This window comes from Primulina huaijiensis, chromosome 13 (genome assembly GCF_012295235.1).
Source record: "Primulina huaijiensis isolate GDHJ02 chromosome 13, ASM1229523v2, whole genome shotgun sequence".
NCBI lineage: Eukaryota > Viridiplantae > Streptophyta > Magnoliopsida > Lamiales > Gesneriaceae > Primulina > Primulina huaijiensis.
This window is the reverse complement of record NC_133318.1, coordinates 10696263-10768351: the sequence shown is the minus strand read 5'-3', so window position 1 is coordinate 10768351 and position 72089 is coordinate 10696263. Positions and strand designations below refer to the sequence as shown.

Below are 72089 nucleotides of genomic sequence, written 5' to 3'. Positions count from 1 at the left end.
TACTCGGTTCATGAGATCCATAAATATAGCTGGAGCATTCGTCAGTCCGAATGGAATCACTAAGAACTCGTAATTCCCATACCTTGTTCTGAAGGCTGTCTTATGAACATCTGCATCTTTCACCTTCAGCTGATGATACCCCAATCGAAGATCTATCTTATAGAACACTGTAGCTCCCTGCAACTGATCGACCAATTCCTCGATCCTTGGAAGTGGGTATTTATTCTTGATCGTTACCTTGTTCAATTCTCGGTAATCGATACACAACCTCATGCTCCCATCCTTCTCCTTTACGAAGAGTACTGGTGCGCCCCATGAAGAGAAACTAGGGCGGATGAATTCTTTGTCTATGAGTTCTTGAATCTGCTGTTTGAGTTCTAACATTTCAGCTGGAGCTAATCGGTACAGTGCCTTAGAGATTGACATAGTGCCTAGCATAAGATCAATGGAAAACTCCACCTCTCTCTTTGGTGGAAGGCTTGTGACGTCATTTGGAAATACGTCAGTAAATTCTCTTACTACTGGTACATCAGATATAGATGGAGTTGGTACGTCAGGTGCAGAAATAATACTGGCCAAGAAGGCCTGACACCCTTTAGAAATAAGTCTTCGTGCCTGCATGCAAGAGATCATGCGAGAGAAACTCCTCCATCTAGCTTGCTCAAAGAGAAACTGCACTATACCCAAAGGTCTTACTAACACTGACATTTTCTAGAAATCAATAAGAACTCTGTTCTTCGTCAGCCAGTCCATTCCCAGAATGATATCAAATTCTAGCATCGGCAACACTATCAAATCAGCGTACGCTAGGTGGCCTTACAGTTCCAGATCGATGTCTCTGACCACACTAGTAGCTAACAATTCTTCCCCTGATGGGACTGTCACTGAATAGCTCACGTCGAGTCCAATAGACTTGACGTCCAGGTCACTAGCGAACGTCTCCGAAATAAAAGAGTGAGTGGCCCTTGAATCTATCAAGGCCTTCGTGGCTAGACTCTTTATGAAAATGTTTCCTGAGAGACGTCAGCACAAACACAAATTTATCTCCCAAAGTTCTAACCTTAACTTCATGCATAGTAGACAAGTTATATCCCAAGTCGCTAAAGTATTAACTAGCACATTAATAAACCCAAATAAATTCCAACCCATGTATGGCAAATGCTACGGTGCTTAATTAAATAAGTTTATCGGTCAATAATGTCGTGTCTGGGTTAGCCTCCTGAGCATGCATGGCGAACACTCTCCCCTGGGTTGGCTGCCTCCACTGAGGGCACTCCTTTAACATGTGATCACACTAGCTCGACATTTAAAACATTTGTTTGACCCATATAAACACTGCCCCGGATGTTGGCGGTGTCATTTCGGGCACACTGGGTACTCAACCGGCCTCTGAGGAGCTTTTTGCTGTGGAACAGGACCCTTGCCTTTCGGTGGTTCCTGAATTGGCCTCTTCCCCTGCTGACCCTGGAAGGGCCACTTAAACTGAGGTCGTTGTTGCTGCTGCGGCGGTGCCTGGTAGGGCCTCTTGCCCTGTCTATCAACCTCGCTGTCCCTTTGGTCTTGCTCTGCCGCTAAGGCTCTAGACACGGCAACTGTGTAGGTAGCAGGACCAGCAACTCTGACTTCACGACGCAAGATCGGCCGCAACCCATCAATGAAATGCCTCAGCTTCTCCCGGGAATCATTAGCTATTAGGGGCACAAAATGACATCCCCTTTCAATCTTCCTGACAAAGTCTGCCACGCTAGTGTCTCCCTGTCGCAGCGACATGAACTCCTTGGTCAGGCGGGTGCGTTCCTCTTCAGTGAAGTACTTGGAGTAGAAAACCTCCTTGAAACCATTCCAAGTCAATGTCTGCAAATTAACTGATACTGACGCACTCTCCCACCATAGTCTGGCGTCTCTAGTCAACTAGTATGTGGCACATCTAATTCTGTCTACCTCCTGCAGCTCCATAAAATCAAAAATTACTTCGATGGACATAATTCATCCTTCAGCTATCATCGGGTCGGTGGTCCCCAAAAACTCCTTTGGGTTCATCCTCCTGAACCTCTCGTACACCGCCTCTGGTCTGGGCCTCGCCCCTGAGTCCACTGCCGCCTTGTTCCCCGCAAACTGTGCAAAGAATTTGGTCATACCAGCAAGCATCTGTGCCTGCATACCTGGCGGTGGAGGAGGAGGATCGTCTCTCCTCAACTCGAGCCTCTCTGTCCTCATCCCTTACTTCACGGTTAATCAAGCGTCTAGGAGGCATACTGTTCCAATAATTTACCCAACACGTAAACCCAATATGCATGAACATAATATCAATAGCATAAGATGCACTTAAATTGAACATAAAACATGGACATGCTGAAATCATGACTTAATGCTACTACATAACATAATTCAAAACTTTAAAACTTACATACTTGAGGTGTGGCTTCGTGAGCTTCTCGCAACTGGCAGTAGGCGTAACCCTTTAAAAGAACATCGCTCTGATACCAACTGTAACGTACCGTACTTTTGAACTACTCTAAAATTTGCGAAAAAATAAAAATTTTCTTAAATACCAAATACACTTTTCAATTGTAATCATCCATAATCCGTTCCCAAAAATATTTGCAACAAAACATTCAAAATTTAAAATTTTGCTAAAGCATTTGTGTAACCATCATTACCATAACATAAAAATCAGAGTATTTTGAACACTTCATAAAAACTTAAAATATGGTGGTCCTCGGGTTTAGCCTCCCGCTCAGTCCAAGCCAGCTCACTGGTCCTCACCTCTCGTCTCTTCAAACTCATCCTCACCTGCATCGATCAAGTCTAGTGAGTCTAAAGAGTCAACATGAATAAACTGAAAGTAACGAGTACTACTTAATAAAATCACGTGCAACTTTAAAATAGAACGTACATACTGGAACTTAAACCTGCATACATAAGATTGAACATACGTACATACATACATAGACGTGCCATCAACATAAACTTTTCGTAAACATACTTACTTCATACATATTTGAGCATACATCATATCATTTTGCGTAGAGCTAGCCATGTTTCAAAGCAAGTGACCCATACATAAATACGCCTGATCAGACTAAACCACAGTACTGGGATGACAAGGAAGATCCACTACCACATACATGAGATCCCCGTTCACAATTTAACGGGTGGATCATACTTTACCACTTTCCAATCCTGATCTAAACCCGTTCACAATTTAACGGGCTGGAGTGGTCCCTGGTCATACTTTACCGCTTTCCAATCCCATACATAATTTGGTCACAAGACATTTAGCATACCTCAAAAACTTAAAAGCATTTTCTTTACACGTCGTACATACTTACTTGGCGTTGAGGGATTCGTTGGAACTCGCTTGGGGCAACTGCTGCACATACTAACATGAATTTAAACACTTAACTTGCATAACTTAGACGTAGGTATTCGTGCTGACCACCGAATTAGATAAATAGCTTATGACATTTTAGGTCACCCGGGACTTGACCTCGTTTAATCATCGTACTAAACCATGACATGAACCCCAAAACAATCAATAAACTTTTCCCCAAAACTGGAGTACACGGACCTCGTGCACCTCTCAGGGTCCGAGTCCGGGTCCGTGTGAGTACTGTATCTTCACCCTACGGAAATAACTCAGGCACGGACCCTGTGTAAGGGTCCGTCTACAGGTCCGTGTACCTACTGGGTTTTGACATCTCGGAAGAAACAAAGGCACGGACCCCGTGTAAGGGTCCGTCCCCGGGTCCGTGTACCTGCGGGAGGAGCAAACCAAAGAAATTTGATGTGCTTGCGACTTAAACTGTGATACTCTTGTCCCACATCTAAAAAAATCAAAGATTTAAAATGAGTTTATAATGGCTTACGATGGACTTCTATAGCAACTTGGGTTAATCATTTTCGTAAAGTGAGGACGAATACGATGTAGTTGCTATAGAGGCCCATTGCGTAGGCGCGGGCCCGGGCTCGGGGCGTGACAGTTGGTATCAGAGCAAAGGTCCTGTAAAGGGTTGTGCCACCATCAGCGCCGGAAAGGATCAGTCATCATACCTCAATTTGTAAGTTTGCATGCTTTATATGATTTTATGATGTTACCTGCATAATTATATGAATTATAAGTTCACGTCACATGTTTAATAACTTTATGAGGATATATAATTTATATACTTTGGAATTTTTATACGTAATACAATATGAAATAAGAAATTATTTGATTTCAACGCATGTTGGCTTTGTGGTGGAATTGGACTATGTTGATTTTTGGGTTTTAGTATTGACGTTCTACTTTTTGGGCCATAAGTTAATCTTGAATATCATGAATGCTCTTGGGACACGTAGATTTTCTAAGAAAATATTTGTGATTCGTGATTACTAGTCAAATTAATTTTTGGGGATTACTCATAAGTAATAACTATTCGAGGATTGCAACGACTTTGGGAATATAAAAATGTATAAATTGGGATTTTAAGTTTGATGCAAGGTAAGGTCGGTTATAGGAATTGATTTTTGGGTAAATAAGTTTAAAATTATCGAAATTTTGTTATGGGAAAACTGTAGAAGGAAATTAAGAATACCGAGAACTTATGGGTTAACTGTATGATTTTTTGAAATTAAGGACCAATTAGAATAATTTTTGGGGAAATTAATAATTTTTTTGGAAATTGAGGACTAATTTAGCAATAAGCGATAATTTGATGGTTTAATTGATAGGAATTTTTGATGATTTAGACTTGTAAGAATATTTAGAACCTTGGGATATCTTGGTTATAGTGTTACAGGGAATGTTAATCAAGGGTTTTTGAGAATGAATAGATATTAGGCTTGAAAATCTAAGCGTTAGCGGATGCGCTTGGGATTTTAAGATTGAAATATGATAAGTTCATGAACATTTTGGGTGTAAAATAAGAAAACTAATATACGATAAGTATGGTCATCCATCTTTTAATATTGGGAATTGTAAGAAAAGTTGAAATTCGAAGTTATAATAGTGACATAACTGAGTTATTATGGGTCTTTTTAAGTTGCAATTTGTAAAATAAGGATTTAGAAGAAAAATTTAATTGAGATCAAGGAGACGTAAGGACATTCTAGAACTTAAGTTTTATTAGAGTAGCGAAGCGGAAGCGTGGATTTTGGGATACTAGAACTAAGTCTAAACTTTGGGTTATTAAGAATAAGCAAATTTCGAGGACGAAATTCAATTTAAGGGGGGAAGATTGTAATGCCCCGAAAAGTTAAAGGTTCACGCAAACCACATGCATGCAATTATCAAATTCTTTGTGTTGTAATTAAATTTTTTTAATTGCATTAATCAATTATGTTTCGCATATTGACATGTTTAAAATATATTTTCCTACATAATTGCATTAAAATATAATTTTTAAAGGTTATGCGAGTTGCGATCGAGGAACGGAGACCGATGGATGAATAATAGAAAATATTTTTATTAAATAATTGTTTTTAATTATTTAAAATATGAGTGATGTTTTTTTCTTATTTTTGAAAATTATGGATTTTTAGGTGATTTTATACGCTGGGACGTAATTTTTATCGGTGTTGGTTTTTCGACAAAAATACGAACGTTTTGGCAACCCGGATAATAAATTCACAAACTTATTTAAGCAAAATTATTTTTAATATTTTAATTAATCACTAATGAGCATAATTGGGCCTAATTAACTTCTCAATGGTCCTAAGCTTGATTAGTGTTTTTAATCAACTATATAATATACTAAACCCACCCCATAACCCCAAAAACATCCGCCCACCTCTTTTACATTATTCAAACACTTCCCTTGCACTCCAAACTCAACTACACGGCACACACCAGATTTTTGAAGAGAAACTTTTGAAAATTCAAGGGAAACTTGTTAGCTTTGAAGAGAATTCATCCTAAGGTCACCTACGTCAAAGTTCTTCGCATCGCCGTCGAATATTCGTGCGTTTAAAACGTAAAAGCACGCCATATTTCTTTCTTTCAAACATCTATCACACCATAGTATTTATTTGATCAAGTTTTTCTATGAAAACAATCACACCTCTTGATATTTTCGCACATGCATCTTATGTGGTTTTAAAACATGTATTTTGATCTCAAAAACCATGAAATTCTTGTACCTAAGGGGCTGCCATGATTAGGATATGTTATAGGAATGTTTTACACGAGTTTAAGGATTCCTAGAACTACAACACGCCGCAAACGACAATAGAACACAAGTCGGGACCGAAATCGTAACGTCTTTGATCATAGAGCTCTTTTTCCTTGACATGGTGGCTTAGCTTGGTTCGGTTGGACCATGACTGGGCTAGAGTCTCGTGAGGGGTCTGAGAAGGGGTCCTAGCATGGTAAGGATGGCTGGGGAGGAGTCCTAGCTCAACCCGTGAGATGCAAGGAAGATGCGCAGGGTTCAGCAACTGGGCAGGAAGAGATGGCTAGGCCTGGGGGTTTAGGGCTGGGCTAGGGTGAGTTATTAGGGTCCTAAGATGGTGCCTGAGGGGCTGGTTCAAGGGTTGGATCGTTGGATAAGGGGCTAAGCAAGAAAACAAGAGTGTTAGTGCTTGTGGGTTCTCGGCCATGCTGGTGCTGAAGTGGGGGGCTTTGATTTTCAAGCTTGGGGATGAGTCCTATTGTTCTAAAGGTCCAAGAGGGTTCCTAGAGGGTCTGGCAATGAGTTGGGGCAGGGTGCCTCGAGCCAAACAAAAAAAAAAACGTGAGGGAAGTTCTTGGCAGCATGTTGCGTGCAGGCTGCTGCTGTGTTCAGGGGATTCGCTACTCACGTCCAGGGGCTTGGATTGGTCTGGGCATGGTCTAGGGTCAGTTAGGGTCATGGTGGTTCGGTGGAGGCTCGGCTGGAAGAGCCCTAGGCTAGCTAGGAGTCCTATCACAACTAGAACACAAGACACACACACATACAGAAACGTGGGGCTAGTTCCAGCAGGGTTTGGGCAAGTTAAGGGCTAGGTCCAGGGGTCAAGCTGGTCAGTAGGGTCCCTAGGTTGGTTGGTTAGGTTTTGGCTCAAGGTGTCTTGGGCGTGGCTCGAGTAAATCGGGAGATGGCTCGGGTGGTTTGTTAGGGGGTCAAAAACAAGATTTTAGGGACCAAAAATTGAATCCATGGGTCCACGGGTGTGGCTCATATCTTGTAAGGGTATAATAAATACTAAAAATGTTATGTTTAAAATTTGAGATCAAAATAACGAGTTTTGGATTTATCCGGGATTTAATCGCCGCACGAAACGCTAATTAACGAATTAATTGAAACGCCTAGTTTTAAGCTTTATAAAATTATGAAAAATCATATTTAAGCTCAAATAATTATTAATTATTAAAAGTCTAAGTTTTTAACTTGGGAATTTTATACTAAGTTTTGGTTTAATTCGGGATTAAAACGCGTTAATACGTTGTGTTTAAAGATAAATTTAAAACTCCTCGATTTAAGCTAAATAAAAATATGAGAAAATTCAAGTAAGCTTAAATAATTATTTGGGACATATTAGAGTCAACGGAATTAAGAAAAATTCGAAAACGTGAAATTTTGCGTCCAGGGGTAAAACGGTCTTTTCACACCTAAAAATTAGTAAACGTCATGGCAGTGTCTTGAATGCTATTTTATATGCTAATATGATTATTTGCAATGATTATGAATGTTTATGAATTTTTATATGTTAATATGTCAATTTTAAATGTTTATGGAATTTTTATGTTTATGGATTTTTATGTTAAAATGTTTATTTTAAATATTTATTTTAAACGTTTATGATGTTAAAATGTTTATTTTAAAACGTTTATGGATTTTTATCATTTTTATATGTTAAAACGTTTAATTTAAATGTTTACGGATTTTTATGGTTTAGCATTGACATTTAAAAGATATGTTCCATGATTGGTTTCAAAATAAAACGATATTATTATGCATGTTTTTATTAAGTGATGGAAATACGAAATGTTGAAGGACGTGAAGGGATTGTGACTAAATATGTTGGAGATATCGTGAGGGTTATGTTCCCAGTGGGAGCCCCAACGATCGTATTTCCATTGATACGAATACGATTGGAGATATCGTGAAGGAGAAGGCCCCAGAAGGAGCCCGTTTATGGGAGAAGGCCCAGAGAGAGCCCGACGATCGTATTTCCAATGACACGAATATGTTAATACGTAAGGCCAAGGCCCAGTTGACCGGTGAGAGTGTTGCTGGTGTCTCCGCTGCCCAGTACTGTGGCTACATGTAGATGGATCCATCGCCCAATACGTTTAAGAATACGAGTCACAATCACGACCTGAATTCAACAAACATGAATATGCATATGAATATAAATATGAATATGTTGATACAAATATGGATATGGATACGAAAACAAATATGAATATGAATATGAATATGTTGATACGAATATGGATAAATATGGATATGGATATGAATATGAATATGTTTATGATGATATGAAAATGTTTACAAAAATGTTTATGAAAAGTTTATAGACATGTTTATGTTTCAAGTGATGCATCATTATGAAAATGTTTCATTTAAAGTTTATGCATCATGAAAATGTTTATGAAAATGTTTTATTTAAAGTTTATGCATCATGAAAATGTTTAGGAATATGTTATTGTTTAAAGTTTATGCATCTTCATGAAAACGATATTTTTAAGTACAAGTATTATCACTGTTGCATGTGATCTGTATTATGTATTACTTGTTATCAAGGATATGACGTGTTGAGTCTTTAGACTCACTAGGTGCGATTGATGCAGGTGCTATTGATTATGAATATGTTAATGGAGGTCTTGATGGTTGACTTTGCTGGACTGAAGGTGCACATAATCCGAGGACCGACGCTAATTTTCTGCACTAGTTATGATTTATGATTTTATGTTATGTTAAAGATATTTTTACGACTTTTATATATGTTATGAGAGATTTAAGAGATGTTATAGTATGGGCTATACTTTTCAAATAAGGTTTTTAGGTTTGGTAAAACGTTTGACGATTTTATGCTTTAAAATATTTTCCTTTTGGTTTTAAATGTTAGTTAGATGTTTATTTTTAAAATGGTGATAAGATATTTTAAAGTATTTATATATATGTATATTTTTAATTATGGAGATTAAGGAGAAAAAAAAAATTTCTAGTACGTTTTAAACGAGTAGGAGACGTTTCAGTTGGTATCAAAGCCGATCATCGGCATGGAACACCGGGAAATAAGTGCAATGCAGAGCAAAGTGCTACGTGCATGGAAGCCACCTCTTGAACCTGTGGGGCAAAGTGCTACATGACGGGAGCCACCTCTTGAACCTGTAGGAGCCACCTCTAAATTCTCGGTGATGGTGGATCGAGGGGTCAGGCCGCGACGAGGACGTCGCGTTCTGAAGGAGGGGTGATTGTGATACCCTTGTCCCACATCTAAAAAAATCAAAGATTTAAAATGAGTTTATAATGGCTTACAATGGACTTCTACAGCAACTTGGGTTAATCATTTTCGTAAAGTGAGGACGAATACGATGTAGTTGCTATAGGAGCCCATTGTGTAGTCACGCAAGCGCGGGACTGGGCTCGGGGCGTGACATAAACTACCTAACTCGATCATCCCGACCAAAAATCGGCACCTCGAGACCCATCCTAGGATACTATAACACTAACTCAAGCCTATACAATTGCCCCAAAACAACCACGCATCACAAGTAACACAATAAACCCATGAACACGACTTTTGACAACTAAAACGATTTTTACGACTACTCATTCTCCCAAGTGCCTAACGGGGAAAACGAAACATCAATAACCATCCCAACTTCATTACGATATACCCAAACGTAGCAGCGATCACCCGTCGATCCCAACGAAGCCTGCAACAATAAAACTTCAAGAACACATCAATAAAATATTTTCATCAAAACACCGTTTGAGCAGTCCGACAAAAATGGTCATAACTAACTCAATTTTTGTCTAAATATTTTGAATTTTATATTAAATCGAAGGTATCAAAAAGTTCTACGTTGCATATGTTGAAAGATTTCCCAAAATCTCGATCGAAAAATTTCAGTAATTCAAAATACAGTAAAAACAAAATTCTAAGATCTAGAAACGTTGCATAGATTGATCAAACAGCTTTCTGCTCAAACCATTTACATCACACCTGAATTTTCACGCATAAAAACATCACCACACATAATATGACTAGATCGACGTAGGAAAAATAGAATATACATGCCTTTTGAAATGAAAAGTTCACGATACGGTGATACCGAAGCAGAAACGGTGTGAGGCTTGATCCGGAACGATTAGCGGCTCGTTTTCTTGCAACAAAATCAACAACATTTGCTGGAAAGATGGAGAGGGAAGGGGTGGATGCTTTAGCTTCTTAGAACCCTAGGTTTTCTTCTATAAAAACCTTAAAATAAAAATGTGTATGTGTGTGTTGTGTGTTATCGGTTTTGAGTGTGTGTAAAAATGTGTTTGTGCGTGAGTTAGGTGACTAATTTTAGGGAAAATTATTGCTTATTTATGAATTAACCACTAATTAAATGGTAATCAAACACTAACCTTTCTTAATTGTAAATAAACTCTTAATTTAAAATAAAGTGAACAAGTGTCAAATCTTTGAAAACTTGAAAATCATAAAATGACATAATAATTAAATTAGGCTTTTAAAATGCTAAAACTAGATAAAACATTTAAAATGCCCCAAATCCTAACTTAAAATAAAATACCACGTTTTAAAATTGCCAAAAATCGTCGTCGGTCTCTTTTCCTCGATCCCACATCGAATAATCGTCTGAAACATAAAACTGGAGAAAAAATTTTAACTTGCATCACATAAGCATAAATAATTTTAAAATAATGCACTTTCATAAATCATGCATCTCAAAAATCAATTTAAATTTAAATAAATGTTCAACAATTAAATAAATGCATGAGTTTTACGTGTACTGATTTTGGGCTCTACATAGTGAGACTTCATGACATCCCAGTGTCCATTGTATATGATAGAGATCTCAAATTTACGTCTGCATTTTGGAAGTGTTTACATCATCCTATGGGAACGCAATTGTTATTTAGTACTGCATTCTACCCTCAAACTGATGGACAATCAGAACGAGTGAATCAGATCTTGGAAGATATGTTGAGGGCCTGTACTATTGACTTTCCAAGCAGTTGGGACAATAAACTACCGTTGGCTGAGTTTACATATAACAATAGCTATTAGTCAAGCATTGGAATGGCACCATATACTGCATTATATGGTAGAAAATGTCGATCTCGGGTACATTGAGATGAAGTAGGAGAAAGAAAGTTACTAGGCCCTGAATTGGTACAACATACAGCCAAATTGGTAACCAATGTCAGAGAAAAAATGCACACTTCCTAGAGTCGAAAAAAAAGCTATGCTGATGTGCGACGTCGTCGATTGGAATTTCAGGTTGGGGACCATGTATTTGTAAAGATATCACCATTGAAGGGCATTTTGCGTTTTGGTAAGAAGGAAAATGGAGTCCAAGATATATCGGTCCATTTGAAATCTTGGAAAGAATAGGAGACAGAGCCTACCGAGTTGCATTACCACTGAGTTTATCAAACGTTCATAATGTTTTTACGTTTCCTTGCTACAAAAGTATTTGGCTAATCCTTCACGTTCTTCATTACGAACCGTTGGAGCTTGCATCGAATCTCTCATATGAAGAATGACCAGTCCAAATCCTCGACAGGAAATCAAAAGTGTTACGAGGCAAGGAAATACCCTTAGTGAAACTGTTATGGCACAGTCATGCAATTGAAGAAGCAACTTGGGAGCGAGAAGACGAGATTCAACAGAGATATCCTTAACTATATAGTTCGTCAAATTTTGAGGACGAAATTCTTTGAAGGAGGAGAGAATTGTAATGCCCGGTTACTCGTACAAAAGATAATAATGTGTTTATGTCATGTAATATGTAGTTATTTAGCTCATTATGTTTTAANGCAATTGTTATTTAGTACGGCATTCTACCCTCAAACTGATGGACAATCAGAACGAGTGAATCAGATCTTAGAAGATATGTTGAGGGCCTGTACTATTGACTTTCCATGCAGTTGGGACAATAAACTACCGTTGGCTGAGTTTACATATAGCAATAGCTATTAGTCAAGCATTGGAATGGCACCATATACTGCATTATATGGTAGAAAATGTCGATCTCGGGTACATTGGGTTGAAGTAGGAGAAAGAAAGTTATTAGGCCCTGAATTGGTACAACATACAGCCAAATTGGTAACCAAGGTCAGAGAAAAAATGCACACTTCCTAGAGTCGAAAAAAAAAGCTATGCTGGTGTGCGACGTCGTCGATTGGAATTTCAGGTTGGGGACCATGTATTTGTACAGATATCACCATTGAAGGGCATTTTGCATTTTGGTAAGAAAGGAAAATGGAGTCCAAGATATATCGGTCCATTTGAAATCTTGGAAAGAATAGGAGACAGAGCCTACAGAGTTGCATTACCACTGAGTTTATCAAACGTTCATAATGTTTTCACGTTTCCTTACTACAAAAGTATTTGGCTAATCCTTCACGTTCTTCATTACGAACCGTTGGAGCTTGCATCGAATCTCTCATATGAAGAATGACCAGTCCAAATCCTCGACAGGAAATCAAAAGTGTTACGAGGCAAGGAAATACCCTTAGTGAAACTGTTATGGCACAGTCATGCAATTGAAGAAGCAACTTGGGAGCAAGAAGACGAGATTCAACAGAGATATCCTTAACTATATAGTACGTCAAATTTTGAGGACGAAATTCTTTGAAGGAGGAGAGAATTGTAATGCCCGGTTACTCGTACAAATGATAATAATGTGTTTATGTCATGTAATATGTAGTTATTTAGCTCATTATGTTTTAAATGTTGATTTAGGTATCGATATTGAGATTGAATATGATTTCTAGATTGTCCATGATGTATTGAGAATGAATATGTGTCTAAATAGTGATAGTAAGATGTGTAGGTAGAAGTAGTGTAATGAAATTGGTAGGAAATGAGATGAAAATATGGCATTTTTTACGGGTTTTAGCACAATGATTAGAATATTTATCCAAATTATGTGAGGCCATAACCATTAGAAAACTAAGATGTAATGCTATAACTTTCATGTTTTGGGTTTTGTCAAAATCATTGTGAAAGACAAGCCAAAAGTGCCCCGAAGTGTGTCGTGTATATCGTCATTCTTTCACTGACACATGTTGGGAGAATAAGCATAACGTTTTACTCAAACCTCCAAATGACATGAAACCAGTTGGAGATTCAAGCCAAAACATAGGGCTACAACTTTCATATTTCCACGTTTTCAGATTATGGAAGGAAGAAACGTTTTTGGAGTGATTTGTTATGAAATAGTGTGCAGAGCTGAAAGCTGCTCGCCCGGGCAGAAGCGAATGTCTGCCCGGGCGGACCTGCACAAAAATTTTGCCTAGAGTTCCTCGCCCAGGCGGTAAAAGATGTCCGAACAGGTGCCGCCTCATGTATAAAAAGATAAGTATTGACTTTTCCAAGCATTCCTATCATTCCCCACTTCATTTACAGCAAGAACACGAAGCAAAACAAGAAATCTGCCTCCCAAAAGCTCCTTTCTTTATTCCTTTCATCATTTTGAAGTTAGAATTAAGTTCTCCATCACAAGTAGTTTCTAAGGGTGTAAGTTTTCTTCTCTTTCAGTTGTTGTACATGTAGAAGAGTAGCTTCCACCTAGTATAAACATAGTAACTGAATTATTGATGTATTTGACAGCATAAGACTGATAAACATCGTCTCAAACCAGTATTCGTACACGTGGACTGTAAGTTGGCATGTTCTTGAAGTAATACATGAGTAATATTATGATTTCAAATACTTCTCATTGATTATTGATATATGTACATTGTTAGTATGTTTATTGATGAAACATAGCACCATATTCCATTGTTACGTATTAAATATGAAAGAAACTCATGAATATTGAAGATGGGTGCTATGTCATGAACATGAAAAGAAAAAGACTGATTTTTACATGATATATAGCTTGTTGACATCATGGGTGGTTTTAAGTCCACCAAACCTATTGGCCAATATAAGTTCATGGGGAGTGGGGTTGTCAAAGGTGCTCCCTGACGTCCAACACAGTAGTAGCTATATAATAAAACAAGCACGGCAGTACAGGTCAACTAATGAAGATCAAGTACAAAAATGAACATGAATATATGCTATAGTATGACATGATTTAAAGATTCATTGTTGATCACGACTTGATATGTATGTTCCTTCTATGCATATTGATACGTATAAGTGCCGACTTATTGAGTTTTATAAACTCACGTAGCTCATGTATTAAAGGATCAGGTAATGAAGATATATAAGATGCCGGTTCGCCAATGGATGCTTGTGACGTGCCTCACCTCGACAAGAACCGGGGCGTCTTATTGTATAGCTTCCGCATATGTATTATAATGAATTTAATGTCAAGGTTTGAAACAAGTTTTACAAAGCTTATGTCTATGTGTATAATAATACAAAATATGTTTGTATATAAGGATAAGATTATATGTACATATTGTTATTGTTGCTTGAGTGTTGGTGTATTACATATTGTTATTGTTGCTTGAGTGTTGGTGTATGCAAAATATAGGGACATCATGTCAAAATTTTATAAACCGTCATATTGATGCCCCTTGTTTAAATTGTTTCATAATATAGATATATCATTCAAATCCTATTTTGATAATGGTCATCATGTCAAGTATAGAGTAAGGGTGTGACAAAATAGATCTCTCAATTTGTGAATAAGAACACAATTGAGTGGAGAAAATTTTATAAAAGCGTGTAGTTTAATATATTTTGTTAGTTTGAGATTTTTACTTTTTACCGTAAATTTTTACTTTTAACAGTATGCATATTTTTAGTTATTCCAAGAATTATAATTAAATACTTAAAAGTAAGAGAGTAATCCTCAATATATTTCCAAAATTTTAGATTTTCAAGATATAACGTTTTCAATTTCAAGAGCATACTTATCAATTTATTGATGTAGTGGGTAGAAAAACATAACATTATATTCCAAAAGTTATTTCTATTTTATATTGCTTAATTCAAATCCTTTCATACTATTTTATTTTTATTATTATGTTCAATTTATTTAATACTTAATCTGATTAAACATTTTGTTTTTTACCATTTGTCTTGATGTATTTTTTTCCAAACAGTATGTTGTTTTACGTGAGGAGTAGATTAGAGACGCATAAAATTCTTGATCATAAAGTGGGATATGAGGTGAAATATCTTAAAAATTTTCTTTTGTTTATCGATACAATATGTCATTATATTCTATAATAATTATCTTAACTTAATTTAATTTGAAGACGAGGTGAGAAAAATTGCTCGAAGAGTTCGAGGAAATAATATAACTTCTTAGCTGAGGAGCATCAAGAATATATTTATAAAGTTTTAGAAAATAGGGAAAAAAAAAAGAAAAAAGAGAAACAGTTGAATTTCATTCTAGCACATCTAAAATAAAATAAAATAAAATAAAAATTAAATTGTACTTGGTTACTAGGCTTTACTGCATCCAAATATATATCAAGACATTTGTTGTGAAATGTGAAATAACTGATGGTGTCAAAGGAACAATATATATCAAGATTGAAGATGATGATAAAATTTCTTCTTTCAAAAGACACCACAAAAAACTAGAAAAGAAAGAAGGAAGGGAATCCATGAAAATCAAGAAAGAGAAAAATTAAAATGATCAAATCATGACTTTAAATGGGCTTTACTCATTTAGTTGTTTTTATTATTATTACAAATTTATTTATATTTCCTAAATTAAAATTTATATATATTCATGTGTGTGTATATATTTTTATAATAACTATTATTTCCATTAACTGATTATATGTTACTATCACGTCCAATGACCTAATTGCATTTCCTTCCTCAAATTTCATTCTTTCAACTTACCTAATGGCCTCTTCCTACCCTCAAAATTCCCCATTCCCCATAATTAATTGCCTCCTACTACTTTCATCGAACATGGTAAATTTATAATTTTATTCGTTACTTTAAATTTATGTCCATTTTTAATTTTAAATTAAAACCAGCAACATGTCACCTAAAATAAGGATATAATAGAAAAATATAATCAGCCACCAAAATCTAGGAAAGAGGAAAATTTGTGGTGATGGGATAAAATTAAATCAAGGGATTGATCAATTTTGGTTGGAAAAAAACTGTTATACGATTCCTAGCCCACAAACATTGTACACTTCACCTTGACTTCCAGGATTCAAGGGCAAAATGCAAGCAGTGTCGCGACGCACAACCTCATATACAGCCCTATTGCGAAGATAAAGGGGGCAAAATAATTTATATATCCATCAACTATTGGAAAAACCCATCAGCCCATGCTGAAAAGAAACCAGGAATATCAAGTCCTCGCTAGACTTGGGGTCCAGTTTCTCCAATCTAACTTCCCTATCGATCTGTTCCTCGACACAATTTCAAGAAAATCAAAACCCTTTTTCCGGATGGAGTTTTCACATTTTCCTGATTCTGATTCCACAGTTTCTTCCTCCACATTTTTAATGTGTTTAATATCTCGAGGTACACTTTTATCTGGAAGTGATGCTTCAGTAATCATACATCCAAGCATCTCAATTATCTCACTCATTTTCGGACGTGATCTAGGATGCTTCATGAGACATTTGTTGGCGAGTGATGCAAGTTTCTGAGCTGATTTCATGCAATATTGTCCTTCAAGCCTTTGGTCTAATATTAGGTGAAACTTTTTTGGATCGGACACATAAGGTCGAACCCATTCCAAGAGTTTTTGCTCTCCTCGTGGCAAGTTTCTTTCCAGCACTCGTCTTCCTGTAATGAGTTCGTATAGAACTACTCCAAAGCTCCATACATCACTTTTAGTAGTGAGTCTCCCAGTGTGGATGTACTCCGGAGCTGCGTAGCCTACAGTACCAACAACCTGAGAAAATAATTCAGCAGAAAAATAAAGGGTTGCATCATTGATCAAAGTATATGAAATTAAAACAGATCGATGGTCATCTATTTCATATTTAGGCCCATAGAGAATCACAAAATAAGCAATAATTCTGTCCTAGAAACAAATTAAACTCACCGATGTTGAAACCTGATCGAGTCCAGGTGCTGGACCTTGCCTAGCCAGTCCAAAGTCTGACAGTTTGGCATTGAAGTCTACATTCAAGAGGATGTTTGAACTCTTGAAGTCTCTGAAAATCAACTAAACAAACACAAAGGCAGATCAAACCTGATGGGAAAATCGAATCAAGATCAAGACAAGATGTACAGTTTACAATGAGGGGGGAAATATACAAGCATTTTACACTTTCATCTCAGAATATAGAGATGGAGAAGTTAGATTTCACCCCGTCAAGCTTTTAACCCCCAGAATTAAATGATAACCATGCTCAATTTCTAAAATTAACTAATTTCTTCTCATTCTACATTGTTTAAGATGCAAATGTGTACTTTAAGCAAAATGTATTGATTGGCGTGTGAGACGACTGACCTGAAATTCCATTTCTTCGTGAAGATATGCCAAACCACGAGCTGCATCTTGAGCAATTTTTAACCTTACTATCCACGGAAGAGGATCTGATGATCGGGTCAGTAAATGGTCCTCCAAGCTTTTATTACGCATTAGCTCATATACCAGAAGCCGCTGAATCCCCCTTTCATCATCTTCAGCACAATATCCAACTAGCTTAACAAGATTAGGATGATTCACAAAGCCCAATAAATTGACTTCATTAATCCATTCCTTGTGCCCCTGATTACTAGAATGCAAAAATTGAAACCCATAAAACGAGTCTTGTAACAGCATAAAACTTGTAAAATAAGAAGTTAATTGCTGCTTGCCATTACGGTTGCAAAAAAATCAGCAAAGAACACCAAAAAACCAAATCTTTTCATGTTTCTGTTGAGCCGAATGCAAGTAATCTTTGTTTTTTTTTTGGTTGCCATCAATTTCTTCAACGGTATAGATTAAAGGCAATCAATATGAAGTAACATTTAGTAAATTGATTGTTACGCAAAATATTCGAAGAAAACCAATTGCACAGCAAAATGGAGCAAAGCACGAATTGAACAAAGCTGTCAAAAGCTGCCAATAGAAATGGATGACCAAAAAAATGAAAATATGGACAGAACTTAGTTTTAGATTATCAGAACAAGGGAAAATCATATTAAATCCAGATGGATGAAGATAAAAAGGGAGGATAAAAACATGTGTAAAATTCCAAAGTAACAACCAGTGAAACAAACAGATAATTAGTGGTTATTGTGATGATATTTGAGTGTGTAAAAATGTATTAAAACTATGGTTTTTTGAAGACCAACTGTTCAAATCTCACCCCCGCAAAACAAATACCCTATTTGAAGACAATTTTCATCAAAGCGATCAGTGTAGGAAAACTAAAATACGAGGGAAACATGAGAGTTGAAGGTAACACAGTTCATAGGCTTCAAGATTTTGAACTACTGAAATGAGGGACCAAAATCGAGTGAAATCTGAACTTTTGCAATTTCAAACCAATTTCATAGACAAAATCCCTCTGATCTTTCATATATTTGCTCTGAGACCATTGTCGAAGGACAGTATCTAATGAAGTTCTTTGATTACCACCTCAGACTAAGGATACAGCCCACTGTCATTAACATTTGATCTGTATGCTTATAATACCATCCTATGTCATGTAGAGGAAGTTAGCCAGATATTAATCCAATGGACAGATAGCCCTTTGGCAGAATCAACAAGAGAATATGCAAGTTGTTTCCAGAATCACCTCGCGGACTAGGTGACTTTACAGGAGTGGATACAGCCAAGCTCATAATAAAGCACAAAGTACAGAAGAAAGAACAAGTCCAAGAAAAGGATTTTTTTTCTCACAAGTCCAGCCCATTTTAGCTAACTACTAGTGTAGTGACATCTAAATTTGAAAAAGAAGTGTTTTTTCAAAATAAAGCAGCCGTTGAATTCAAAATTTGAATCCAAGCAGAATGGTCCACAGAACATAAACAGTTCTGCCAACATCCTCAGCCTTTGACACAGTGTCTAAAATGGAAAATATTACTGATCCATGAAATCTATAAATGAAATTTAAAAAGATCTGAAAATGTCCTATTTTTATCATCTCCTTCACATAAAGTTATCCAAACAGACACATTCTTAACAGAAAATATATATGCTACGCATCCATGTGAAATCAATCAAACTTTCCATTCTATAATGGAGCAAGGACATAAAATAGGATAATCGCACCCACAGGTTTATCAAATAGACCCGCACTTAATTGAAATAAATAAATAATAAAAAAGAGACACTTTTAAGCATTGCCAGAGGCGGCACACTGTTGATAAAAATATGTAGCACTCATCAACAACATAAAAAATAAACAAATAAAACTCAAGAAATACAAGGATCCATGGTACAAATGTCACATTAGGACAAAAAAATGTTAAAGAGTATGCCTGCAATCCATTCCGATTTAACTGCTTGATAGCGACATCCATCGTCGATTCCAATCCGGACCCAGAATCCTGGATCCTGACCCTGCCCCGAAAAACACACCCAAACCCTCCTTCACCTATGAGAAGCGCGCGGCTGAACCCCCTGGTAGCTGATTTCAGCTCAGAAAAAGTGAAAGCACGCAGATCATTGGCGCGCCTCCGGGTCAAGAGATCATGGAACGAAATGGAAGAATCGGCCCAGTCCCCAAAAGACTCTGATTCGAGCTCCGACGGCCGCATGTCCATGTTGGTGGAGGCTATGCTCAGGGAACGAGCCCACGACACTTTACGCGGGACGGCACCGTCTTGCTCGCCGTCCTCGTCTGCAGGCCTGCGCTCCCCATTGATGAAGTTGAAGCATTTCATTTTCTTGCTGCGATCATACGCTTTCAATTCTGTTCTGGAATGGTAGAGTCAAGGAGATGTAATGTGTTTTGACATTATCAGCAGCTCAGCTGTTAAAGGGTTCAACAAGGGAGAACAGCATGTTTGACCACCATAATTTTAGATATTTTTTTTAAAATTTTGATTTTTCCCAACAGAAAGTAAACAAATCTATTGAACATAGAGTGGGTCTCATGTTAGACCGTTTTAATCTGTGAGACGGGTCAACCCTACCCATATTCACAATAAAAAGTAATATTTTTAGCATAAAAAGTAATACTTTTTCATGGACGACCCAAATAAAAGATCCGTCTCACAAATACGACCGTGAGACCGTCTCACACAAGTTTTTGCCTTGAATATATTATTCGACATGGCGACGTAAATTTTTAAAATGATAAGAATATGTGGAAGCATTTAAAACGGAAAATGAAATACTTAAATAAACGAAAAATAAAATTAACTTATTGATTCATTTTATTATCAGCCTCAAAAATAGTCTTGTTCATTTTTCTCGATTTTCTCTTCTGACTTATCTGGGATAGGTGATATGGTTGTCATCCAGTAAGTGTGGGCCGTTCGAGCACATGCATAACAAATGCGCATGATCAACGAAGTAATAACATATCATGTATAACACATTTCGTATCCTATATCATAAGCATCAACATAATCATAACTTGGCATAGGCACTGAGATTCTTTTAATTTCCATGTTTTACTGATATCGGTCCCTAAATTTTATTTCTCTAAAGGGACGAGACCATATAGCAGTAACAATTCCACCGTGTAAGGGCCATAAGCATATCTCATATTGGGATTCTCACCCATATCCACTAGAATCTTGTAACGTCCAAAAATCAGTCCACGTAAACGCATGTATGCAAATTGCTTATTTATCTTATTTAATTGATCTTAAATACTTAAATGATATATGTTATATGATTAAATGTTTAAATTACATGATTTCAAGAAATTAATGATTTTGTTCGGATATTCGATATTAGGCTGGGAAAAGTAGATTAAGGACGACCAAGATGAAGATATTTTTTGATAAATATTTTTAAGGCTCGATAAAATGATTAAATAGGATGAAAAGTTTCTAAAAATGCTGAAGTCCTAATTATTTGACGAGTAGAACCTTATTTTATCCGGGAAGCCGATTTTAGTCAAACGAAGGATTTTTTTGTGGACCCGAAAGTTATTATTTTTGAAAACTATTTTTGGAGACTTTTATTTGATATTTATTTGGGCTTAATGAACCTAATTTATCTAGGATTAATGAACCTAATTATTTTCAAAGCTAGAGTTCTAAAAACTCTAAAAAATCTAGACTCTTTTATAACTTAAAACACTAAATTAAAAAATCAAAATCCTAGGCTTCTAAAAGTGGTATTGGCCGAAAATTTCACACATAACACACACAAGATTTTCAAAATCTTCAAGCAAAATTCCATGGTTTGTTTGTCGGTTCGCTCCTCTTCACAACCAACACTAACGATCGAATATTCGAACGTTCTAAATGCAAATGAACGCTTTTAAATTTTTTTTTTTTGCATCATTCAAATTATATTATGCATGATTTATATTTTAAAGCATGAAAAGTATATTGATCAAATTATTAGACGGTTGGACGAATATTTTCAAAGTTTTGACGTTTATACGCATATGAGACGTGTTATGAATTCGAACGGGACGCTAGCAATATAAGATGTTTAAGGGACGAAAAAAGGGTCATTTAAGGGTGTAACGTAGGCTGGAACCAAGCACGGCTAATAAGAACTTGAACCTATGTTTTAAGGGATTCAATGGAGTTTTGGGGATAGGTAGGCTCGGCCATGAGGGAGGTTGGACCAGGGCTCCACTAGGTTTGGTCACGGTCCCATGTAGGCTGTGTCCAGAGGCTAGAAGGAGTCATAGGGCGGGTGGATGGATGGCACGATGGTAAGGACCGCTGCGATAAAGGGCTTCTCGCGCGTGGCTGGCTGCAGGCAGCTGGGGGCTGGTGCGCTGGTCAGGGCTGGTGCGGGTAAGGTCCAGGAGGGTCTGTGCAAGGTCTGGTCCATGGTGGCTTGAGGGTGGCTCGAGTTTTTGGGAAAAAAGTGGCTTAGGAAGGCTCAGGGTTCGAAAATGCTTGGGAAAAAATAATGGGTTCGAACCGTGGTCCACAGGGGTTTGTTCGTGGTTCACAGGGGTATTTTAGGGATGAAAATTATGTTTAAAGTTTGGGAACAAAATATTAAGTTTGGAATTAATTCGGGTTTAAAACGCTTACGGTTTAGTTATTAAGACATTAAATAAAAAGACTCGAGTTCTCGTCTAAGAAAAATAATAGAAGTCAAGTTTAAGCTTATATGATGCTATGGGATAGGATCGAGTCAATAAAAGTAAGAAAAAATCAAAACTGGGAAGTTCGAGTTTTAGGGGTAAATTGGTCATTTTATGTCCCGGGTAGTACGTAAAGTCTAACAGTGTCACGAAGAATCATAATACATAATAAATGATATTTTAAAAAGTTTATACTAAATTTTATTTTAAAAAGTTTATGATGAAAATATGATATTTTTATGATATATGCAAAGACTGTGATTTTTCCCGAAAAATGCTATTTTTGAAGGACACTATTTTATAAATAAAAGGAAAGGAAATATATTTTGAAGGATGTGAATTGACCGTGACACCAAAGATATAATGGGGATATCGTGAGGTAAAAGGTCCCTAGAGGAAGCCCTTTTACGAGAAAAAGACCTAGAGGGAGCCCTGCGATCGTATTTCCATATTTTGTCACGACCCAGTGACGAGAGTTGCTGACGCCTCGCCCCACACACTTGGTATAGCTAGACTGATCAGTTTACCATGATGATATCATATATAATAGTCACTTTCAAGGATCAAATTTCACCCAAAAATGATATACGATGATGAATAAATTTACGATTTAATGATTTATGATATGATATATGATTACGAGTTTTTACGCCATCTTATTTTATAAAAAGATCTATTTTAAAGCTTCATGTATCTGTATATGTATTATGGTTAGAACGTGCTGAGTCATTAGACTCACTAGATTTGAATGGTCGTGGGGGAGGATGATTTTGAGGGATGCGCTGACGCTTGAGTGGATCGCTCTGAGAATATACTCCCGAGGGTTTTTTATTTTCCGCATTAGCTTAATATTTAAAGTTTCAAAGTAAATATTTTGAGGATTATTTATTTAAAGATTTTATGCGTTATTTTGAAGTTTAGTTTTGGATTATTTTTAAATTGACGTATGATTTTGTGGTTGAAGATTTATGGAATTTTATGCATTTAAGTTTTTAAATTATCGATTCTTATGTTGGATGGTTTGAGATTAGAAGAAAATATTTAAATAAAAAAAATATTTCCTAGTATTTATTTAAATTTTAAAAAGAAAAGTAAGGGATGTTTCATATCTTCATAGTGCCAAAACATTGAGTTAAAATACTTATCTTTCATATCTTAGACGTATTAGTCATGCTCACACCCGAAAATGACAAATTTCTTTATGACGTTCTAAATCTCTCGGGACTTGATCTCGTTTAATCATCGTACTAAATCATGACATCAAACCCCAAAAACAATCCTTAAAATTTAACTTTTTTTAATAAATGGGGTATACAGACCCCGTGTAAGGGTCTGGGTAGGTGCTGGAAAATCACATTTTGAAGAAAGAAAGGCACGGACCCCGTGTACAGGTCCGGGTTCGGGTCCGTGTACCTACTGAAATTGCGCACCAAAGGAATTCCCTACACTTGTGACTTAATTCTACTCACTCGATCATATGGACCGTGAACTAACACCTCAAAACTCATCCTAAGATGCTATGTCAATTATTCAAACTCAAACAAACGCCCCAAAACAACTCACAAACAACGCAACCCAATCCGTGAACACGACATTTGACACCAAAACGCATCCTACGAATTCTAATGCAATCAAGTGCCTATTGACACGAACCGACACACCAAAAAAATCCCAACATCATACTCACAATATTTAAACGCAGCAACGATCACCCGTCGTTCCTCAACGAAGTCTGCAACAATAAAAATTCAAGAACGCATCAAGAACACCTTTTCAGAAAATTACAGTTTGAGCAGTCTCACGAAAACGATCATAACTCACTCGTTTCTTATCCAAATATTTTGAATATACTGTCAAATCGAAGATAACAAAAAGTTCTACGATTTATATGGTTAAAGTTTTTCCAGAAAATCGGCCGAAAATCACAGTATTAAAAATGACAGCAAATTTCGAGTTTTGATATCCAAAAACATTTCAAAATTGATCCAACACATTTCTGCTCAAACTTTGCACAACATACATGAATTGTCACGCATAATAAACAACAACACGAATAATATGACAAGATCAATGCAAGAATGAAAGAATATACATGCCTTTTGATATTTAAAATTACCGAACTGACGATACCGAAGCGGGAAAGATGCGAGGGACGATCCGGAACGAACGTGGCACGATTTTCTTGAAGAAAAGTGGCGAGAATTGCTGAAATCTTTAAAGGGAGGGGGCGGCTGCTGAGTTTTCTTAGAACCCTAGGTTTTATTTTACTCTCAAAAATCTGAAATGAGATGGAATGAAATGTTTGTTCTGATGGTGTGTGTAAAAACATGTGTGTGTAACGTGTGTGTGATTAATTAGGGGCAATTAGAGGCTAATTAGCTTAATTAAATAAATAATAAAATATTTACATGATAATTAAAATACCAATTCTCCACTAAATTATTAGCATCTTTAAATTTGAAAAAAATGCACATGCTTTAAACTTTAAAAGTTTAAAAATCTTAAAATCACCTAATAAATAAATTAGGCTTTAAAAATGTTTAAAACTAAATAAATCATTTAAAATGCCCCAATCTTAACTTAAAATAAAATACCACATTTTAAAATCGCCCAAAAATCGTCGTCGGTCTCTTTTTCTCGATCCCGCATCGAATAATCGCCTGAAACGTGAAACTCAAAAAAATATTTTAACGTGCATCACATAAACATAAATAATTAAAACAATGCACTTTCATAAATCATGCATCACCCGAATCATTTTAAAATTAAATAAATGATTTAACAATTTAAATAAATGCATAGATTTTACGTGTATTGGTTTTGAGCTCTACATTACTAGTTACAACACGAAGATTAAATCACAAAAATCAAGTGCAAATAGAGAAGACAGTAAAAAAAAAGTTTCTTCTATCAATATTTTTGCGTATACAATAGATAAATTGAGAACCGTTTTATATATTAGTAGTTTTCTTGTCAGATACTATAATAATTAATACTTTTGATATAAAAAGTTATATTTTTCATGAGTTATCCAACTATGAGATATGTTTGACAAAATTGACTCATGAGATTATCTCACAAAATTAATTTTGTTAATATAAAATAAGAATCAAAACGGTCTAAGTTCAACAAATTATTTGTTAAAAATATCTCATGCATATGTCAAAACCAAAAGTCGTTTTTTAGTACGTACATGAGGAGGGAATGGAACTAAGGCAGTAAGCTAATTTGGGAAGGGTGGAGACCAAATGAACTAAAAGTGGACTTGGTGGCAGAGTGAAGAAAATTGAGTTATTTTTATTAAAATTTTAAACTCTCAGATTTTTTATTATTTTGAAAATGAATTATTCTGATGAATGTAAATTTATCCAAAATTTAATGAAATTAATATATAAAAATTTTAAAAAAATTTAGGCCACATGTATGATTCTGTCCTCGGGTCACTCAATAATTATTGTTCGGATAAGACAGAAGAAAAAATAAATAAACAGATATATATCTTGAACCCTACCAAAAGGATGGCCATTCCTTCATCTTTTCGAGCATAAAAATATCTCCTCTCTTGTAGTAAAATGAAGCCAAACCGTAGCGAAGTTAAATTAAGCGGAGAGGCGGCGGCGCAAGTGGAAGCTGCCACCAGAGATTACTTTGACCGACTGGCGCCGAAGCGCCCCATAAAGCCTCAGCGGAGCGAACACGACTCCAACCATGCTGACGCTTCTTTCTCCTCCAGCGTCAACGACTCCATTCCTGAACTTCTCCAATTTCAACTTCTCGAGGAAGACACTCAGGTATTTCATATTTTATTATTATCAAGAATTTGATCATGTAACAAGGCACTGGCAGATTTATTTTTCTTATTATTTTGCAGAAATTGCCGGTTTACAGTGATAACAAAGTTGATGATGAGGAGTTTACGGAAACTGAATATTACAGAGACCTCAATTGCGTTGATAAGAACCATCATACTGTATGTATATATGATATCTCTACAAATTTCAAGTCTACTGCTTTTTTTAGTCTTAGAATTATTTAGATCTTTTACAATCATTTGTGTAAGAGGCAATATTCTGTTTAACATAAATTATGAAAAATTGTGTATATTAAATTTAAATGTTATCTTAAATGTTGTGACACTTAGTGACAACACGTATCAGAATAATATAACGCATAAATAAATAACTTAAACCAAAATAACTCAAAATTATTTGTGCACAAATATAAATATTTGCGCGATGTCCCAGGATAAAATGATCACTAAAAAATAATTTGAGTTTACAAAACCAGACAAAATAATCACTAAAAAATAATTTGAGTTTATTAAACCAACTATAGTGATTTTAAAGAAAACTAATTTTTTCAATACGTTGAGAAAAAATTGGTTTTTTAAACAAATAACTAGAATAAAACATATTCTAGAAAGCAAAACACCGTGCCGAAAACTAGATTAAAAAAAACACGATCTTCAACCAATACTTCCAAGTGTGTTGTCTGCAGATGTCTCTAAAACAATCACGACAAAACGTGGAACAACACTTTTCAAAACATCAACGTCTTTGTGAATTATCGTTGTCTGAAGTTTTACGGCGTACAAAAGTGCAAAAGTATGCAACCATCAAAAAGCAAATCCACCAGCCGAAAAGTCGAAAGTCCAAAGCCAAAGTCAAAAGTCCAAGCCTTTTCCTTTAGCTTGTTTCTCTTAATTAAATATTTCACACAATCTTATCAATAAATAAAATATATTTAAGGAAAAGATTATTTTAAGGAATAAATTATATCTTGAAAATCAAGAATATTTTTCTTTTCAATCTCTTCTTTTTTGTCTTTCTGACAAAATAAGCACAAAAACTATTTTCCATGTTGATTCTATTTTATCTCCCCCTGCATGTGAAAATCCATCTCCCCCTGAATGTGAGAGCATATCTCCCCCTAATTTTGATCATGTTAGCATTTGATCATGTTAGCATACGTGTTGTTAGCAGTGTTGGCAACACGTGAGGCAACGAAGGAGAGAAACAAACATTCATTGCATATTATCAAGGTAGAGCATAAAAACTTATCATCAAAACAAAATAACACATGCACAGAGAAAAACAAAGTAACACAAGCACAAAGCAAAATGATTACAGAGCAAAATGATTAATCACTTATCACTATCAATGTCAGATTCATCTCCTTCATCGCTTTCTCTTGTTCCCGACGGGCCAGCTTCATCTGTTTGTGCAACTCCATCTTCTCCCCATTTTTGTCTAGAATGGACAACCTCTTCCATAGCCAACCGGTAGTCAGCAACTAGATTATCATAATAGAGCAAATCAGCCTTGGCTTGAATTATCTTGGCCAGAGCATGATACAGCTGAGCCGGAATTGCAGCGGTGGAGAGCATGACATATCCCGTGGGAGCAGCTGTGTTCTGAGAACTTTGTGGCATATCAGTGACGTCAGAAGCAATGCAAGACTCAGACCATGGAAGGTCTATCTTTCTGTTTCCTCTAAGCAAGGCAAGGACAATTTTCAAAAACTCGCTGACATCTGATGATTGCTCGCCAATGTCACGGATGAATCCATGAGATTCAAGGATGCCATAAATGAGTGAAGGAAATGACAGCTTAGATTACTTCAATCCTCCTTCGGTAAACTAGAGTATTTTCTTAAATGCTAGTAGTCCAAAATTGAGCATGCGAGTCCCTATTAAAAATAGTGTCAAAGCTTGAGACCTTGTCACCACTGTGGAATTGGTGGAGGATGTCCAGTTGCGGATGACAACTTTCTGAAGAACAGAGTACAGAGAGGTGAGGTTTGCGGCAGATAGGCATCCTGGATGCAAACTGCTGAATCAACCCTCCCGTCAACATTGAAATGACATCATAAATGTCAGGTTGAGGGACATCATCAATATAGGGGTGTTGTAATAAGAGTTGATGACATTGGGGTTAAACTGATCCACCCTATCATGAATAAACACCGTCCAAGCTTTGTTGACCTCTCATCACCCACTCCCAGTGAGAGGTTGGTAAAGATTTCCATCACAAGCTTTCGACAGAACGGTAGTACTGCAGACACACTAGATAACAAGCCCGCAATTTGAGGAAGTTCACCAGATTGTGTCTTGAAAACGATTCCATGTCTACATTCTTCTCTTCAATAAAGCTCTGTTGGCACACACAGACCACTGTGCTAAGGATTTTTGGTTGTAGAACTTCGTCGAGAAGGCTTTGCTCAGATCACAATTTTTTCATACAATGTCGTCTGGAATGTCCTCAACACCCAGGGCAACATCAGCGCTATCAGTGGAGGTTTCAGTACCTTCCTCCAAAATTTCATCAGAGCTCTTGGAGAAAGAGTTAGTGGAGAGTGTAGGGTGGTTGTCTTCAAATTCCCTCAGCATTTCAGAATTTGGTTCTTCATCATAATCTTGATGACCAGAACCAGAGGCAGAGTGCTTCGCTTTCTTCAGGTTTGCTATCACCTGAGCCAAGGAGATCTCGTTCTTATCAGATGGAGTTGGTTCATTATGGTCAGAGTGTGCAGCTTCATCACCAGAAATTGAGAGAGTGTCCTCGGAGGAGCTGCTTACAGCAAGGGGTGTGGGCTTTTTACGAGCCACTAACTTGTAATCAGATTCATCGAATCATCACTAGAGGTGTTCTCGGGATTAGCCAGTGACGATCTTGAAGAAGACTCACCTTGTGGCGAAATCTCTGTGAGGGAGTGAGATCAGGGTTGTACCCGCCTGTCTTTTTGATCGTCTGACCAGTGGTGGCGGTGAAAAACCTGGTTCATAGCAGCAAAATCAGGGAGATTGTCCACGTCAATTTCATTCCTCGGCTCGCTTGGGGAAATTTTCTCCAGAGGGATGGGCGCGTCCTCAAAAAGAACAATTTCAAAATTCAAAGCAGCAGATGTTTCGGTATGTGTTGTGGAAACAAGAGCAACATTCTCCTTGTATCCCATCTCTCTTCGGATGTCTTGAGGAACAGACCTTTGTCCTGCAATTGCTAAAATCAGAGACGAAAAATAAATTGAGATATATTCAAAGATGTTGCAGAGAAAATCAAGAAGAGCATGGTGTTCTTTGGTCGAGAGTTTTGCAGAAATCATGAGTGGAAATATGAAATGTTTTGGATTAAAAGAAAAGTACTCACACACAGTGCAACAGTAACAAATTTAAAATCCATCAAATTCTAACAGATTTCTCAGTTTGTTCCCAATGGTAAAAAAATTCTAACTGGTGAAAAATTAACCGAAAATTAAGCAAAGTAATGAGACTTCAATTCAGCATAATTACTTTTAAAAAGTATTTTCAGATTTAAACTCCTCATCGGTCAATACCACTAAATCATCAAAAATCATAAATATTGGGTTTCTAGTAAAATCAAGTTTTTCGCCGAATTTTCTCTATTAAATACTCATACCCTCCTGAATCAACAATATACACAATATTATATATATGAATAATCTAATTATGCCTAACAATATAATGAACAGAAATAGAAATATGAAACAAGTATGTGATATGTTTACAAATGTAGTGTTTTTATTGATGTTGGTAACATATTCTGAAAACACGTCCAAATCCTAAAAACAATTTTGATTTTCTTTAACACTTGGAGGCTTGTAAACTATCTGAATATAGAAGTGGTAGCTCCCACACTAGAAGAACGGTTTTCTCAGGACTCTTCTAGGTAGTTTTTTTCATTTTCTTCTATTTTGATTTTTGTATTTAATTTAGAAGTAGTAGCTCTTACACTAGAATCACATCTTTATTGGATTCTTTTAGGTAGTTTTTTCCATTCTTTTTTATCTGACACAAAACATATCATTTTTTTCTTTTCTTTTTTCAATCTTCACAAATCACTTTTCATATGGGACAAGATCATGGAGTACACGAACATCTCTCAACTACTTTGTGACTTGGTCAAGGTGTATAATAATGTCCAAGTGTGTTGATTCAAATAAAATTAAGGAATTGTCAGCACATCAAAAGATTATATAACTCAATGAAACACAACATATAATTGTATGAATGTAAATGCAGAATGCCTAATTCCTAAAAATGCACATGCATATTAGGTTTGTCTAAGATGTTGTAACATCTAAGACAAAATCCATAAAGATCTGGATGCACACATGCTGAGAGATTTCTTAAGGTTGGAGAATCTCTCAAAATTTAATGCTTTTGTTAATATATATGTCAATTGGTTATTTGTACCAACAAATTTCATGTAGATCAAATTTTTTTTACTAAATCTCAAATAAAATGGTGTCGGATGTCAATGTATTTAGTTCGAGAGTGTTTTACTGGATTTTTTGAAATGTCAATTGCGCTAGAATAATCACATTACACAGGTAGGGTCACACTCCTAAGTCCGTAATCTTCTACCATTTGATTCATCCATAAAATTTGGTTGCAACAATTTCCAGCTGTCACATTTTCGGATTCAGGAGGTGAAAGTGACACACAATTTTGCTTCTTACTATACCATGAGACTAAGTTATTGTCAAGATAGAAACATCCTTCCGTTGTGCTCTTTCTATCATCCAAATCTCCAGCCCAATAGGCATCAGAAAAAGCTATCAGGTTGGTATTCGTTTCATGAGTGTACTATAATTCTAAGTCTATAGTTCCAGCTATGTAGAGTATAATACTCTTCACAGCTTTTACATGTGAAATTTTATGATTTGATTGGTACCTAGCACACAAACAGATGCTACAAATGATGTCATGTCGACTAGCAGTAAAATACAAGAGGCTCGACATAAGGTGTTGTCAACATTTTCGGCAATATCATCTTTGCACAATTTCTCAATCGAGCCTATTGGTGTTTTGATGTGTTTAGTATTTTCGTTTGCAAATTTTTTAATCAGATTCTTGGCATATTAACTTTGGCACAGAAAAATACCATTATGCATTTGTTTAATTTGCAATCCAAGAAAGAAACTTAACTCTCCAAACATGCTCATTTTAAGGTAGAGGACACACATTCAATAAAATTATCAACATGTTTTTGAGAAGATGCACCAAAAATGATGTCATCTACATAAACTTGACAGATAAGTATTTTGCCTTTAAACTTTTGAATAAAAAGAGTTTTGTCTACTTCAACTAGTTTGAAGTCAATTTCGAGTAAATACTCGGTCAGTCTACCATACCATGCTCGTGGTGCTTGCTTCAAGCCATAGAGAGCATTTTTCAACATGTAAACATGATTCAAGTGGTGTGGATCCTCGAATCATTTACGTTGTCTAATATATACTTCTTCACACAAAATCCCATTTAAAAAAGCACTTTTGACATCCATTTGGTAGAGTTTAATCTTCATATATCATGAAATAGCTAGCAATAGTCGGACTGACTCAATACGGACAACAGGAGCAAAGGTCTCATCAATGACAATCCCCTCTACCTATGTGTACCCTTGATCAACCAACCTTGCTTTGTTCCGAATGATGTTTCCTGACTCATCAGTTTTATTTTTAAATATTCATTTTGTACCAATTATATTACCATCGTCAGGAGGTGGAACTAAATACCACACATCATTTCGAACAAACTGTTCAAGCTTATCTATCATACATCACTTTTGTCCGAACCTCATCTTTTAATGCCTCATCGACATTTTTGGGTTCTGAGTGAGATATAAAACAGGAAGGTCTAACCTGGTAGTACATGGAACTCATGCATAGTAACCCGACCATCTTGTGGTAGTCGACATTTTCTTCATTCCGGGTTTGTATGTCTTCATCCACATTCCCAATCATTTGAGACGGTGGATGGTTATTCTGAACTTGATTTATTTGGAATATTCTTTCCATCTTCGATTGAATCATCATCACTTTGTTGTTCATCCTCGGGTACAATCACTTCAGAGTCACGTGTTGTGCTCGGTGTTGCAACATCTGGGGTAACACCTGGATTTTCGAGTGAGATGGAAATTTCCAGGAGGTCATCCACGTCATCCTCGACAGTTTTCCTTTTGAGATCTTTGCATGTTTGCATGTCAATTCTTCTCCTAATTGATAGCAATTATCCAAAGATCTTGTGTGTGTCATCACGCACACATCAGTATCATAAAAAACTTCACATGTATATTTATCAAACTTAACATGTAAATTATCATCACACAATTGGCTAATGCTTATCAAATTTGATTTTAGTCCCTCGACATGTAGCACATTGTGGAGCTTCGGCAGTCTTTCAACATTCTGTGTTCCTTTTCGAACAATCCTTTCTTTTTCTCCCCTTCCATAGGTTACTCTACCGTCTTTTTGTTCAACGTAGTTTGTGAGATGTTCTCGTGAACTGTCATGGGGCGTGAACTTCCACTATCAAAGTACCAGTGACCTGCAGTGTTAGTTTTTAACAACGTATACACAACATTACAATTAATTTTTGCCTTTGGTACCCAAATTTTCCGTAGGTAAGTCGATGGTTGGAAGTGTTGGGCAACACTCTAGGCAACATCCAATTTACTTTGGTGTTCATACAGTCTTCTCTAATCTTAAAATAGTAGGGTTTGATATGACCGGGTTTAAAACAGTAGTGACAAACATACTTGAGCTTACTTGGCTTCGGCTTTTGAGCACCAGCTTGTCTTTTTGGTGGAGATATCTTAATCGTAGATGTCGCTTGCGACTGTTTAGACGTATCTACTTTTTCTTTCACAAAAATAGTTGGTTTAGATGATGATTATCCAACTTCAAAGACACTGTTTGTGAAGCCTAATCCATCTTATCGTCTCTTCCCATCATCAGCATCGAATCAAGCTTAGATATTGTACTCGAGTTAAACTTGGCAAGAGTTTCAGTCGCTTTCTTAAGATCACCTTTGGTTTTGCACAATTCCAAATCTTTTTTGTTTAAGATCACTTTGAGTTTGGCAACTACAGACTTCAACTCTGTATTCTCCATTGTGAGAGTTGTGTTCAACTTGTTTCTGTTTATCCGGTCAGCATACAACTCTTCATATAGTTTCTGTACTACTCTCTATAGTGATTTCTTCATCATCAGTTTACAAATCTTCATCTGTTCTTAAAATTTCTGAAGTTACTGAATTAAGACAGTGATTTTGAACATGTGTTGCAACACCGGAGGCAATACCTAGTCGATTCACTTGTAACCAACGTTTTTCTTCCAGAATTGTAGTCAGTGAGGTGTGATTATCTTCTTTATTGGATTCATCCTCCTCATCAGATTCCTCATCACTTAGGGAAATATAAGGTCTTTTATTCTTGCGGGATCTATTCGGACATTCGTTGGCATAATGTCCCAAGCCATTACATTCTTTGCATTGCACAAAGTCAAATCTTTTCGGATTAAGCTGGCTTTTGCCTTCATTCCTTTGCCAAAACTGTCTTTGGGCAAGAAACTTCTATTGTTTTTCAAGAGCAGTGTTACTGGGGAATTTGGATGGCTTTCCAGTCTTCTTTTTGTCTCGAATCCTCTTCAAATAATCCACAAACTTTTTCGTGATATAGGAGATAAGAGTCCTCACAGAAATCCGACTCATTAACTTCATGTGACAGTTGAAGAAGATCATTATAGGATTCAATTGATACCTGGAAAGCGATCGTCCTACCCTTATCCTTCTTCTGCATATCCATGTTTATCTCGAAGGTGCAAAGTGAGCTTATCAGATCTTCTAGTGCAATTAGAGTTGCGTCTTTTGCTTCATCAATTGCACAAATTTTAATATTAAATTGTTTGGGCAGTGATCTGAGTAGTTTGCTACGCAGACGTTCATTTAGATTGGATCACCCAAACTGAATGCTTCGTTGGCAATCTATCTGAGGCGTCGATCATAATCAATGATTGTTTCAGTTTATTCCATCATCAGATTCTCAAATTTTGACTTCAGCATTCTCAAATTCGTTCTTCGCACACTTTCAGATCATTCACAATGTTACTGAAGTATTTCCCATGCATCCTTAGCCGATACACAATTTGTAATCAAGCTGAACATATTTAGGTCGACTGAGGTGATAATAGCGTTTAAGGCCTGATTCGAAGCTTGTACTTGCTGAATGCAAGCTTTATCAGGATATCACCATATTCATTTATTCTTTTCAGTGGACTCCAACCGCTGACAACATGTGCCACGCTCTTTCATCTATGGAATTATTGTATAATTTGATTTTGACCTTACATAGACTGTAGTTGGATCCATCCAAAACAGGTGGTTGAAGTGATGCATTTGCAAGTGACGCGTTCATTGATTAAGCGAACTGTTAAACAAAAAAACTTGAATCAGCACTTAGTATATCAAGAGACCGGTTTGATACCACTTGTAAGGGTGGGAATATTCTGTTTAACATAAACCATAAAAAGTTGGGTGTATCAGATTTAAATATTGTCCCAGATGTTGTGACACCTAGTGACAACATGCAGCGGAATAATATAACACACAAATAAATAACTTAAACCAAAATAACTCAGAATAAATTGTGCACAAATATAAATAATTCTGCGGTGCCTTAGGACAAAATAATCACTAGAAAACAACTTGAGTTTACAAAAACCAACACTAGTGATTTTAATAAAAACTAATTATCTCAACACGTTGAGAAAAAATTTTTTTTTTTTTCTGAAACAAATAATCAAAATAAAATGTATTCAAAAAAGCAAAACACGGTGCCAAAAACTAAAGTAATAAAATACGATCTTCAGCCAACACTTTCACGCGTGTTGTCTGCAAATGTCTACAACAATCACGACAACACGTGAAATATCATTCTTCAAAACAACAACGTTCTTGTGAATTTTTTTCTCTGAAGTTCACGACGTGCAAAATTGCAAAAGTATGCAGCCACCAAAAAGCAAATCCACCAGCCGAAAAGTCGAAAGTCAAAAGTCAAAAACCAAAAGTCCGAAAAGCTAAAGTCCGAAAAGCCAAAGTCAAAAGTCCAAGTCTTTTTCCTTAGCTTGTTTATCTTATTTATAGCCACCTTTTTTCCTAGGGTTTATCTTCAAAAAGAATCCTACAATATATGGAAACAAGAATTTTATTAGAAATTAACTCTTTTTAAATAATAATACCATATCATAAAATTCTTATCATAATTATCACATATCTAGAAATGCAATATCCTTAATTAAATATTTCTCAGAATCTTATCCATAAGAAAATTATTATTTCAATAAATAAATTATATTTTAGAAATCAAAAATATTTTTAATTTCAATTTATAAATATCATAACACATTTATTGGCTTTCCTTTTTTTTTTAGTGAGAAATATGTATCTATTTAAAAAAGGGTTTGGTTAAATCATACTACCAACATACCCGGGCAAGGCAACGTTTTTTACGTGTCCTAGATATATTTTAATTTTTATACTTAATATCGTTTTCTCTGTTTTTACCAATCTACCATTTTTATTAAATACATTAGCTAGTATCGACTATTTTTTATCCTATTAAAATATTCATTAAGTACAAAATGTACTTTTGCAATAATTTTTTTTTAATTTATATGAAAACACACGTAAACCTGAATATATGAATGAAATGGAAGAAGTACAAGATAAACAAAGTACCAACAGATACATGATATTCCGAGCAAATAAAAGATAATACAACTCAAATAAGTTTATGAAACTAATCACTACAAGAATAAATGCTTGTGTTGACATTAATAAATGTCATCATATTCAATATTTAGTGACATTTAAGTTTTAGTGGCACTTCCAACAAATGTCCTCTATTCCAATGTCGTCTTAAACTTTCTGACATTTTTTAATGTCATTATAAGATGTTAATGACAACTTCATACGTGTTACTAATTATTCATATAATGAAAATTTTAAAAGTCAAGAAAACTCATGTTTTAAGTATATTTATACATGTCTTGTTATTATAGTAATAATGATAAATTTATATGTCAGTTAAAATAATTTATAATGACAACTAAAAGTGTCGTGTATGTTATTTATAGTGACAATAACAAATGTGAGAATATTTGGGTTGGATAAATATTGAGGAGGGAAAAATAGATAAAATAAATGTGGGGATAAAAAAAACATATTAGATTAGTTATCCTAACATTTTTAATTGATGTCATTTTTTACATGAAGGAAAACAATTATTTTCCCTCCTCTAATATTTATCTAACTCAAATATTCTCACATTTATTTATAGTGACAAATTTTAGTTTTTTAATGATTTTTTACGATGTGGGAAAAATAATTGTTTCTCTCTATATAAAAAATGATATCAATTAAAAATATCAGGATAACTAATCTAATGTGTTTTTTTTACACATTATAATTTTTTTTACAAGTGTCATTAGTAAGTATTTGTAAGTTGTAACAACATTTAATTAAAAGTGTCTACAAAAAAGTGTCACAATAGCAATTTATTGTTGCAGTGAATCGAGATATTTGTTGGCTTTCCCTTTCTACCATGCAATCTGATGAATACAGGCGAAGTAAGAGAGTGATAATCATTAGCTTAGTTTTAATATCTGTTTTTTTTATATATGAACTATAACCAGACGGGAACAGGATTCATAAAAGCGGACGACACAAAAGGGAAATGTTTCAGCCTCACACCAAATTCTTCTGTTGCTGAACACCATGACTCATGCAGGGGAAACCCTGCTACTAATGACTGGATTCCAGCAAAAGGTGATACGGTAATTAAATAAATAATTTACTTCTTTATATTTATTACTGTTAATTCCTCATTTTGATTATTATTATTATCTTTTAACCACAATAATAGACTGATATTTATTCTTGAGATAGTCATAAATTAGTGTAAATATATATTTTTAATCCGGAAAAGATAGGCAAACACTCTTTTTTTTTTTTTTTTTTTTTTAATAATTGTATTTAATTTTAATCGCAATCTCATTTTGTGCAGGTAAATTTTATCTCCGGCAAGCCCAACCGGAGTGAGTGAGACCAAATCCATTTGGACTTTACCCACTCTCTCTCTTATTGTCTTGTTTGTTTTTTTTTAATAATAATGACATTTCGTCTCTCGTTTCATCTTGGTTGGCATATTTGACACTTTTATTTCCAATGCGTGGTTAAAAAAAAAATTGGTTTTGTAGAAACAAATTTGAAGTTATAGATTTTGTTGGTTCACCGAACAAAATCAAGGATTTAGTGTCGGAGGCAAATTATGCAAGATTAAGTTATATCATTAATCGGTTATGAAGGGGTGTGATTATTCAAAATTTTAAAATAACTGTGTGCTGGTTTTATGTAGTTTCTGTTTCTTTATTCATTTTAGCACAATTTGGAGGAGGTATCAATTGAATTCGGATTCGAACCCACCCTTTTTCCGTGCTTGAAAAAGGGCATGAGAAATTATTCGTCCACAAAATATTTACTGATTTGAATTACGAATTTCGAGATCCTGTCGATAAATCTCGTGTTTTTGTTGAGAGACCGTCTATGAAGCCAATTTCGTGTAATTATACCAGCAGGTATCGCTATCACTGTGTAGGGTAAAACTCTAAAATGAGAGCACAAGTTGTTGGATAATTTTGATGTTTAATGAATGAAAATAAATAAATTAATAAATGTGTTTGATTGGAAAAATTCGAAACGAAGAACGGAGTTTAATGAACGAATATTAAGTTCGGTGGTTCTGAATTAAACTCGAAACAAGTTCATAGAATGTTGAAAGAATTTCAAACGAGTAGTCGGAACATGTAAGGGACGGAAAAGAAAAATAAAAATAAAATCAGTCGTGATCAGTAGCAGGCAAGCACCTGCGCGCGGATCTGCGCGCAAGCCAGTAGCAGGCGCGCGCGCCCCTTCGTGGTTTTAGTGTCCCTTCGGATTTTTCTTGTATTTTTTCATTTGTGGTCAGTTACAATGGCCAAGGAACATCACTATAAATGAAAGATCATGTCTTTTCACATGAAAAATATTAAATATTAAATCAAAGACACATAACACATAACATACTCATTTACATATTGTTCTTCTTCCTTCTTCAACAAGAAAGAGTTCATTCATTTCTTTGTGATAGAACTTGAATATTTGAGTGCTCATTATTCAAGAGTTGTAGTTGTATCTTGGGAGAAGATTGCCACAAACCTCTATCACATAGTGAGGGGCAAATTCTTCTTAAGGAGAAAGTGTTAAACTCATGCCTCTATAAAGTCATTTTCTTTGTTTTCTTCTTGTTTCTCCTATCACATTTGAATCCACAAACAACACAAATACTTGGACGATTGTTTTGTTTTCTTACAAATGCAACATTACTAGTCTGCAATCCCAGGCTTGATGTGGAATACATCATCAGCTAAAATAGCTACTACAAAAAGTAATTCTCCTATATGATGGGAACTATTCTTCTCACACAATTAAAGTATCCTATAGGAGGGGCAGTGGAATAGTTGTTATTGTACTGTATATATAAAACGAAACAATTCTTATGCCAATCCTTTTAAATAATCCGTACCTTAAGGGCAGCAAGACCAAAAGCTTTTTTGGGTTTGAAGGAAAATCTAACTCGAATATCGTATAATTCATATTTTGATGTAGGATCTTTGTAGTTGATTTACTAACTTTTGTTCCAAAGATAACAATGTTCTTCGATGGTCCGATACCGATCACGAATGGAAAGGAATCAATTTATTTCACAATCCAAATGCTTAATAATTGTGTTATGATTTGTGAACCTTGAAAATGAATGTCTCGGCCTGCTATATTCCTCCGAGAACAAACAAAAAAAATATTATCCAATTTTGTATAGTGGAAGTTAAAGAAAGTTATCCAACAAAAAATAATTACTCCCTCTTAGAATTCAAAATCAAAAATTTTAATTATTTGGGTCGGGTCGGATCGGGTTAGCCCTCATGGGCAACCCGCTAACCCATTAGTTATTTCTTACATCTCCTACTCGCACATGGGGGCTAGACATCTTGCCTAGATTGATCACAATCATATATAACATAATTTCATACAAGCAAATAGATAGTGTGACCAGCGAGCATATTGAATAAGAGCTCAGAGCTATACACCGGTTAAGGATATATATATAGCAACTCAATTCAAAATATATTTATGAGGAATCAAATAGACATGACCATAACGAGTGAAATCATCAATAAATGTAATGAAGTAAGAAGCTCCATGTCTAGCCTTCACATTCATTGGACCACATATGTCTGAATGAATCAATTGCAATGGAAATTCTGCCCTTATTGCTTTTCCAAATGGTTTTCGTGTCATTTTACCAGCAAGACAGTGTTCACAATCCGACAAATCAAGTTTAGATAGAGAACCTAAAAGTTCTGCTTTGATTAGTCGATTCATCATGTCTTTCCCAATGTGATCTAATCTAGCATGCCAAGTGTAAGCATCCACATTTGCATTACTAGATGAACAAATATTTAACGAAACGCAACGGTCAGCATAATAGTTAAACATTTTTCTATCACAATCCAACACGATAAAACCATTCATAAGATGTCCACAACCATAATACATATTGCCATAGCAGATACGAACAAGATTACTACTAAATTTCAAACCGAATCCTAGTCCTAGAACAACAACAACAACAGATACTAAATTTTGTCGAATCTCTGGTGCATAAAGGACATCATGTAAGATAAGAGTCCGGCCACCATGCAACTCTAGTTTGTAAGTATCGATGCCTTTGACTTCAACTTTTGCATAATTTCCTACATATATCCATCTCGTGCCGCAAGGAACTCGACGAAAATCCACAAACGCTTCACGATCTCTAGTTACATGGTCTGTTGCTCCAAGTACACAATCCACACAGGATAAGATTCAGTTAATAAAACACTACTAGAGACACATATAGTACTCACAAAAGCGTTAATAAGCGCTACCTTTTTAGGCTCAGGGCACTCACGAGCGAAATGACCAAATGCTTGGAAATTGTAGCACGTCATTTTGCTTTTATATTTCTTTGTCCCAAACCTGTTACGCTTATTATTTTGGTTTGGCTTGAAGTTGTTCTTCTTGAACCCTTCCACAACTGTATGAAATAATAAACTGGTTAATGGTAATTGGTCGTCCATGAGGGCTGACCCGATCCGACCTGACCCAAATAATTCAAAAGTTTGATTTTGAATTATAAGAGGGAGTAGTTATTTTGATTGGATAATTTTTCTTTAACTTCCACTACACAAATTAAAATAGAGATGTGTGGTTCTCGGAAGAAATAAAAGAAAGCCGATACATTCATTTCAAAGTACACAAATCATATCACAATTATTAAGCATTTGGATTGTGCAAAATTGATTCCTTTCCATTCGTGATCGACGTCAGACCATCGAAGTGTATTAATATCATCGAAGAAAGTTAGTAAATCAACTACAAAGATCCTAAATCAAAATATGAATTTATTCTATTATCATATGCGATATTCGAGTGTAAGATTTCCGTCATTGGTATCAGAGCATGTGTTAGTTGATATTCTAACCAGTGTTTGTTATTTTTTCGGTGAACTCATTTGATCCGAAAGTTGTTTTTTGTTTATGTTCATTAAATGTGAAAAATGCGTGAAATTTTTTTTTTCGAAAGAAAGAAATATAATATGCGCTAAGGGAGAACATGCATGAAGAAAACAAAATTGATATTCGTGACTATTGCACATGTGTCGAAAGACTAGAGAAAAGCAAGATATTCATTCACGTATAATTTTTTTTAAGCAGTGTATTTAATAAATAAAAAATATTTCGTGAGAAATATACAATATGGAAGTCAAGTGTTATAATTCATGTAAGGATATATATAAAATATCAAATGATGAATGGGCAACGTGTACAGAGTAGAAAATTCGATACAAAAGTTGAAGTACACTTGTGAGTTTTTTCTTGGATCGACTGACTAATAATTTAGAATTTAGAGAGAAAAAAAAAGGGGGACAATACAACATATTTTTGTTGTACGAATAATTTTTTTGCAAAATTTAGTTAAAGTTTTTTCCGTCAATGTCTATCTAAATGTGATCCATAATAAGAGTTTCATGTGTTTAATGTCAAATGATAGTTTGCCAATAATATTGAGAATGAGAGATTATTATGATGTATGAAAATTTTTCATCTTGAATCTTAAATATTAAGGTTGGATTTGTGTCGAATTTAATATTTTCTCTCATCTTAAAGATTTGGAAAAAATTAAACACACTCTTAGTATCCTTCGTGGAGCAGCTAAAATTCAAAGAGCTCCCGAACAAATAGCAAAGTTGCACATGTTTAAACATTACAAAATGGATCCCACTCACACCCTTCCTCAATATATTAAAGTTTGGGATAGTAAATGTTTATATCTTATGCATTTGGGTCATCACTTTGAACATGATATAATAGTTGGACTATTAAGAGATTCTCTAACTGGACGTTGGAAGAGCATAATCTATGGTTTGCTTAACCAAAGGGGATCAATGATCCGCCTTGATAATTTTAAGTCATCATTGATTAAGAGATGTGAGAAAGAAATTGAACTTGAGATGAAGAAAACATTATCTTTACAGATCAATTCTGGAGTTCGTCTTTTGAAGTTCTCTCCATCAAATAAGCTCTCTGATGCGATCCGGGTGAAATGGAGGAGTAGGGTCGGGAACTCTACCGGATCTGCTATCAATATAGTAAAGGAAAAGAGAACCAAACGTCTGGGTCAAAAGCTTGCTTCTTGGGGTGGACGAAAGGATCTGTAACCAAAAAAATAACCACGTGAATGGGCGCCGGAGAGGTGTCCGACGTGACCACTCCGATGCTTAAGTCAGTGAAGGACTCAAGATAAAAATCAATGTAACCAAGTGATGGTTGTGGGATTGGTGTGAATGGTGGGGAGTAAATGAACAATAAATGTGAGCATTCAATGTGTGAATAGATGAATACATGCAAAGAAGGAACCTGGTATTTATAGTAGGAGAATGTAATGATGACATCGTTCTTTCTGATGATCATTAATTATAGTAGGGCGACTGATTATAACCTATTGTTCTGACATGTCAAATCTCATACTAGTCACATCCATCCGACCTGATTTTGTCAACCACTTGCATTGATATCAGAGATAGGTCGGCTGCACACACTCTACTTTATCGACGCAATTAAATGCAGCACTCATATCGAAGTGGTTCAGGTAGAACACCTCTAGGGGACTTATATGAAAACTCAGGCATCCAATAGCCCGGGAAAAGTATATCCCGGATGTTTCAATGGCCCGGCCTTTCTATTGGCCTCTTCATATGCTCTCCGTGTCAAGTCACTCTCAATGTCCCAGCCAACCCGAGATCTGGATCTCCAATCAGGTTGTCACCTTGTTGACCCGGGAATAATCCATCCTCCTGACCCGGGCACTATCCATGGCCCGGCTCCATGACTCGGGACATCACGGGCTCTATCCATGTCCCTGGACATCCCGGGATATCATCACTCCCTCCTTAAATAGTCGGGCTAGAGTCGTACTCGTTGTCTCGATTAGTTTTGTGTGCCCGGTCAGGAGAAACAATTTGTCGCTTAGACTCCCCGAGATGATATTAATGTCATATTGTCAGTGTTGACATAAGCCTAGAATTAAAAGTTTTCAGTACCTTTTCGTATCCCGAGAAGATAAATCATTATGACGCCTCAAACTCCGCGCATGTCTTTTTAAATACCCCGCGTGATTTCCCATGTCGATGGATCCGTCCGATTCATTTTAGATCAACGGTGTAGATTAACTCTTCTACCTATATATAGCAGTTCACTAGTTTTTCAAAAATCACTTTCAAATTCAAAAAAGCGGCCGAACTCTTGCCATTTTCTCTCTCGAACTTTCCGACGCGCAAATCTCCTTCGACGGTCTCTGTTACCAGCCCTCCACAACCGTTTTTATTTCGTAAGTGCTTCTCTCTTCTTTTTTTTTTTTTTTTTACCCTTAGTCATGTCAAACTCCACTTCTTCTACATCTGGTAGGAACGTTAGGGGTCGGTCAGAGGATAACTCCCCGACTCCTTCTGAGCACTCTGCTCACATTCCCGTAGGCATCCCTATTTCTCATTCCCGACCTCTCCCAAAACAAAAAGCTTCTTCATCCCGACCTACTGGCAACCCTGGCAAGGGGAAAGACAAGGTAGCAGGACCCTTGTGGTTCTCTACTGTGACTTCCACCCTTCGCCCGGGTAATCTCGAAGAGATCAGGTCCTTAGGCTCCATTCCTTCCACCTACAAAATATTAATTCCTAAGCCTAGCGATCACCCGGGCACCCGTCCGCCCGGCTACCACACCTTCTTTGTCGAACAACTTAAGAGTGGGCTTAGATTCCCCATTCATCATTTCTTTGAAGGGGTTGCCCGGTTCTTTGGGCTCCCCATTAATCATCTTCACCCGAACGCCTTTAGGATTATGGCGGCCACTTTTGTTTTATTTCGTATGAAAATCATCCCCATCAACTCCTTTATTTTTCATTATTTCTACTCCTGTCGATTTAATGACGGGGTCTTTTCTTTTATGGCCCGGATGCTTTATCGGTTCTTGACTGACATCCCTTCTTCTTTGAAGAAGGTGGAAAACAAAATTTTTCTTTTTACAACTCCCCACTCTCCTGACCTGTTCGACATGATTTCTATCTTCGATGCCCCCTCAACCTGAACTTCCCTCAGACTTCAAACTTCTTCCTACTTTTACCCATGCCCGGGATGCTTTGGAAAAGAAATCCTTCTTGTCCTCTGTGTTGATCGGGGGAGATAACCTAGTCTACTATGGTATTGGGTCTCATCCTAAGGACCCTGTCGACCAAATAATAGAGGAGTTTGACCAGGCCGGGTCTCAGGCTGGTAAATTATTCTCCTTAGTTTTTTTTTTTTTTTTTGTGTTAATTTTCTGACTGCTTAATCTTTGATGCAACCGAAGAAGCAATGATCAAGGCCAGTCTCCTCAAGCCAGCTACCCAGAAGAAGGCAAAGAAGAAGAAAGCTCGGGCGGAGAAGAGAGCTCGGGAAGCTCAGGAGAATGAGGAACGCCAAGCCCGGGCGGCAGCTGAGGCCCGGGAAATTGAGGAGCGCTGGGCCAAGGCAGAGGCTGAAGCGCAGGGGGAGACCACCTCTCTGGTTAATGAAGAGGACCCGGCCCCTTTGAACCACCGGAAGAGAAAAACCGTGACAGAGCCAGTTATTGAAACGGTTATCGTGGAGGAAAAAGAGCCTGAAGAAATGGTCCGATCACATCCTCCTCCTGGTTCGTCGGCTTGTCCTCAAGGCGAGAGGCCTTGGGTTCTTCCCAATATCTTTGGGGATGACATCAGCTCGGATCTCGTCAAGATGATCCGGGGTCTCTTGTGCCCTGATGAGGTGGTGCATCTCCAAGGAATCCATCCCAACGAGTTATTATGCGAAGGAGTGGCTCGATCCTTCTCCATAAGTTCTTCTATCATTTTTCTGTCACCTAATCATGTATCAGTTTTTCTGACATCTTTTATATTTGCAGGGCTTGCAAATGCTTATGTCAGCCTTTGAGCGAGTGGCCCACGCTGCAAAGAGAGCCAATAACCAGGCCATCTCTGCCCGGGAAACACATGACAAGCTTCAAGAGGAGGTGGGCCGGATGCAGGACCTTCACGAGCATGTCTTGGCTAGGGAAAAAGCTGGCTGGAAACAGCAAGTGGACCTGATTCAAGCAGAGCTAGCTCAGACTCGGGCAGTGCTGGAATCCTTCCGGAAGTAGTATGATTGTAATTTAGAGGCGGTTCATCTTGAGGCGCAGAGGGCTAAAGAAGAAGCGGAGTCCTCCCGGGCCCAAGCTGAAGAGGCGATTTGCGGCCCTAGAACAGGCAGAGACTTCCCGTGAGGAGGACATGGCAAAATTCTTGTCGTCCGAGGAATTCAAAAAGATGGTAGCTGATAAAGCTTTCGTCTATTTTGACCTTGGCTTCAACTAGTGTTTTGAGCAGTTTCAGGAGGCAGGTCTGGTTCCCTCCGATCGGGAAGACTTTCCTGACTTGGAAAAAGCTGCAGCTTCCCTCCCGGAAAAAGAGGAAGAGGAGGAGAAACAAGACCCAAAATATATTTGGAATCTTATTATTATTAATTTTTTTTATTTATTTCCCGAGCTTCCGGGCACCCTGTAAATACTTCTGTCTTTAATTAAATGTTTCTTCACTGTTTATTCTTGCCTTGAATAATTGGAACAACATACCTCCAAGTGTCATATTGATTGAATTTTCATGTATCCCCATAGGGTCTAATCAACCTTCATTAAGCATATTAATAACCAAAGTAGGATTAATCTTGTTAGATAGAAGGGGTGCAGGTTCCTGAAAATAGTAAATAGGCGATGTACGGATTCTTAGGCTTTAATAGATGACCGAGGTACGGATCTCCGGACCAGGGTATGGTCCTTGAGTTTTAATAAATAACCGGGGTGCGGATCCCTTAGCCAGGGTACGGGTCCCTGGACTTTAGTAAATGACCGAGGTGCGGGTCCTTTGGCCAGGGTACGGGTCCCTGGACTTGGTAAATCACCGGGGTGCGGGTCCCCGGGCCAGGGTACGGGTCTCTGGACTTGGTAAATGACCGGGGTGCGGGTCCCTGGGCCAGGGTACGGGTCCCTGGACTTAGTAGACACTTCTTTGAATAATTTTTTCATTTGATGCACAAGCAATGGATACAAGAACTTTAAGCAAAAATTTTTTTCAAATGAAATGCATTCCAGGTTCTTTTAAGGGTATGCCCTTGAGAGTCTTCTAGATAGTAAGCGGCTCCCGAGCTAACTCTTTGAATTACTTTGATGGGTCCTTCCCACCGTGCTTCCAATTTCCCCACATCACCCACCTGCTTAACTTTTTTCATGACTAGGTCTCCAACTTGGATATCTCGTGATCGAACATGCTTGTTGTAGGATTTCATTACCCGATTTCTATAGGCTTCCATTCGAATAGCTGCCTGATCTCTTTTCTCTTCAACCAAATCAAGCTCAATGGCTCGGGTCTGATCATTGTTATTCGGATAAGATTCCACCCGAGTAGATGGTTGTCCGATTTCTACAGGCAATACAGCTTCCGAACCATAGACAAGGCTGTAAGGAGTTTCCCGAGTACTCGTTCGAGGTGTAGTTCGATATGCCCATAATATACTCGATAATTCTTCAACCAAGTCCTTTCCTTTTCCATGAAGCCAGGCTTTCAGTGCTTGTACAATGATCCTATTAGTCACCTCAGTTTGGCAATTGGCCTGTGGGTAGGCTACTGAAGTGAAAGATCGAATTATCTTCATTTTTGGCACCAAGATGTAATTTTCCTCCCCTGGAATTGCCTTCCGTTGTCTGAAAACAATCTTTTTGGTATTCCAAATCTGAAAACATTGTTTGTCCAGAGAAATTTCATTACCTCTTCCTCAGTAATTTTGGCCAACGACTCAGCCTCCACCCATTTGGAAAAGTAATCTACAGCCACGAGAAGGAATTTTTTCTGTGCCCGGGCTGTAGGGAAAGGGCCCACAATATCCATACCCCATTGATCAAAGGGACATGATGTTGAGATGGGTTGCATGCTAGCAGCCGGGCGATGATGAAAATTAGAATGGTGTTGACAACTCTTACATTTCTGAACAAGTTGAGCAGCATCTTGATTCATTCGAGGCCACCAAAACCCTGCTAATATAATTTTCCGAGCAAGGGCCGTTCCACCGAGATGTTCACCGCAGCGCCCTTCATGTATTTCTCGAAGAACATATTCAACCTCATTTTCTGATAAACACTTAAGTAAAGGGCCCTGATATGACCGTCTATACAAAACATCATTCAAAATAACAAACTTGGGTGCTTGCTTTTTGATTTTCAGGGCTCGGGCCCACTCTTCGGGTAACTTTCCATGGACCATATAATCGATCAGAGGAGTCTTCCACGAATTTTATTGGGCAGACGTCATTTCTTCATCAACAGATAGCACCGACCAGGTAAAATATAGGACTTCCCGGGTGCTTATGTCTGACATAGAGGAAGCTAATTTGGCCAAGATATTAGCCTCTCCATTCTCTTCTCTAGGGATCTGTTCAATGCTCCAATCAGTGAGAGATGCTGCCCGGGCCGTGATGAGCCCTAGATATTTGAGCATTTTTTCATTCTTAGCTTCGTATGTTCCTTTAATCTGTTGGGCAACCAGTTGAGAATCAGAGTAAATAATGACCCGGGAAGCGCCAACTTCCCGAGCAGCTTGTAATCCTGCCAGAACGGCCTCATATTCTGCCTCATTATTGGTGACCCAGTAGTCGATTCTTAGAGCCAACTTGATCTTCTCCCCTGATGGAGCAATTAAAACCACCCCAACTCCGCACCCTGATAAGTTTGATTCCCCATCAACAAAAACTCTCCATACTTCCTCTTTCCCCGGTGGTCGAATCATCTCTATCAAGAAGTCTGTTAATACATAGGCTTTAATAGGAACTCGAGGTTTATATTCGATGTCATATTCCCCGAGCTCTATAATCCACTTGATCATTCTTCCCGAGACTTCAGCATGTGTCATGATTCTCCTGAGTGGAGAATTAGTGAGAACCACAATAGGATGTGAGAGAAAATACGGTCTCAGCTTCCAGGCAGTCATCACCAGGGCCAGGGCTATTTTTTCTACTTCACTGTACTTCAATTCGGCTCCTCGAAGGGCATGACTGACATAATATACTGGTTTCTGGTCGGCCCCTTCCTCCCTGACAAGTACGGAGCTAAAGGCCTGCTCAGTGGCAGATAAATAAACCCACAATTTTTCCCCAGGCTCTGGTTTTACCAAAACAGGCAACTCGGTCAAATGTTTCCTCAAATCTTGGAAAGCTTGTTCACATTTTTCATCTCAGCCAAATTTTTGTGCTTTCCTTAAAACTTGAAAAAATGGATAACTTCGATGGGCAGATCGAGAAATGAAGCGTGACAGGGCTGTAATCCTCCCGGTTAGTTTTTGTACTTCTCGGACAGATTGAGGGGAAGGCATATCAAGTACTGCTTTGATCTTTTTGGGATTTACTTCAATTCCTCGATCTGTTACAAGAAAACCCAAAAATTTTCCACTCCTTACCCTAAATACACTTAGCTGGGTTGAGCTTTATGCCATAGTGCTTCAGGGCATCGAAGGTCTCGATTAGATCATCAACAAAACAAGAGACTTCCCGAGTCTTGATCAGAATATCATCCACATACACTTCAATGTTCCTGCCTATCTACTTTTGAAACACATGATTCATCAAACGTTGGTACGTGGCCCCAGCATTTTTCAGGCCAAAGGGCATGACCACGTAGCAGAAAGTGCCCCAGAAGTAATAAAACTTGCTTTCTCTTGATCTTCCCGGGCCATGGGGATTTTGTGGTAGCCCTGATATGCATCCATAAAACTCAACAATTCAAAGCTAGAAGTAGAATCTACTAGCTGATCAATCCGAGGAAGTGGGTAACAATCTTTGGGGCAAGCTTTATTTAGGTCCCGGAAATCTACGCACATCCTCCACTTCCCTGTAGCTTTAGGAACAAGGACCACATTTGAGAGCCAAGTAGAGAATTGGACCTCCCGAATGTGGCGGGCCCGCAACAGCTCTCCTACTTGTTCATCAATAACTTTATCTTTCTCCGGGTCAAAATGCCTTTTCTTTTGCATCACGGGTCGGGATCCCGGGATAATATTTAATTTATGCTCGGTCACTTGTGGCAAAATCCCGACCAATTCCTGTTGAAACCAAGCGAAAACACTAATGTTAGCTTTTAGACAATTTAATAGATTTACCCGGGTGGACGCATAGATGTCTCGGGCCACCCGAATGTGTTTCCCTGGCTCAATCTCCACCGCCTCTTGCTCTTCCTCAACAACAAAATGAACCTTCCTTTCCTTGACTACCTCATCTGCTCGACTCTCCCTCTTCCCCTTATCTTCCCTCCTTGCTCTTTCTGATCCACTCGGATTGTCTCCCTATAGCATTTCCGAGAGGAAGGCTGGTCTCCCTTGACCTCCCCGACCCGTCCTCGTACTGGGAATTTAATTTTTTGATGATAAGTGGAGGCCACAACTCTCACCTCATTCATAGCTAGCCTCCCAAAGATAATGTTGTATGAGGACGGGGCATCCACCACTGTAAAGATTGTCATGACTGTTTTCCTCAAGTTCCCAGTTCCCAGGGTCAGTGGCAAGGTTATTTCCCCCTTAGGATATACGGCATGACCAGCAAAGCCGAACAGGGCAGTCTCAATCGCCTCCAGTTGGTATTCATGTAAATCCATTTGAGTCAAGGCTTCTTTGAATATTACATTGACAGAGCTGCCATTATCAAAAAAACCCTAAGTACATCGTAATTAGCCACCTGGGCTTGGATAACAAGAGCATCATTATGGGGCAGACTGACTCCCTGAGATCTTTTGGGCCAAAACTTATGACTGGTTCATTTCTTTCCTTCCCATCATTCTCCAAACACTCTCTTCTGCTTCTTGCCTTCCGAGCCCGGTTAGAGTCACCATCTGTAGACCCTCCTGAAATCATTTTTATTACTCCCCGACTCGGGGAGGCATTTCTCTTCTCTGGTTGTTTACTTCTTTCTTCCCGAGAACTTCCTTCTTCGAGGAACATTAGGTCCGGGACGCCACGATAACCAGGGTGGTTGTCTGGGACCATCTCGGGAGGGCTGAGGTTCTGTCATAGAGCACCTATAAGACTCTCTCCTCAGAGTTCGGCATTCATTTGTGTTGTGAGAACATTCTTTGTGAAGGGTGCAGAACCCTTTCTTTTCTGGTCTCGGCAGTGGTGTTGTTGAACTCGGGCGAGGAGTCATGTCCGAGCTACACTCTTGGATTTTCCGATCCCGGGAAATTCTCAGAGGGACATGAGAGAAATGCCCTAGACCAGTTTTCTTGTGAGCTCTCTCCTCGGGCCTGACAACCCGGTCTCCCCTCAATCTTTTCAAGGCCTCTCTTTTTTGATTCTGCGCCTCTTCCATATTGATATACTTTTCTGCTCGGGATAGAAGATCTTCAAAGTCCCCATGCAGTTTTTTGGTCAGGAATCGGAAGAAATCTCCCTCCCACAATACTTGCATAAAAGCTGTAACTTTTGTCTCTGGAGCACATGCGGGTACCTCCAAAGCTACTCGATTAAACTTCTTGATGTAGGCTCTTAGAGTTTCATCTTGGCCCTGCTTCACCTCAAATAGACTGAAGGCAGTCTTCTTGTATTTCTTGTTGCTGCTGAATTGATGCAAGAATACCTTTTGAAAATCTTCAAAACAACGAATGCTCTGCGGTGCCAGCCCTTCGAACCATCTTTGGGCAGAGTCGAACAGGGTAGTAAAAAATACTTTACACTTGATCTGGTCTTCATAGCAATGCAACATGGCCATATTTTCAAATCTGGCCAAATGCTCTTCAGGATCTGAGCTCCCATCGTAATCCTTAACCCTAGCTGATTTGAAATGCCCAGGAAGTGGTTCCCGGACGATGGCATCAGAGAATGGGCAACCCTTGATAATTTGAGCACTGCACTTAGAAACAACTTGCCCCTACAACACTCTCACCTTCTTTCTCAACTCTTCTAACTCCTCTGCCACAGTAGGAGACTTAGAGCCTGCACTTGACTCCCTCTCCTCCTCCCTTTTCTTTTCCTCCTGCTCCTTTTGTGCATGCTCCTGTTCTTGCTCGGGCCGAGTAGAATGATTAACAAGGGGTCTTCTTGCCAAGGCTGCCTCCACGAAATCAAATACAATTTTAGCCAAGTCCTCAAATGTCAAGTTAATAGTAGGCCAGGGACCAGTGGGTGGCCGGCCATCAGCACCAAAAATATGAGTGTTATTGTCTTCCTGTATCCGAGAGGTATCTTGGTTTGTCCTCCTAGTGGGAGCCATATCAACGTCTTAGAACTCTCTTTTCCCACAGATGGCGCCAATGATGTGATCCGGGTGAAATGGAGGAGCCGGGTCGGGAACTCTACCGGATCTGCTATCAATATAGTAAAGGAAAAGAGAACCAAACGTCTGGGTCAAAAGCTTGCATCTTGGAGTGGATGAAAGGATTTGCAACCAAGAAAATAACCACGTGAATGGGCGCCAGAGAGGTGTTCGGCGTGACTACTCCGATGCTTAAGTCAGTGAAGGACTCAAGCTAAATAGCAATGTAACCAAGTGATGGTTGTGGGATTGGTGTGAATGGTGAGGAGTAAATGAACAATAAATGTGAGAAATCAATGTGTGAATAGATGAATAAATGCAAAGAAGGAACCTGGTATTTATAGTAGGAGAATGTAATGATGACATCGTTCTTTGTGCTGATCATTAATTATAGTAGGACGACAGATTATACCCTATTGTTCTGACATGTCAAATCTCATACTAGTCACATCCAGCCCACCTGATTTTGTCAACCACTTGCATTTATGTCAGAGATAGGTCGGCTGCACACACTCTACTTTATCGACGCAATTAAATGCATCACTCATATCGAAGTGGTTCGGGTAGAACTGAAACGTCTGCCTTTCGTTTTCTTAAAATGTGCTAGAATTTTTTTTTTTTAAACCTCCCTAGCATCGGCCGAACCACAAAAATTACATAAAATATTTTGGACATCATTTTAAAATAAACACAACTAACTATATATTTGAGAAATACAGCCCATACTATAATCTCTCAAAAATCACTCATAAATAAATAAAAGTCATAAAAATATTCTTAACATAACTTAAAATCATAAATAATAACTAGTGCGGAAAACTAGCGTCGGTCCTCGGGTTATGTGCACCTTCAGTCCAGTCAAATCAACCACCAAGACCTCCATAAACATAATCATCATAATCACCTGCATCAATCACACCTAGTGAGTCTAAAGACTCAACACGTCATATCCTTGATAACAAGTAATACGTAATACAGTTAACATATAACAGTGAAAAATACTTGTACTTAAAATATCGTTTTCATGAAGATGCCTAAATTTTAAACAAAACCATTTTCATGATGCATAAACTTTAAATAAAAACATTTTCATAATGATGCATCCTCTTTAAACATAAACATTTTCATAAACCTTTTCATAAACATTTTCATATCAACATAAACATATTCATATTCATATTCATATTCATATCCATATCCATATTCGTATCCATATTCATATTCATATTCATATTCATATTCATATTCGTGTATGTTGAATTCAGATCGTGATTGTGACTCGTATTCTTAATCTTAATGGGCGATGGATCCATCTAAAGAAACCACAGTACTGGGCGGCGGGAGACACCAGCAACACTCTCACCGGTCAACTGGGCCCTGGCCAACATATTAACATATCATGGCACTGGAAATACGATCGTCGGGGCTCCCTCTGGGGCCTTTTCCCATAAATGGGCTCCCTCTGGGGCCTTCTCCCCTCACGACATCTCTAATCATATTCATCGTATTCGTATTCGTATGAACTGAAACACGATCGTCGGGCTCCCACTGGGACCATAACCCTCACGATATTTCCAACATGTAGTAGTCACAATCCTTCACATCCTTCAACATGTTATCATCACTTAATAAAAATCATGTATATACATATCGTTTTATTTTTGAAACCAAGCATGCAACATGTCTTTTAAATGTCTTCTTTAAATCATAAAAATCCCTTAGACATTTAAAAATCATAATTTAACATGTAAAAATTCATAAACATTTGAAATAATCAATTTAACCTCAAAACATTTAAAATAATATTTTGACATATTAAATCATAGACATATCAAATTCTTTAACCATTTAAAATATCATTTTAACGTACAAAATCCCATAAACGTTTAAAATATCATTTTAACATATAAGATTCCATAAACATCCATAACCATAGAAAGTAATCATATTAGCACATAAAACAGCATTCAGGGCACTGCCATGACCTTTACTAATTTCCCGGTGTAAAAAGACCGTTTTACCCCTGGACTCGACATTTTATGATTTCGACTTTTTTCATGGTTTCATGACTCTAACATGTCCCAAATAATTATTTAAGCCTACAAGAATTTTCTCATATTTTTATTTGGCTTAAAACGATGACTTTTAAATTAATCTTTTAAATGTGACGTATTAATGCGTTTTAATCCCGAATTAAACCAAACCTTAATATAAAATTCCCAAATTAAAAAATTAGACTTATAATAATTATTTAAGCTTAAACCTAATTTTTCATAATTTTATAAAGCTTAAAACTAGGCGTTTCAATTAACTCGTTTAATTAGCGTTTCGTGCGGCGATTAAATCACGAATAAATCCAAAACTCGTTATTTTGATCCCAAATTTTAAACATAACCTTTTTATGATTTATTCTACCCTTCCAAGTCATGAGCCACCCCCGTGGACCCATGGATTCATTTATAGCCTTTTAAAATTTCGTTTTTGACACACTAACGAACCCACCGAGCCATCTCCTAATTTACTCGAGCCACGCCCGAGCCACCTTGAACCAAAACCTAGCCAACCCACCTAAGGACCCTATTGACCAAGCCCAGCCCGAAAACTCAGCCCTGGCAAGACCAAAACGCTTCTGCCCCACAACCCAATTTCCTGCATGTGTATGTACGTGAGTTACCTTGGACATTAGGACTCCCACCTAGTCTAGGACTCCTCCCAACCCTTAACCATTGAGCCACCCTGACCCTAACTGACCCTGGACCACGCCCAGACCATACCCAGACCAACCCAGCCCCTAGAACCCAGCAACGAACCTCCTGGATTCAAAAACACAACCTGCGCGCGAGTTGCTTTCCCTTGCGCTTCCTCACGTTTCGTTCAACCAGCAGCGTGCCCACTACTCCGGCCCATGATCCGACCCCTGTCCATTATCCTAGGACCACTACGGACCACCTAGCTCAGCCCAAACCGAGCCACGGCCCCTGCAATTCTCGGCCACCAGAATTCACGCGTGGAGAGTCCCTTCACGCAGGGACTCTTCCAGCCAACTAAGCGCGAGTCCTAGCCTCCTAGGACTCTACCAGACCCTCACACCTGACCATCCTCGAGCCTCATCCAGCCCTGGCCAAAGCCCCAAGCCCCATGCAAGGAAATCGAGACATAGCATCTCAACAAACACACAACTCCACTCACGGTTCTTCCCATCTTGGCCCACGGGTTTCAGTTTATTCTTTTTCTTATGCAGCCTTTTGGGGTGTTTTAGGACCCCTTAAACTTGTGTAAAACATGGCCCTAACACATCCTAATCATGGCAGACCCTAGGTAGATGTAATTCATGGTTTTTTTTTTTGGATCAAAATACATGTTTTAAAAATCACTCAACATGCCTATCCGAAAATCTTCAAAATTGCAATTTGTTTTCATGCAAATTCAAACATAAATACATAATATGGTGTGATGATGAGTAAAAGGAGAATATGGCGTGCCTTTGCATTTTAAACGCACGATTTTACGTTGACAAATCGAAGAACGAGACGAGAAGACGTTGGCTTGAAAAACTTGAAGAACCTTGATGCTTTTCCCCTTGAATTTTTGAACACTTTCTCTTCAAAACATGATGTGTGTGCCGTGTATTATTGTTGAAAGGAGGAGTTTGATTTGTGTTGGAGAAGTGGGCGAGAGTTTGTGGGGGAAGTTAGGGGAAAATTACATTTTAAATACTTAATTATTTTACTAACAAGGCTTAGGCCTATTAGGGGTTTAATTAGGCCCATTAGTCTTTAATTAAAATACTAAAAATAGTTTTGTTTAAATAAATTTGTGAATTTATTAGCCGGGTTGCCAAAAAGCTCGCATTTTTGTTGAAAATCCAACACCGATAAAAATTACGTCCCGGCGTATAAAATCATCTCAAAACCCCATATTTTAAAAAATAATAAAAAGCATAACCCATATTTTAAATAATTAAAAACAATTATTTAATAAAATCATTTTCTATTTTTCAGCCCTCGGTCTCCGTTCCTCGATCGCAACTCGAATATCCTTAAAAAAAATACATTTTAATGCAACAATGTAGAAAAATATATTTTAAACATGCAATCATGCACAACATAATTAATTAATGCAATTAAAACAATTAAATAAAATACAAGGAATTTAATAACTTGCGCGCATGTGGTTTACGTGAACCTTAAAATTTTCGGGGCGTTACAAGAACACCTCTAGGGGACTTATCTGAAAACTCGGTCATCCAATAGCCTGGGAAAATTATATCCCGGATGTTTCAATGGCCCGGCCTTCCGACTGGCCTCTTCATATGCTCTCCCAGTCAAGTCACTCTCAATGTCCCAGCCAACCCGAGATCTGGATCTCCAATCAGGTTGTCACCTTGTTGACCCGGGAATAATCCATCCTCCTGACCCGGGCACTATCCATGGCCCGGCTCCATGACCCGGGACATCCCGGGCGCTATCCATGACCCGTGACATCCCGGGATATCACTCTCGAAGGGAATGACCAAAATGATATCCCGCATGTGTAAAAATAAAAAGAAATTAGATTTTCTTTAGGAAGATGACTTGTTATTATCTATGTTTATTTTGATGTTTTTTATATGAGCATGTTATGTGACATATGTAATGTAGTATGTGTTTTATCTATGTTTAAATAGAAGCATGTATTGTAAACTTTGATGTTAGTTTATTTTAATACATGTTTATCTACACATGTTTATTTCGAATTTATTGAAATATTCCAAATTAAGTGGGAGTTTTTAGGTTGGAAGATTTTGAATTATTCTCATCTAAAATCAATTGATATTTTTTTGTTACTTAGAATTTAAATTTATAATGATGCAACATTAGGATTGTAGATGATGATTGGGAACTTAGTGAACTTTCGAGTCTATGCCTTATGTTAAATCATTATAGATGCTAATTTTAAGTACAAAACTAAAGTGTACATTTAATGAGCATTAACATGTGTTATCATCTCTAAAATAAACAGACCATGGCATCAAAATCTATCAGTGCTGATCTCAACAAGGGTGACAAACTGAATAGTGACAACTATGATACTTGGCGCGCACTGATATCAACAAGGGTGACAAACTGAATAGTGACAACTATGATACTTGGCGCCATAAGATTGGGTATGCGCTTGATGAGCAAGATGCCTTAGAGGGTATCAACCAAGTCATGCAGGATCTCGGTGTGGGTAACACTGCTCAGCAGAGGAGAGATCAGGAAGCCTACCAGGCATGGAAAAAGAAAGATTCCACTGCTCGTGCTATACTGGTTAGTTCTGTGATTGATGATCTCATCCATGAATGTGACCAACATCTCACTGCTCATGACATTTGGGTGTACCTGAGAGAGAAATATGGAGGTACTACTGTGTAGTGTCCAAAAACCAGTATGCGTAAACCTCATGCATGATTGAATTAATTTATTTATTTAATAATCTAAGTAATGCATGCTATGTGTTAAATTATTTTAAATTCAAACATATTTATTTTATTATGTAAATTTAAAATGTTTTCTCGAGTCTTCGACTTTAGACGAACATTTGATGTCGAACCGAGGGAAGGAGATCGGAGATCATTAAGATATTAAAGAATTTAAATTAAATTTTTATTTTAAATCAAGAAAATAGTTTTATAAATTCTAGTATTTTTAGGGCGAATTTAATTTACCAAGTGAAATGAAAATATTAAGCATTTTAGGTAGCCAAAAAAAATTAAGAAATTAAAATACGTCCACTCGAAATAATAGTTTAATTAAATAGTATTTAAATTGGATTAAGATTTTGAGTATTTTATTTAACAATTTTAAAAAAAAAATAAATAAATAAATATGGGAGATATTAACCTTTTGAATTGGGGATTTAAAATTTGTAAATTTGGCACCTAATCTTTTTAAATTAAAGGGAGATATTTTTAGTGCATGTTTAAATATTTGATTAGATTTTTAATCTACCTAAAACACCTAATAAAATCTATAAGAAAGAGTCCTAAGTCTACCTTGTTCAAAACGTACACAACTCTCGGCCACATCTTATACACCAAGAACACACACTCACACACACAAAACACCCATAGTTGGCCGAGAATTTCCCTTAGGGTAGGAGGAAAATTTTTGGTCTTCTTCCATCAAAACCTCCAACCGATCACTCCCACAATATTACTTGATTAGTTTAGCCACTTTCTGGCAAGAAAAACGCAGCACAACGCTCTCCGATCGCCCTCCGATCGCCCACCGCTTTCCCCGCGACCATATTTGACGGTTCGAACGTTTAAAAACACAAAAGCATGTTTTAATCCTTCTTTTATGCATCGATCTTGTCATATTACGTATTTTGATGCAAATTATGCATGAAAATTAAATGTTTATATGCAAGCATGCGAATAAAACCAAGGAAACCATTTCTGAAAATTTTTGTTGCATGTTTCGTACGTTTCTTGAGTTTCTTGATAAATCCTTCGGTTGGTCCCTATGGATCCTTGCTGCTGGTTATGGTTAGGTTTTAGGGCGTGATTTGGTCGTGGTTGATGACTGGTAAAGGGTTAGAAGTGGCTGGTACAGAAGAAGCCGTGGGCTGTAACGTTAGCGCAGGTTACGTGATGTAGGGGCTGTGATGGTTTGGGTGTGGTGTTTCAGCGCAGGGACTGGTTCAGAGCTTGGGGCTAGGGTCTGGTGCACGTCTAAGGGTCTTAGGATGAGTCTTGTTAGGATGGTTCATGGCCTGGAGTGGCAGCTAGGTTGCTGGAAACAGAAAATACAGCTGCACAGAATTGAGGTTCATGTAGGGGCTGTAGGCGTTGGATCTTGTTGTTCAGCGAGGGGCTGGTCCAGGGCTCTTCTCTATGGTTTGGGGCATGTATTAGGGTCCTCGTATGAGCTTAGTGGTGGTCGTTCATGGGCTAGAGTGACGGCATGAAGGCTGGAACCAGAAACTCGAAAGTTGCACAGAATTGGCCTCACATGAGGGGCTATCAAGTTCCTGATTTTTTTGGGGCTTAGGCGCTGGTCCTGAGTAAAAAGGGGCATAACCATGGTCTTAAATTATGTCCAAGGGTCGAGTCTAGAGCCTGGTTCGGGTTCGGTTCGAGTCGGTTTAAGCGTGAAGTCGTTAGAAGCGCATAACAGTCGTAGCGTGTTTCTTTAGGACAGTTTGTTTTCTATGGATCGTAGGTTGTTTTAAGTTGGTTCGATCATTGTTTGGGGATATTTTAGGCTTTCGTACAGTAGGTTAGAAGTTGGATAAGTATGGTTTGAGTCCCGAGTCGTTCGGTAAGTCGTAGGCTATTTTAATTAATTTGGGAGTCGCATGGGTACATTTGGGTTTTTGGTCCTAAGTTTAGTTATTTAAATTCTAAGGTTATGGCAGCAAGTCCAGGGTGTTCTAACAAAGTCCACGATATTTGTAAATATGTCTCACGTGCAAAATAATTATTTTGAGCTATGCCATTTGTCTTGAGGCCAAATTATGTTACGGGATTTGAAAACGGTAAAGTATGACCGGAGACCTCTCCACTCGGTAAATTATGACCGGGGATTTATGTATGTGGGAGTGGAAATCTAGTCAAAAGGCTGTGGTGATCCCTGCCGGCCCAGTACTGTGGTTTAGTTTGATCAAACGATTTATGTGTATGGGCCACTTGCATTGAACAGAACTCTACGCAAAATTATTTACGTCTATGATTATGCATTACAATTATGAAAATATGATCTAATGATTTTTACGAAATTGTTTATGCAATAAAGTCGCGTTATACATATTTATGCCTATAATATTTTATGTACATGCTAAGTTTAAATTGCATGGATTTTTAGTAAGTAAGAGTCGTTATTCACGGTTTATGCATGCTGAGTCATTAGACTCACTAGGCTTGATCGATGCAGATGATGTAGTTGAGGAGACAGGAGGCGGTGACCAGTGAGCAGACTCGGGCCAGTGACAGTGCAAACCCGAGGATCTTTTAGTTTAAATTATATTATTACGCATGCTTTTTTTAATTTATTTACTCTGACTTTTGATTTAGTTGGATTGGTAATAAGCAAATTAAATTTATAATTTTGTTAGGCTATTTTTAAATTAAATTAGTAAATTTTTTGGATTTTAGGATTAATTAGATGTTGGTGATTTATTTTAAATGATGGAGTTTTAATATTAATTTTTTTTAGTATGAGTGGTGACTGTTAAGTTATTTTAAGAGCTATACTTTTTATAAATCATTTAATAAGAAAATTTTAAATTTTTCCGCAAATGTTAAAGTATTAGTATTTTAAGATACGGTTCCTCACAGTTGGTATCAGAGCGCAAGGTTTCCTGATATAGGGTTTTGCCACTGCCTGTTGCGAGTAGCTCATGAAGTCACGCCTCAATTATGTAAGTTTTACGATTTTAAATGCATTAAGTATTAAGTACAAGTTCCTTTAAACTGCATGTTTAAGTTTTTGAATCACTTTAGCATGTTATATGAGTAATTCAGTTATGCATGTTGGTTACGTGTTGGGTTAAATTGTGGTACAGTATGCCTCCTAAACGTGTTATTGACCGTGAGAGCCGTGAGGCTCGTGATGAGCAGAGAAATTCCCCTCCACGTCCACCACCAGACCTTCAGTCTCAGATGCCCGCGGGTATGACTCAGTTCTTTGCACAGTTTTCGAGGAACAATACTGAGGTGGATAGGAGGACAAGGCCTGAGGCAGTTTATGAGCGATTCCGTAAGATGGACCCCAAGGACTTTGGGGGTACGACTGATCCTAGGGTTGCAGAGGGATGGATTAAGTCCATAGAGGTGATCTTTACCTTTATGGAGCTGCAGGATGCTGACAGGGTTAGGTGTGCCACTTATTTGCTGAAGGACGATGCTCGGTTATGGTGGGAAGGAGCATCAGTGTCGGTGAATCTGCAGACTCTGACTTGGGAAGGCTTCAAGGAGGTTTTCTCCTCCAATTACTTCACCGATGAGGTACGCAACCGACTGACTAGGGAGTTTATGACGTTAAGACAGGGAGACCGCAATGTGGCGGAGTTCGTGAGGAAATTCGAGCAGGGGTGTCACTTCGTGCCCCTAATAGCTAATAACGCAAGGGAGAAGCTGAGGCATTTCATTGATGGTTTACGACCGATCTTGCGCCGTGATGTTCGTGTAGCTGGTCCTTCTACTTATGCCATTGCAGTGACCAGAGCTTTAGCGGCTGAACGGGATTTGAAGGACATCGAGACTTATAGGCAGGGCAAGAGGCCCTTCCAAGCACCTCAGCGACAGGTTCAGCAGCCAGCTAAGTGCTACTACTTAAATTATAATTCACCCAAGTGTAGGTTGTGTGCAAGTAATTTATTTCGTAAGTACGAGATCGATCCACATAGAGGTTATTTTAAGTTTAAATTTATTAATTTATAGATTATCAAATACAAGAACGAAGTTTACAAATTATAAATTTTGTCGAGGCTTGAGGATTTATTCTTGGTTTATGCAATATTGTTTAACTAAAAGTAAAACAAAAGAAACCACCATAAATAATTGTTCTAATAAAATTAAATATTTAATCACCAAATTTGACTCTGCTCAAAATAGCAAACATGTGGAGAATTGTCTGTAGATGAATTTGGCCACTTGGTTCACCTCATTTGGTTAAATATTGAAATAGTTATGATTTTTTGACTATATGCTGGTCATGGTGAAAGTAAATTTGTCATCTTTTTGATATTTTCACAATTTGATCATCTTAACAAACTTTTTAGGCAATCATGTCTTCTGCAAAGTTGTAGATAATTTCTCAAGGATTTCAAACATGTTTGAATCACCTCCATTTGAATTTTCTAGCTTGAGTTATAATTATTTTACTAACACGTTAAAAACCTGAAAATAAAACATATTTAGTAAGACATTTAAATATAAACACACAATACAAAAATAACATAATTTTATAATTTTAATGAAACCTAAATTTTAAAATATAGGTTTTAAGATATAATAAATTATTAATTTTAAGTTTCATCACACCCCCACACTATCTTATTATTAGTCCCTTAGTAATAAAATTTATCGGAAAATCACAACCTAGATTCTGATAGGATCGATTAACGTAACAAGAGTGTTTAGAAGGGGGGGGGGTTGAATAAATACTCTCAATTAAAACTAATCTTTTCGAGTTTTGAGTTCAGTTTGGTGAGAAACTGATTCTCGGAATCTTGCTGGTCAATGACAATCAGTTAAACTGAAGTAGTTGCGGAAATTAACTGACTGAAAGATAGAATACAAAATTGAAATAAAGTACAAAAGGATTGTTTCTGGATTTTTGGAGATTTCAATTACTCCTACGTCATCCCTTCTATCTCAAGGATAGGATTTCCACTAAAAGACTTTGATCGAATACAATATTTGTACTGACCCACTTCAGTTTGGACTTATCACTGCAAAAAGCTGAAACTCTTAGTATTACAAAATGTTATCAGTGCGTAACTGATCTTAGCACTATCGAATTTAACGATTATTACAAAGTGCTAGTAAGCTCAAATTGTAGCCTTGACTGCTACGAATAAATCAAGTAAGGGTGAGCTAAGATTTTGACAGAGTAACAGCAAGCTTTGAATAGAGTGATCTATGTCATTTTTTCAGTTGTTCTTCTATCATATTTATAAGCTTTCCTTCCAACGGTAACTTGGGATATGTTTGAATCTTTGTATCCGTTGATTGCTACTTCATCATTCCTTGGGCATTGTTTGCTTCATTTATTATATTGCGGCGTCTTAATTGCTTTAGCCGAAATGCGTTGTTCTAAGCTGTATTGATTGAAGTGCGGCGTTTCATATTCAGTTGCAATCTGCTATGTCTCTTTGTCGGTTGAATGTTCTTTCCCGAGACATGTTTAGTTGAAGGAAGCATACGACTGAATATATCAACTGATCGGTTTCCAACTGATCAGTTTTCTTTATTAGATCTACTGATTTCAGTTGTTAAGTCCAGTTGCTGAATATAATTGCGCGTATCAGTTGGTTGATCAGTTTGTCAAACTCCAGAATTTAGAGTTTGGTTCATATTTTGTCAAACGCCGGAATTTCGTTTCCAACAATTTCCCCCTTTATGGTGTTTGACAAAACCAAGTAAATAATAACTAACTCATCATCTGAAAACATTGTAGATAAAATAAGAGGTTGATCTTGATCAGCTGAATAATAATCCACACAAATACAAGATAGAGATTTTTCTTCAAAGAGAAGATTTCTTCTGTTGTTCTAGAATCTCTTTGATTTCTTCCCTCTTTTTGTCAAACAACTCCATCTTCAAGGATAATCTTCGAACATCTGTTGATAGAAAGTTGACAGAGTTGGATACATTTTCAAAAGCAGAGGTTAGAGTGATTTGAATTACATCTATCTTTCTTGATACAAGTGTCTCCACAGCATCAACTCTTTTGCTGATAGAGTCTTGAGTCACTGAGAGACTCTTAACCAATCCTCTGTTCTTCTGAATATCATCCACTGTTCGAGAGAGAGATATTACAACATCTTGAATTGTCGTCAGTTTCTGATAGTTGAATTTTTCTGAATGTTCCAGTTTCAGAGAATGCTCTAATTGAGTATGCTGGATCTTGTATACATGATTGATTATTTCGTTCATATTATGCTGAATTTCCTTAATATCTTCAAGAACTTTATCAAGATCAGTAGAGAAATGAGGCGGAGACTGACAAGACGTTTCTGGTTGCGTTGAGACTTGATCAGAGACCACCATGGTCTTATCAGATATCATCGTTTCAGAAACAGTCTGTGCTGGAACATCTGTTTCAGTTACTGCCACTTGGACTGTAGGGGGTGAAGATTGATGATGATCAGCAAAGATACTTTCCTGCTGAATAGGAGAGAATGCAGGATCTTCAGTTGATTGATCATGAGCTGATGCATCTTCTTGAAAATCAGCTGAGACTGGAGCTGGCTCATCAGTTGGAAGTTTTTCAGTAGTAATCAACACAGCCTCCATATTTTCAGCAATCTGTTGATTTGGTGATGGGCTAGCCACCACTGTTTGATCCTCTATTTCAGAAACACCAGACTGAACTGGTACTTCTGTTGAGATAGGAACCTCTTGAGCGATTTGATCAGTTGAGTGATCAACTTCTTCAGAAGTGGGTTCACTCATAAGAGATTCTTTTGCCACTGCTTGAATAATTTCATCAATGTTGGCAAAAGTCAGCTCAGCTTCAGAGTACATCTGATGTTCCACAGTAGATGATTGTGGCACATCCTGAACAGGTTTTTCAACAACCGGTTGTGGAGATGGCTCTTTCTGTTGGGAGAAGGGTGTATCTTCTTTTGTTTTTGAGCTGGAGGATTTTTCAAGGAGAACCAATTCTTGATCCTGTTTCCAAAATCTGATTTTCATTTGTAGACCACTAAGATCTGTGTCTAGTTGGGTGAACACAGCTCTATCATAATATGCAGTTGGTCCTACAGGATTGTAGTTGGATTTTAGCTGTTCAACCATTCTAGTCAGCTTTTTGACTCGATTTTGATCAAAGAAATATTTTTGCCTCTCCAATGCCTGGGCAATCGTAGCAGCTTTGGCTATTTTCAACACAATCTCTTCAAGTTTAATAAACTTTTTTAATTAGGATTTGCGCTTCAGCTCTTTGGCATAAAGCTCAGTCCTAAACTTCTTCCAACTATCAAAAGATTTCAGTTTCGATGTGGTAAATGCATTGACCTGTTCCCAAACCAGGTCAATGTGAGTTTGGATGGCATTAGATAACCTTGGCTCTTCAACTAGCTTGCCTTTTCCTTTTTCAGTTGTGAGAATGTGAGGAATATCCAAACCAGAGTGAGTGGCGTCCATTGGTTTCCTCAATATAACGCCTTTAGATCTGGCCCGAGGCAAGATGGTAGGGCGATTTACATGAGTCAAGGGAGCTCTCATTTTAGCGGGTGCCTCTTTTTCAGCAATTGAATCATCAGGTGGAACAACCTGCAAAGGTATAGCCTGAATAGGCTGTTGGGCAGCTGATTGAGTCAAGCTCTCAGTTGCAATGAATTTCACCGCTGTTATTGGTTTAGTTCTTTGCGTCCTCCGTGTCTTGACAAGCTTAGGAGAAGGAGTTTTCTCCGAATCTGATTCACTTATAATCAGTTTTCGTTTTGCAGTCTTCAGTTGGGCCAAAGTTTTGGCGTTCTTGACTGGTTTTGGAGCAGGTGGTTGCGTCCCAACCTCCTGTTTGGTTTTCAAAGACTGTTTGGGAGAAATGTCCAGTTTGGTCTTTGGCAGCAAGATGTTCTTGGCAGTGAAGACCTTGAACTTTGATGATTTTCCAGCATTTTCAGCTACCAATCCCTTTAGTTTCAGAAGATAACTGATTGGAATGGCAAAGCCTCTTGATTGTTTGGTAGATTGAAGTATATTCCTTATAATATTGAAGATAATGTGCCTTCAGTTAGCTTTCTTCTCTCCCATGATGATGGTCATCGCTTGGAATTTCTCAAGAATAAGGGCAGCATAAGAGCCTGCCATAGCCAATATGCCCTTCGCCACAATGTCGGCTAATAACTGAACCTCATGCTTCAGTTCCTTCTTAGGACCAGAGACTTTAATTTTCCGTCCATCAGCAGACATCAAAGATTTTATTTCTTCAATGTCAGATGTTTTGACTTCAGAGAAGCTGACGTACCCATCAGTTGGCAAAGAGAAAATTTCTCCGAAGGTCTCTTCAGATAGGATCAACAACTGATTATTGATAGTTACAGAGATACTTCTATCAGTAGTGACAAACCCTTTCAGATAGAATTCATTTACTTCCTTAGGGTATATCTCCTGCGAAGATCGTTCCAAAAACATCCTGAGACCAGCAGATTCAATCTTCAGAAAGGCGTTCTTAACATCAGCTTCTTAAACTGATAAAACTGAGTCAAAATCAATGGCCATAGCGTTCAACATGTGAGCTGGGATTTGATTCGCCATTTCGAAAGATAAACTGATCTGAAATTCGTAAAAGATAAGCTTTGGAATTAGTATGCTCTTAGGAACTGATTGTATGCGTAAGAAAGAAAACTGAATTGAAGCAAGAATAGTACATTTGATCACGACTGTTCAAATTCGGGACACATGTCAGTCCAAAAAAAATTTGAATAAAAATATGTGTACGTGTGCTGTAAGCGTGTGTGCAAAAAGTAAGCGGTTTAAAATAGGCCACGTTATGAAACTGCAGTCGCGTTAGTTGATTTGGAATATAGTAAGTTTTTTAATTTGTTAACTTATATGAGAAGATTTGTAAAATATCCAGCTGAACAATCAGTTTGGAAACTGATTCATTTCAGTTGAGGATTCACAAACAATTGTCCTCTCAGTTAACATTTCCAAAAAACTGATATTCCCCCTTAATCGGTGCATAGAATAATTAAAGTGACGATATAAAATAAATTTAAGGGTCAGAAAGATTATCGTTTGCTGAAACGTTGACGGCCCTTCAGCTTCCATAAATTTCGGCTATAATTAGAAGTAACACGGTTAGTTTCAGTCATACTGGTGAAAATATTCAAGACAAAAAGAATGGCAGATACGAGTAGCTCGAGTGCTTCGCCGTTTGCTCTAGAGGCCAGGAAGGCTGTTATAGAAGATGAAGTCTTCTATAAGAGTCTTCACTACTGGGAAAAGTTATAGAAGCTTGAGTTCCTGTGCAATACTGGGGAGGCTACCACTCCTGAACTGGTGGCAGAGATGAAAAAATTGCGGGAGCACTTGAACATAGCTTTGTGGGTGGACGTCTTAAAGATGGTCATCTCTATCAGCTAATGCTTCGAAAAGAACTGAAAATCCTTAAGCGCATAGCTGTTTCTCAGGGCTTTGACAAGACATCTACCGGACCTTTATCCGCTTGGTTGAAAATGTGGATAATTGTTGTAGAGGAAAAATATGATGATGTAATCCGTGCAAACGTTTATGGTTGAATGAAGTATTTATATGAGCTTAATTTGGTTTTTCTCTTTCCTGCAAATGATAAACTTCATCAATTTTTATATATATGAATTGCGAACTTTAAACAGATGGACTGATGAAAGGCTAACTTATATCAGTTGACTATGAACTGAAATCAGTTAAGCATTAAGTAATAAATGACAAACTGATATCAGTTGATAATGAACAACTGATAAATAAGAAACCTGGGTAAATGAGAAAAACGCTTCGGTTGACTCGTGACTCTTTAGCTTCTTCAACATTTAATGTCATCTGTCTATAAAACAAAGACGATAGAGATAAAATGTGAGATAATAACAGTTCAATATGTCGAATTCAAGTAATTCTGATGCATGCAGCAGTACGCATATTCAAGTTACTAAGCAATTAAGTCCTTATTTAGAAGAGTTGAAGAAAACGATGGAGGAATATGTCTTGACGAAAGTGATGTCGACATGGTTCAAAATTCATGATTTGCAGAGGATGAGTAGTAGTGGTGCTGCTCCTTCTCGTGCTCAAGCAGCAACAGCAAGAAAATACGTTGATCATTTTGAAGTCAGGCATGTTACAGACCTGGTTGATGACAATGTTCCGTTACATGCAATGCTATAGAAGGAATGGCATGTAATTGAGAAAATTTCTACAACTGAATCATTTTCTAGAATCGGAATTTATGAGTTGAATAATTTGATTACAGAATGGCAAGATTTAGTTGGTTCAAAGTTATCTTCTGTAATGTGTAATCGATTTTATTCTTAATAAAGTATCATTTTCAATTTGTTGTTGTGTTCTTATTTTCTGCAAATAATTTTATTAGTAAAATAGCATCAATAATAATTTTAAGACAAGTCAATTAAACCAAGAATATTGCGAAAGTAAGAAAACTTAGTCTCGGGTAATGGTTTGTGAAGATGTCAGCTGCTTGTTGCTCAATTGAAATATACTCCAGTCTGATGTCCTTCTTCAAAGCATGATCTCTAATGAAGTGGTGCCTGACGTCTATATGCTTGGTCCTTGCGTGAAGAACTGGATTATAGGTGATGGCAATTGTGCTCGTATTGTCACAAAATATGGGCGATTCATTTGTAATTACTCCATAATCTTTCAGTTGTTGCTGGATCCAGATAAGTTGTGTAGAACAACTACCAGCAGCAAGGTATTCTGCTTCAGTTGTTGAGGTAGCTATGGATGTCTGCTTTTTGCTGAACCAAGAGATCAGTCTGTCTCCTAGAAACTGACAAGATCCACTTGTACTTTTGCGATCAAGCTTACATCCTGCATAATCTGCATCTGAATATCCAACTAAATTTAAAGTAGAGTCTTTAGAATACCATAACCCAACATTTTGTGTACCCTTAAGATATTTCAAAATTCTTTTAGCAGCTGAAAAATGTGATTGCTTAGGATTTGCTTGAAATGTAGCACACATACAGACAACAAATACAATATCAGGACGACTGGCAGTTAGGTACAACAATGAACCTATTAAACCTCGATATAATGTCGCCTCAACTGATATTCCCCCTTGATCAGTGTCCAATTTTACCGATGAGCTCATGAGAGTATTTGCAGCTGAACATGATTCCATGCCAAATTTCTTTAGTAGCTCCTTTGTATATTTAGTCTGACTGATGAATATACCAGTCTCCAGTTGCTTCACTTGCAGTCCAAGAAAGAATGTCAGTTCACCCATCATGCTCATTTCAAACTTATCCTGCATTAGCTTAGCAAACTGGGGGTTGTTCAACATATACTTCTTCTTGTAGTTGACCATTCAGGAATGCACTCTTTACATCCATCTGATATAACTTGAATTTCTTGTGTGATGCATAAGCAAGAAAAATTCTGATTGCTTCCAGTCTTGCAACTGGAGCATACGTCTCATCATAGTCAATTCCTTCTTCTTGCCTATATCCTTGTGCCACTAATCTTGCTTTGTTGCGTACAACTGAACCATCCTAGTTCAGTTTATTTCTGTATACCCATTTTGTACCCAGTTAGGATCAGCAAGATCTTCATCAGTTTTCTTCGGTTCTAGTTTTGAAACAAAAGCAGTTCAGGTGGATGTGATTTTCTCCATCTGTACTCAGTATTTGTTGTATCCGCAATTTCTTCAGTTTGTAACTGAACACAGTTTTCAGTCTCAGTTGGTGCTTCGTCAACTGGTATTTGAATGTTATCATTATGCTCTGTCAACTGATCATCAGCAACGACTTCCTGCACATCTGCTTGGTCCAGTACTTCTGGTTCAGGTGTTTGAAGTATGTTTTGATAGACATGACTTTCATTTTTGTCATCATCTTCCAAACTGATATCTGTAAGTCGATCAACTAGCTCAACTTGATCAATTGGCTTATTAGTTAGTTCAGTTTCATCGAAATCAACATGAGCAGATTCTTCAACATTTAGGGTTTTCTTGTTGAAGACTCTATAGGCTATACTAACTGATGAGTATCCAAGAAATATTCCTTCTGCAGATTTAGCATGAAACGCTTTTAAATAATTTTTACCATTATCAAGAATAAAACATCTGCAGCCGAATATTTTGAAATATGTAATTATATTTTTTCTTCCTCGATCAGATCTGATTCGATCAATTCCAACTGATTTTTCATTTAAAAGTCTTTTGAAGAGCTTTATTAGTTGCGAAGCAGTATGGCTTTTAGATTTGAGAAAAATAACCCAAGTAAATCTTGAAAAATCATCTACGACTACAAAGGTGTATTTCATTCCTCCTAAGCTCATGACTGGTATAGGACCAAAGAGATCCATGTGTAACAGTTCTAAGCATCGTGATGAAGATTTACATCCCTTGTTTTTAAAAGAGGACCGTACTTGTTTACCATACTGACATGCTGAGCAAAGTTTCTCTTTTAAAAAGTCTATTTTGGGCAAACCAGTTACAAGTTCATGTTTACTCAGATAGGCAATGGATTTAAAGTTTAAATGATTTAGTCTCTTATGCCACAACCAGTTTTTAGATGATTTGGAAGCAATAAAACAAACTGGTGCATAGGTTTGATCATTCCAGCTGACTTTATATGTGTTTCCATGATGTTTGCCAGTTAGTATGATTTCATCAGTTGAAGTTTTGACTAAACATGAGTTTTTGTCCAATTGTACTGAGAATCCACTGTCGCATAACTGACTAATGCTAATCAAGTTATACTTCAGGTATTCTACTAATAGAACATCTTTAAAAGTAAAGTTAACATGGATAAGCTTACCCTTACCCACAGTTCTACCTTTGGAATTGTCCCCGAAACTGATGTTTGGACCAGTGTATTTGATCAGTTGGGATAACGCACTTGCATCTCCTATCATATGTCGCGAGCATCCACTGTCCAAATACCATTTTGAGTTCTTGTTTGTACCTGTTACCTGCAATCATACATATAATATAACTTGGTACCCATATCTATTTGGGTCCTGAACTGATTAGTCCCTTAAGAATCCACACTTGGATTAGTCTAACAGACTTTCCAGTAGCTGTATTCCAAATGATTTTTCTAGGCTTTTGTGTGCTTGGTGTGTAGTGTACAGATGATACAATATTTGTTTTAGCTTTATTCAACTGATTGTTCAGTCTATATCTCTTCTGAACTGGCTTGCAGTTATAGTAATTGAAATAGCTTTTCGAATAGTTCTTTTGAGACCTCTTTGATGACTGACTTTGTGAATCAGTTGAGAATTTTTGACTATAACCAATCCCATATCTTCTAGCCTTGTTCATATTCTCAGTAGGTTGCTCAATCAGTTTACTGGGCTCAATTTGTTCTTGTATCACTAATGTTTTGACAAAATGAATGTATTTCCTTTTGTCTATTTTTGGCTTTGGTTTAGTATCATTTGGATATATTTCTCCTTGAGTGTTGAACCCTAAACAAGTTTTTATCAGAAATTGATTTTTGTGAATTCTGCATCTCATTCAGTGCAGTAGATGACTTGTTCCAAGATTGAATGAGCTCAGTCTGTTTTGAGTTTTCAAGAATCAACTTCTGGATTAATGACTGATTTTTGTTTCTTTCTGCTTTTAATTCAGCAATTTCCATTTTTAGACTCAACCCATCAACTGATTCATCAGTTTTGGGTTTATTGTCTGTGGGATCAGTTTGCTTTGCTTTGATTTTTTCAAATGATGATGCAAGCTTTTGATACTCATTTACCATGTCATGTAGTGTTAGAATGAGTTCTTCTCATGTGAAATAAGTTGAGCTGAAATAAAATACCTGTTGGCTAGATGATTCTTCTTCTGCATCATTAGCCATTAAGCAATTGACTTCCTCATCATCACTAGAGCTGCATGAGCTTTCTGGTTCTGACTCCTCACTGTCAGTTTCTGCCCATTTAGATTTGTTTTCTTTAGCTAAGAGTACCTCATGTATCTTTCTGAAGGACTTCTTATCTTCCTTGGGTCTTCTTTTGTGCTCATATGATTTCTTTTTTCTATCAGTTGAGCCTTGACTGTCCTTCTTGGGTTTAGGACAATCGGCTATAAAGTGACATGATTTGCCACAGTTGTAGCAGACATTTGATTCATCTTTGGAGTTGTTCTTTTGGTATGGCTTCTGGAAGTTTCCTTGATTCTTTCTCATGAACCTTCCAAATTTTTTGATGAACAATGACATAGCATCACTGCCCAACTGATCAGCAGATTTCTCGACTGAACTGATTGGTTCTGTTCTGACAGCAGCTAGAGCAGTTGTGGCTGCAGGGGTAGTTGGTTCTCCTTCTCTGGTCTGCAGCTCAAATTCATAAGCCTTTAAATCAGCAAACAGATCATGAAGTTCAATCTGGTTTAGATCTTTGGACTCTCTCATAGCCATGGTCTTGACATCCCATTCCTTGGGAAGACCTCTCACTACTTTCAGTGCAATCTCTTTGTTGGTATACACTTTTCCAAGTGCATTTAACTCATTGATGATACTGCTTACTCTTTCATCATACTCGTGCATTGATTATCCTGCTTTCATTTTGATGTTATCAAACTTTTGAACAGAAACATAAAGTTTATTTTTTTTGGTTTGATCATTTCCTTCGCACAGCTGGATCAAATTTTCCCAAATTTCTTTGACTGACTCACACATCTATATTTTGTTGAAGGTTACTTTGTCCAGCATTTTGTACAGAATGTCTTTAGCCACATTATCAAGATTTGCTTTTCTTTTATCTTCAGTTGTCCATTCATCTCTGGGCTTTTCTATTCTTTGTGGTGCCCCTTCTGTTATGGCAACTGCTGTATTTGTTTTTAGAATCTTCATGGGTCCACCAGTTATGACTTACCACATGTCATCATCTTGTGCAGCTAAATGAGCCTGCATTCTGATTTTCCAATCATAAAATTCTTCTCTGGAGAACATAGGAATTTTTTTGAATGAAGTCATGCTAGCAAGTTTATAGATCAAAAGTATTCAAGAACAAGATTCAACCGCTCTAATACCACTTGATAGGATCGATTAACGTAACAAGAGTGTTTAGAAGAGGGGTTGAATAAACACTCTCAATTAAAACTGATCTTTTCGAGTTTTAAGTTAAGTTTGGTGAGAAACCGATTCTCGGAATCTTGCTGGTCAATGACAATCAGTTAAACTGAAGTAGTTGCGGAAATTAACTGACTGAAAGATAGAATACAAAACTGAAATACAGTACACAAGGATTGTTTCTGGATGTTCGGAGATTTCAATTACTCCAACGTCACCCCTTCTATCTCAAAGATAGGATTTCCACTAAAAGACTTTGCTCGAATACAATATTTGTATTGACCCACTTCAGTTTGGACTTATCACTGCCAAAAGCTGAAACTCTTAGTATTACAAAATGTTCTCAGTGCGTCACTGATCTTAGCACTATCGAATTTAACGATTATTACAAAGTGCTAGTAAGCTCAAATTGTAGCCTTGACTGCTACGAATAAATCAAGTAAGGGTGAGCTAAGATTTTGACAGAGTAACAACAAGTTTTGAATAGAGTGATCTGTGTCATTTTTTCAGCTGTTCTTCTGTCATTTTATAAGCTTTCCTTCCAACGGTAACTTGGGATATGTTTGAATCTTTGTATCCGTT

At 37.3% G+C, this 72089-nt stretch overlaps 4 protein-coding genes across 5 annotated transcripts in view; 2 read left to right on the top strand and 2 right to left on the bottom strand.

Annotated features, from left to right (window-relative positions):
- Positions 1-16211: 16211 nt before the first annotated feature.
- Positions 16212-20023, bottom strand: LOC140991626 (serine/threonine-protein kinase PCRK1). The gene is made up of 4 exons (XM_073461705.1): positions 19504-20023; positions 17543-17803; positions 17132-17254; positions 16212-16978 (listed from the first exon to the last, which is right to left on the bottom strand). The coding sequence occupies exons 1-4, from the start codon at positions 19906-19908 to the stop codon at positions 16427-16429; spliced, it is 1341 nt and encodes a 446-aa protein (XP_073317806.1). The 5' UTR covers positions 19909-20023; the 3' UTR covers positions 16212-16426.
- Positions 20024-25757: 5734 nt separating this feature from the next.
- LOC140991667 (uncharacterized) lies at positions 25758-37324 on the top strand. 2 transcript variants are annotated; one of them, XM_073461756.1, is made up of 4 exons: positions 25758-26044; positions 26125-26223; positions 36744-36876; positions 37115-37324. In XM_073461756.1, exons 1-4 carry the CDS (start codon positions 25826-25828, stop codon positions 37147-37149), a joined length of 486 nt encoding a protein of 161 aa, XP_073317857.1. In that variant the 5' UTR covers positions 25758-25825; the 3' UTR covers positions 37150-37324. The 2 variants fall into 2 exon arrangements, with proteins under 2 accessions (XP_073317857.1, XP_073317856.1); XM_073461755.1 differs by having other exon boundaries at positions 36744-36884.
- An 8524-nt stretch (positions 37325-45848) lies between these two features.
- LOC140991207 (uncharacterized) lies at positions 45849-47050 on the bottom strand. Its single transcript, XM_073461155.1, has 3 exons — positions 46771-47050; positions 46559-46650; positions 45849-46403 (listed from the first exon to the last, which is right to left on the bottom strand). The coding sequence occupies exons 1-3, from the start codon at positions 47048-47050 to the stop codon at positions 45849-45851; spliced, it is 927 nt and encodes a 308-aa protein (XP_073317256.1).
- A 12560-nt stretch (positions 47051-59610) lies between these two features.
- LOC140991206 (uncharacterized) overlaps positions 59611-72089 on the top strand; it is a 27111-nt gene continuing 14632 nt past the window's right edge. Inside the window, exon 1 of the mRNA XM_073461154.1 lies at positions 59611-60415. Within this exon, the coding sequence (XP_073317255.1) occupies positions 59611-60415 (805 nt within the window). The remainder of the gene's footprint in view (positions 60416-72089) is intronic.

Bases quoted from the DNA above. Each gene is read 5' to 3' on its own strand.
- LOC140991207 (XM_073461155.1), bottom strand. From the start codon at position 47,050: ATGGTCCATGGAAAGTTACCCGAAGAGTGGGCCCGAGCCCTGAAAATC. The intron at 46,651-46,770 runs GTAAGAGTTGTC...CTTTCCCTACAG, and splicing joins TGCTCAACTTGTTCAGAAAT to CCCGGGCACAGAAAAAATTC. The intron at 46,404-46,558 runs GTAATGAAATTT...GCCTACCCACAG, and splicing joins CCAAAATTACTGAGGAAGAG to GCCAATTGCCAAACTGAGGT.
- LOC140991667 (XM_073461755.1), top strand. From the start codon at position 25,826: ATGAAGCCAAACCGTAGCGAAGTTAAATTAAGCGGAGAGGCGGCGGCG. The intron at 26,045-26,124 runs GTATTTCATATT...ATTATTTTGCAG, and splicing joins TTCTCGAGGAAGACACTCAG to AAATTGCCGGTTTACAGTGA. The intron at 36,885-37,114 runs GTAATTAAATAA...CATTTTGTGCAG, and splicing joins TTCCAGCAAAAGGTGATACG to GTAAATTTTATCTCCGGCAA.
- LOC140991626 (XM_073461705.1), bottom strand. From the start codon at position 19,908: ATGAAATGCTTCAACTTCATCAATGGGGAGCGCAGGCCTGCAGACGAG. The intron at 17,804-19,503 runs GCATACTCTTTA...TCTAGTAATCAG, and splicing joins TAAATCGGAATGGATTGCAG to GGGCACAAGGAATGGATTAA. The intron at 16,979-17,131 runs GTGAGTTTAATT...TTATTTTCTCAG, and splicing joins TCGATCAGGTTTCAACATCG to GTTGTTGGTACTGTAGGCTA.